At 42.3% G+C, this 71416-nt stretch overlaps 1 protein-coding gene and 2 long non-coding RNA genes across 5 annotated transcripts; all 3 read left to right on the top strand.

The window, feature by feature from the left end:
- The first annotated feature begins 12138 nt into the window (after positions 1 to 12138).
- Positions 12139 to 13815, top strand: LOC116751430. Its single transcript, XR_004349250.1, has 3 exons — positions 12139 to 12272; positions 13009 to 13150; positions 13347 to 13815. It is a non-coding gene; the product is annotated as an uncharacterized LOC116751430 (long non-coding RNA).
- A 25877-nt stretch (positions 13816 to 39692) lies between these two features.
- On the top strand, positions 39693 to 41002 carry LOC116751431. Its single transcript, XR_004349251.1, has 3 exons — positions 39693 to 39801; positions 40404 to 40449; positions 40760 to 41002. It is a non-coding gene; the product is annotated as an uncharacterized LOC116751431 (long non-coding RNA).
- Positions 41003 to 47266: 6264 nt separating this feature from the next.
- On the top strand, positions 47267 to 67492 carry SUB1 (SUB1 regulator of transcription). Of its 3 annotated transcripts, XM_032627286.1 has the most exons (6): positions 47328 to 47374; positions 48914 to 49126; positions 49885 to 49957; positions 52072 to 52194; positions 62141 to 62249; positions 64436 to 67492. In XM_032627286.1, the coding sequence occupies exons 3-6, from the start codon at positions 49886 to 49888 to the stop codon at positions 64513 to 64515; spliced, it is 384 nt and encodes a 127-aa protein (XP_032483177.1). In that variant the 5' UTR covers positions 47328 to 47374; positions 48914 to 49126; position 49885; the 3' UTR covers positions 64516 to 67492. The 3 variants fall into 3 exon arrangements, 2 of the variants coding, with proteins under 2 accessions (XP_032483176.1, XP_032483177.1); XM_032627285.1 differs by lacking the exon at positions 48914 to 49126 and having other exon boundaries at positions 47267 to 47374; XR_004349249.1 differs by lacking the exons at positions 47328 to 47374; positions 49885 to 49957; positions 52072 to 52194; positions 62141 to 62249; positions 64436 to 67492 and adding an exon at positions 47411 to 48490 and having other exon boundaries at positions 48914 to 49120.
- Positions 67493 to 71416: the final 3924 nt, after the last annotated feature.

The following is a 71416-nucleotide window of genomic DNA, read 5'->3' as shown; positions in this document are numbered from 1 at the left end:
AGAATCCGCCTACCAATGCAGGGGACACAGGTTGGAGCCCTGGTCCGGGAAGATCCCACATGCCGCAGAGCAACTAAGCCCATGCGCCACAACTACTGAGCCTGCGCTCTAGAGCCTGTGAGCCACAACTACTGAGCCCACGAGCCACAACTACTGAAGCCCACGCGGCTAGAGCCTGTGCTCCACAACAAGAGAAGCCACCGCAATGAGGAGCTGGCGCACCGCAGGGAAGACCCAATGCAGCCAAAAATAAATAAATAAATAAACAAATAAATAAATAAAATTATTAAAAAACAAACAAAAAACATTGTTTAAAAATATTAAACTGTAAGAGCAGCAAAAAAGAACTATTTAATATTACAAGCATTTATTATCAGTGGTGAATTATCACCCTTAAAATATAGGGCAGGGTAATAGTAATTTATTTATCCTGTATTTCCTGTAATGTTTTTGCCATCCTCTTCCACATTCAGTTCAGCTTTTGAGTTGGAGCAGTCTAGTACTGAAGGAGCAGAAAGGACTAAAAAATAATCCGATATAAAAGCAATGCTACAGCTCTCTGGACTCGATAAAGATTCCTCTACTGGAGTAGGTGGAGTAGATGCCCTGGGTGCACGGAGGTTGATGGATTCCCAAGTAAGAGGACTTTGGGCTCTGCAGGGATGGGGGTGGGTGGCAGGAGACACAAACCCTGGGAGCAGAGGGAAATCTGCCTTTCTTCCCAGATTCAGCCCCAGGGATGTGTCAAGGCCCAGAGAGAAAGACATGTTACAAGGTGTGCTACACAGATAGAGGTGTACCTGAGGCAGTTGTGTTAAAGATCAGGTTGAGCTGTGAGTGCCCCAAAGTACAGAAACAGCAGTTTAAATGATTTAGAATTCGTTGCCCACCTAACATCTCCTCCCGCCTCTACCTTTCATGGCTCCCTACTCTTTTGTTTTTATGTCATGATACTCACCACAGTAAATATATGTGTATAATTAATTAATCAGGCTTCTCCTAATAAAGTGCAATCTCCTTGAAGGGACTCTATTAATCTGTGAAATTCACTATAATATCCCCAGTGCCTGGCACATGTGACGCAGTCACAGGGGACATATTGAATGGATGAATGGATGAATGAACGAATATGTACATAAACAAATAAGATAGAAATTCCTCATTTGGGTCTCAGGCATTTCGTTCAGGCTTAAAAGTGTTTGATACACTGAACATCCTTAAAATCAGTGCTGTGGAACTAGAAAGAAGATTGATGAGTCTTCCCAAAAATAAAAGAAGAAGAAAAGAAGCTTAAGAAACATTTTATTCATGGAACCACAGAGGAGGAAAGGGAAGACACATATGGTCCCATTTATAGTTCTTAAATTTTTTTTTTTAAGTTGTATCAGGAAAAAAATACCCACCAACCAGCCCTGTTGCAAATTCAGTTGTTTTTTTTTTAATTGAATTACAGTTGATTTACAATGTTGTGTTAGTTTCAGATATACAGCACAGTGAATCAGTTATAGTTCCCTGTACTACATAGTAGGTCCTTGTTTGTTATCTAATTTATATTATATATACTAGTGTGTAGATGTTAATCCCAACCTCCTAATTTATCCCTCCCCTCCTCTTTTCCCTTTGGTAACCATAAGTTTGTTTTCTATGTCTGTGGGTCTATTTCTGTTTTGTAAATAAGTTCATTTGTATCTTTTTTTTTTTTTTTTAGATTCCACATATAAGCGATATCGTATGATATTTGTCTTTGGCTTACTTCACTTAGTATGATAACCTCTAGATCCATCCATGTTCCTGTAAATGGCATTATTTCATTCTTTTTTATGGCTGAGTAATATTCCATTGTATATATATGTACTACATCTTCTTTATCCATTCCTCTATTGGTGGACATTTAGGTTGCTTCCTATCTTGGCTATTGTAAATTGTGCTGCAATGAACATTGTGGTACATGACCTTTTCGAATTATGGTTTTCTCCAGGTATATGCCCAGGAGTGGGATTGCAGGATCATATGGTAACTCTATTTTTAGTTTTTAAATGAACCTCCATACTGTTCTCCATGTGGTTGCACCAATTTACATTCCCACCAGGAATATTCTCTGCTACCCAGAGGCAGCTACTTGGTTTCCATTTTAGGTAGTCACCTCTATGTGTCTAAATACTATGCTTACACTGCTATTTCTTGGCTTATCAACTTTAGACACTATCTCTTGCTGTTTTAACATCAAGTAATGGACTTAACTCTCTCTTTTTTGTTCTAATGACTTTAAGCAATACCTTTTTTTTTTCTTTAATTGGGGTATAGTTGCTTTACGATGTTGCGTTAGTTTCTGCTATACAATGAAGTGAATCAGCTATATGTATACATATATCTCCTCCCTCTTGGACCTCCCTGCCACCCATCCCTTCCCACCCATCTAGGTCACCCCAGAGTGCTGAGTTGAGCTCCCTGCCCTATACAGCAGGTTCCCACTAGCTATCTGTTTTACACATAGTAGTGTATATATGTCAATCCCAACCTCCCAGTTCATCTCCCTCCTCCCCACCCCGTGTCCACACGTCCGTTCTCTACATCTGTATCTCTATCTCTGCCCTGTAAATAGGTTCATCTGTACCATTTTTCTAGATTCCACATATATGTGTTAATATCCACATTTGTTTTTCTCTTTCTGACTTACTTCACTCTGTATGACAGACTCTAGGTCCATCCACCACATCTCTACAAATAACCCAGTATCATTCCTTTTTATGGCTAATATTCCATTGTATATATGTGCCATATCTTCTTTATCCATTCATCTGTCGATGGACACTTAGGTTGCGTCCATGTCCTGGCTATTGTAAATAGTAAGCAATACCTTCTTGACTACTCCCTTTATTAAAACCCCCAAACACTTGCCTTTCCCTTAAACTCTTCTCTCTGTGCCCTACTTCCCAATTTCTGACATCGTAATTTTACTTTCCCATTGTCAAGGCTGGTAAGGTTTACATTCTGTGTTGTAACCATAATTTGCTCTTACATACCCCATCTAGCTTGAATCTAAAAGGTGAAAATCTCGGCGTGGGGTGGGGTGGGGGGCGGGGGGGAGTGGAGAGGAGTGAGGAGAGAGGTTTAGTAGTTCCCTTGAGACAGGGTCTGACCTGAAGGGGCCACCTGCACAGGAATAAGGGGCTTTTCATTAAAGGGCTTTATTCGAGGACCCAGGAAGTGAGTGGGAGCTGAGTTATCACCTGCCGAGCGGTGGTCATTACCGGCACAGGGGGCTGTGCTTTGAGAACTTCTCTTCCACAGTAGGCAGCACCTTACCTGCAACCTGATGACTCCGGTCCATCCCTAAACCTTTGTGCAGCCCCTATTTGACTTATCCTATATGGCTCACCCACATTTCGTAACATCCTGGGACATCAATAAGTCCCCCAAAGGAGGCTTAAAACTCATCAGGGGAAACCCCCTGCATTGGCCCTGGAATTTGAGGGAGTGCCCAGGTACCAGCTTCAGACTCCCCGCTCCCCACCTGCTTTAGCCATTGGCCCTCCTCCCCTGGTCTGCAGCTGACTCCTTGCTGGGAGGCCAGTCTCCATGGCACTTCTACACATTTTATGATCACTTTTGTCCAGACAACCTTTCAAAATTGTTTGCAGACATCCTTGGAAGCTAGAGATAATGTCTCTGTCTGGGTTGGAGGACCGTTTTGTTTCCGACCAGTGTAATAAAGGTACTGGCTTCCCCTGGGGCATAGGCGGGGCAGGGCAGGTTCGCTAGTGGTTTCCTTAAAGGGTTGGCAGGTTTCCTCAGCTCTGTGTGGGCAGCATTCACCCTGGCCAGCTCTGCATCGCACCCTGAGGTTTGGGGTACAGGCGGATCCGATGCAAACAGGGCTGCCACCGTGCCATGAGTAATAAACTATCTATGGCTCTTTGGGCTGGTTGTTTCCTTGCTGTCTGTGAAATGAGACAAGGCAGTAGACTAGCAGCTGTGCAGTCATTGCTGTTTAGGCTTGTCCACCTGGATACAGACCCTCTATGGAGCTGCGGGCTTCCTCCTGGGAGTCAGAGCCTCCCCATTTATTCAAGGGAGAATCTTCCTCTGTTCTCACACCTCCAAAAACCTCTTCACAGTGGATGCCTCTGACTGTCATTCAGATGAGGTGTCAGGTTTGGGGGGTGGTAGATTATTTATGTGTGTGCTCAGATTACCTAATTGGGATAGAAACTCTATTTGCATTTCTATATAGACTGAAGAAAGAATATGGAGAAAGCTTTTTGAGATGTCAGTAGCTTTGTAAATATCGTACAACATTCTACTTGTAAATTGCAAAGCGTAATGCACCATAAAGAGGGATGTTTTTGCTGATTCCAAATCTCTCCCTCCTGCATGGCTTCTCAGATTTTCACCATAGGGATCAGCAGAACCTTTTACAGATCAGAGGCTAAGCGGTGTTTTTCAGCAGCAGCAAAGACGGGAAAGCAGGGAGTGATGCGTTCCACGGCGAACCTTGGAGGTGGCCTGGTGGATTGGTTCATAGAACACCATTCCACATGTTCTTGTACACAGGAGCGGGAGAAGCCTACAATTACTAGACTCCTGTGCAGCTAAGGTTCCTCAGACAGCTCACCCAGGTGACGTTTCAGGGTGCAAGTGAGACCCTGGCTGAGGGTGAGAGGACTGCATCTTTCGGAAAGCACCACTGTGGACATTTTCGGTTCTTCTGGAACAGCTGTGATGGGGTTTCTGTTGTTTAATATCTGATGTCATGGGCATGGTTACTGCTCACACATATAGCATCTTGGTATTAGAAAAAGATACCTATTGCTCCTAAAGCACTTTAATTCCTTCAGTAAAAAAAATTGTCATTAGTATACTGAAAAAAATTCTGTAACTGTGTATGGTGATGGATGTTAACTAGACTTATTGTGATGGTCAGTTGACAGTACACGCGAACATCCAATCATTATGTTATACACCTGGAACTAACACAATGTTATACGTCAATCATACCTCAATAAGAAATGCTTAAAAATTGTCATTAGTATACTGATATATTAGAATCAGACACCTGCTGATTTTACCATCTGCTGAAAATTGTAGTAAACAAATCTAAGATGTCTATAATGTGAGTAGCAAGCCCTGGGGATTATAAACAGAATCCTGATTAGAGATGCTTAGTGGCCTGTGGTGGCAATAGTGAGGTTATTTACAGGGGTGGTTCCCTAGGCCAAGGTGGCTTTTCTTCCTAGGGAGTGTGTATAAGTCTAGCTAATACCCTTTAATGAATCCCTTTCTGCATAAACTAGCTAGAGAGGGTTCTTGTCGGCCACTAACACTGATCAAGGCATACACAAAAGACAGACAAGGTACCAGCAGTGAGGAAGGGAAGAAGAAAATCGAAGGAGGCTTTGGGGTCTGCAGGGAGAAGAAGGGCCCTCTAGGAAGAAAACCAAAAATGGAGAAGTCAACTTCCACTTAACTGCTAGGAAGGCAGTGAATTCCTTGAAAAGAACTCATAATATACACATATAGGAAAGAGTTATTGGTTCAATACAGGAGAAGAAGTGTATTTATTTGAGAAATGAATTCACTAGAGATTTTAAAATCAGCAAAATATCCCTTCTTCAGATGCACCATGCTTTGCAATGTACTAGTTGAACGCTTTTGACATAAATAAACATGCGATCCCATCGGTTTACCCCTGTGTTGGAAAGGAAGTAGCTGTCTGATCCACGCCACAAAAGGGTATGTGCTGATAAAGCACAGATGCGGAGTCTGGAAGAATGTCCGTTAGAGGGCCCCCTGGGGGTGCGGGTTGGAGATCTGGGAGTGGCTTCTTTCCTCTCTTTACCAGCTTCTCTGCTGGTTTTCCTTCCTGTCGTTAAAAACCTCAGTTTAGAAATGTCTGAGCCAGATTGCCTCATCTTCATTTGCTAGCCACCCTCTAAGTCATCTTTTGGTTCTCACACTTCCGGTCAAAACTAGGTGGGGAGAGGGGCCAAGTCCTTGATTTTGTCATTGATCTAAAGACTGTGTCTCCACATACAACAGCGTTGGCTACATGCAGGTGGAAAACTATAGGTCCCTTAGAAGATGATAAATAAATCTTTGCCTTCACTTTCTCCCCCGTTGGATTTCTTATCTCCTCTACCTCTGCACCATGGCTCTTTCTTCCCTTCCCACCTTTGCCCTCTCTCTCAGTTTGAATTCAGTCCCTCAGCTTCCTCTGGTTCTTTCCTGGATGGATCCAGGGCTTTGGGCCAGGAGAGTGCTGGGGAAAGGAATGGAGAGGCCTCTACAAGTCCTGCCCTCGGGACTGGAGGGAGGGATCCCAACCACTGACACTTCTGAGCTTAAGGGGGCTTTAGGTTATTATGTTAAGAAGCACATCTGCCTCATTTTGTTATTCTGATCTATTTTGTATTCAACCCCAGCGGGAAGAAGGGTAAAGGAGAAAAGTCTTTCCTGCTGCATAAAAAATATGGCAGATGCTAAGTAATGATTACAAAAGACGACAAAGCAGGCCAAGAAGTATTATGGGGGGCGGGGTGCAGCCTGAGTGCATGTTCAGGGCAGGTGCTCGGGAGATAAAATTACAGAGAAGGAGGTTGTTGGTGCCATCCCCCCAGCCCTGCTCAGTAGGGCTGCGAGTTATTTCAAGCCAGTGGGAAAGAGAAGGAGTCCGCAATATTTGTCTTTAGGAGACACTTAATTTTCTTCCTTGCTTTGGAAAACGACACCCAGCTCTGCATGTCTGTGGGTGCCTTTTCCATGAAGTGTTACTGGGAGACTCAAAGTAAGGAAAAGAGGTAGATGGGCCTGGTGTAGATTTTGTCTCTTCTGCAGCCATTCCGCCTCCTCTGGTAACAGCCTTGTGATTGTGTGTGGGACCATCTTTCCTCATTCCCAGTCCACGTGGTGAGTGAGACTCACCCTCACCCGCTCCAGGGCCCCTACTGTAAGCAAGTGGTCACCGTGATCGTAATGGGATGTCCACGTGACTTGTTAGGGTGATGAGAGCCAACCCCAGGACTTTTGCTATCACTTTCGTGAAAGAGGGGCTTGCTTTCTGCTGCAGGCGCTAAATGGCTGGGATATAATTCTGAAGTGGCTCCTGGCTTGTTTGGTGAAAGCTTGCCTGAGAAAGGGGTCAAGTAGAAGACATCCAGTTGTGTGATGAAGAGAGAAAGCTCTGAGGATGTAGTCTGAGCATCTGCAGCTGGAAACTGATGCTACCCCAAGACTTTGTAGTTACGTGCACCTGTAGTTTTCCCCTTACCCCTCTGTTTTCGCCATTTTGCACTTGGGTTTCTGTCACTCGCAGTCAGAAGGGTCCTACCTAATACAAGTGGCTTCAGAAAGCTCGGGAAAGCGGCTTGTCGAGGTTACCGTGGGTCAGAACAAAATGAGTGCTATTGCTGTGCTGTTGCCTCTTGTTATGCAGCTCTTGCAGAGGATGAAGCTTGCAGGCTTATTTCCAGGTCATATTCGACTCGGAGGACACAACCGCCTCTGAGAAAGATTGCCAGTCAGGAGTCGGCAGCCAGAACTCAGCTGAACAATCAACATGTTCAGTTCTGTGCCGTTGTACAGCGGTGTTCTCTGAGGACACTCCTGAACAGAAATGAATGTCATAAAGGTCCAACATGTGTTCGGAAAGCCAGAGGCTCCACTTACACCCATGCGCAAAGGAATAATTGTTCTCAGATCCTCTGGAAAAGACTGCTCTTGGCTCACTGACATGAGCTGATGTGAAAATGTTCCTTGAGTGGAAGGCAGCAGGAAGCAGCTGTGAAGGGGATGGGCAATTAGAAAGGAGAGGCCACTTTAATATTTATTTGTTTGCTCTGCAAACATTAATGGAGTGCCTTCTATTGTTCTAGGGATAGAAACACTAATAAAAGACAAAGTTCATACTCTCAGGAAGGTTGCAGGTGGGTCAGGGAGTCAGGAAAAAAAAAAGTGATGGACTAGTAATGTAATTCATGGTACTTTCGATGGAAATAATAGAAGGGTGATGCCAACTCAGCAGCAGCCTTCTCTTCTTCCTTAGTTCACAGAATCCTGATTTTGTTCTAGGGAGCAAGGTGCTCAGGCAGGTGAACCCTTCCCCAGGCTGAGGACGAACCACGTTTCGTCCTAAGCCAGTGATTTGAAAATTTTGGTATGCGTCAGAATCACTGAGAGCATTCAAAACTCAGAATCCTGGACCTCATCCCCAAAGTTTCTGATTCAGCAGGTCTAGGTGAGGCCCTAGAATTTATATTTCTAACAAGTTCCTGGGTGATGCAGATGCTCCTGGCCTGAGGACCACTTATCTAAAGCAAACATGATTACTTGGTTCATCTGTTCTGGTGTTTGGTTTACAGTTGGCCACACCACCAAATTCTGGCCAACGAAGTAAAAGAGGAAGGCTATGGAGGACTCCCAGGAAGAATGTTTGCTTCCTCGGGAAAAGTACAGTGGTGGGAGCCCTGCCCTTTGATCCCACTTCGAGTGCAGTTATGTGAGGAGCTGCTGTGCGGAGCTGCTGTTATCATATTGTCGCTGTGTGGACGTGGCAGAACGACTTACAGAAATCCTGACCCAGAGCTGTGACATTGTTGAGGAGTTAACCACTCACCTTCAGACTCTTTGTTGTGTGAAGTGATTAAATGCTGTTACTCCTATTTCACTTAGAGCTGGAAGTATCCCAACTGATTCAGAGGCCACCAGTCTGAGCCTGAGTGGGATGGAGTATCAGGAAAGGCTTCCAAGAGGAAGTGTCTCATTCTTGCTCCCCAGCTCTTCAGGGAGAATGGTTCCCATTTGTGCTTTGGCAAAATGACAGATGATGACACTTTATGGACTCACTTTATACAGTAACTTTTGCTAGCTAAACTAGTTTCATGTATAAAATACTGCACGGGAACAGAGAATGAAGAAACCATTAAATCTACCTGGGTGAAGTTAAGGAAAAATTTGTGTAGGAAGTGATGTTTGGGCCAGGCCACTTGGAGCTGATACTGGCGGCGGGGGCGGGGGGGGGGGAAGTGTTGGGCTAGAGCCTGGTGTATAGTGTGTACCCATACGTTTCTGAGACTTAACTGATCTTAAGAACACATCATCCGGAGGAAATGGCACAGACGGTAGTCCAAGGACATGACAGAGTTTGGCGCCTCTGGGTAAGAGCACATACTTTGGTATGATGACCTAGAGGCAGTATGGGTTAGACTGTGCCATGATATAAAAAAAGTTGAACCTGCTGTATAAAAAAATAAATAAAATAAAATTCAAAAACAAAAGTTGAAAAGCAATGGATTAAATTAGAAAGAAAAAAAATCAACAATTAGATCAACCAAAAAAAAGAAAAGGGGTGGGGAGGGTAATATCCCAAGCCTCAAAGTCTTCTGAAACCCAACACTCTGAGCCTTCCCTGCCTCAAGAGGGGTACCTGAGGCAGTTCCTCTTTTGGAGTTGGAATTATTTCATGCCTTACTTCTTACTTTACTATGCAGTAACTACAATCTAAATACAGCTTGGCCTGGAGTAGAGCACGGTGGGGCAGAGAGGGTGTGAAAAGAGCCAGGAAATGATAATGGAAGATGATGAGATTTCAACAGATGAGATTGCTTCTAGCTGGAGGTGACCAGTGTAAGGGCTCCATTCACCCACCCAAACACCGCAGCAATGAGGGGAACAGTAGCTCTACACATTGGGTAATCCATTGCTTATTTACATTTAAAAAAATCCCAGTGATGTTTCTGAGAATGAATTGGAGGATGGTTAAACAAGGATGATGGAACATAGTGTTAGTTTGGGCTGATATGAAGACATGAAGTAAAGTACTTGAGGCAAATGGGAGAAAAATGATTTAAAATTGTTCAAAAATGGACAAGATTTAGCAGCAGATTAGACGTGGGAAGTGACAGAAAAGGAAAAGTCAAAGATGACTTCTAGTTCAGGGGGCTAGGTGGATGATGGTCCCAATAACTGCAGTAAAGAACACAAAAGGAAGAGTAGATTTTGGTGGGAGAGAGGAAGATAAAGGGTTTTGTTTCCTTTTCTTTGCTGTTCAGTGTGGCACGTGGCATCTCAGTTCCCCGACCAGAGATTAAACCCGGGCCTTGGCAGTGAAATTGCGGAATCCTAACCACTTGGCTGCAAGGGAACACCCCAAGGGTTTTGTTTCTGATGTGCTGAGTTTGGGATGCATGTATCATGGAAAGGTCAGAGGCCAAGAGACAGTGGAAATATGGTCTGGAGATCAGGTGACAATTCAGGTGGTATAGATTTTGGAGTTTTCAGGATATGGATAGCAGTGAGAAAGAACATAGGGTGAGAATAGGGCCTGAGACAGAAGCAACATTTAATGGTGGAAGGTAACAAAGCAACGATAAAAGAACAGGTAGATCTAAAGGAAAAGTGAACATGGTAACCACGCAGTTAGTATAGGGAGACGAGGGAGGATGTCTGAGCCACACAATCACTCCTTTCAATAGGGCAAACAAATTAAATATTGGAGATGGCTGACCTATTCTTCATAACACGTTAGCTAATACTCTTAACAGTGATAAGGAATGTCGTTGAGCAGATGGTGAATTTGCAGCATTTTACCTACTCATTTGCCTGATGATTCCGTAAAATCAGTGACTTGAACTTGCAAGATAATTGGATAGGCTGGGTTTGGGACCAAGGTCCAGAATGAAGTCACCAGTTGCATGAAAATTCCCCTTCTTTGCCGAAATGTCACAAAATCCCTCTTCCCCTGAGTATCACAGGACAATTTGCAACCAGGTTCTTTTTTTTTTTTGAGGTACGCGGGCCTCTCACTGATGTGGCCTCTCCCGTTGCGGAGCACGGGCTCCAGACGCGCAGGCTCAGAGGCCATGGCTCACGGGCCCAGCCGCTCCGCGGCATGTGGCATCTTCCCGGACCGGGGCACGAACCCATGTCCCTTGCATCGGCAGGCGGACTCTCAACCACTGCGCCACCAGGGAAGCCCTGGTACTAGTCCTTTGATCTTATCTCGTGCCATCTTTCCTTTGGTGCACTCTACCACAGCCACCGTGGCCTTCTTCCAGTTCTCAGGACACACTGACCTGGCCCTACAGCAGCGTCCTTGCGCTTGTCATTTCCTTTGTCTTGGAACGCTTCCTCTGCTTCTTTGCACGGCTGGCTCCTCTCCTCCAAGTCCCAGCTTAATGTCACCTTCAGCTTAACGTCCTCAAGGAAGGAGCAGTCTCCTTTGACCACCTGTTCCATTTATCTCTGTCACAGCACCTTATGCATTTTTCTTCATTGCCCTAATCACAATCTATAAGGTATTGATTTGTTACTGGTTTACTCCCCTCCAGAATGTTTGCTTCATGAGGGCAGTGACCTTGTCTGTCTTGCTGTCTGTTACATTCCCTGCCCCTAGCATGGTGCCTTTCCTGTAATAGTTGTTCAACAAATACTTGTTAAATGAATGCCGAAGGATAAATTTCTAAGAGTTAAAAATCTGACTCTCATTAAACATATAGTGAGCTTGTGTCAAATATTTATTTAACTCGCTCAGTGAAGGAAGCAGCAAAATAACAAAACTGGTCCAAGGAATACTCTAAGAACAGAGGTTTTTATAGAGTCAGGAGGTGTGCTGAGATAAGTTAGCTTGGTTAGAGGTAAATCTGGTTAATATCCTACGGGGCAATAAACTGTCATCTTTGGGGTTGTCTTTTCTACTGAATAGGAATCATTTGTATCTCTAACAGAAGAAAACCTATAAATTAACTGGTAACTTCACCGAATCTGGACCTTAATAATAATAATTAACAAGTCAAACAAAAATACATTCTTTTTTTTTTTTCTTTTACACTATTTTTTTTTTTGGCCTCGTGGCAGGCAGGATGTTAATTCCCTGACCAGGGATCAAACCCGTGTCCCTGCAGAGGAAGCGCCGAGTCTTAACCATTGGACCTCCAGGAAAGTCCCAAAGGTACATTCTTTAGAGAAATGCTGCTTAGGTAGGTCAGTTAGGCAGCACTCCAGCATGACATTGAAAAGATATGCAATTATCTTTTTTCCTTAATTCTAAGTTTTGGACAATGTAAAAAAAACCCCACCAAATGAATGAACAAATGTTGCAATTGAAAGGGGGAGGGCTCAGTCAGTTGGAGAGCAAGGAACTAAACATCTGTTTCATCATATCCTCCCGCAAGCCATCATCATTTGATCTAGCATCCATTTTAAGAGTCAGCCAGTGTTTCACATTCTCTGTGAAGTCTGCCTAAAGTTTCCTCTCGTCCCCTGTCAGGCAAACTAAGGTACTCAATCCTTGCTATTAAGACGGTGGTTGTTATCGAGGCCCTAGATTTTTTTCCTATGACGCGTTTAGCCCTGGTTTATGCCAAGACACCCTGCTCCCGCTGTAATCCTGGTTTCCCAGCTCGTACTTTTGTTTTGTGGATATACATGAGACGCTCTCTGGGGAGTCCCAGAAATAATTGAGGTGGGGTAGAGAGGAGACTTCGAAGGTGGGAGTCCCATCCCTGCCATCAACAGGTGAGGGCTGGGCAGGGGTCAGGACAATGTAAGCAGAAATGTAAAGATAACCTCGTTCATATCCCACCCAATGAAACCAGCTGCACACTGGTTAGACAAGTATCAGAGCTGTTTCCTCACAGCTCTCTCGGTCCCATGAGATGCTACTCTGTGAAACAGGTCCAGAGCCTAGCCTCACATGTGTATCTTTCTCTGGTTTTAGAATTGACTTTATTGGGGGGGGCGGTCTAACAATTTTAGGGACCAAAGTCCTGAGCATTGAACCAGGGACTATCAACTCCAAGGCAAATAATGACTCAACCTAAGCTGAAACAGTCCCCTTAGTAGCTCAGAAGGGACCTTTTGGCAAGTGGCATCTTGCCAGGAAATTGACTCAAAACAAATCTCTAGCAGCCCAGAGGTGCTGGAGGAGAGTTTCAGAAACAGTCAGCACGGAGACGACTGTGCAACAGCTTACAAGAATTGCCTCACTCACGCTTTGATGTTCATCCTCTGCAGAGCTCTGTTCATCTCTGTGGCTTCAAAACGGCACCCAGAAAAAAAAAAAAAAAAAAAAAAAAAATCAGCGCCCAGGAAGCAAAGCCAGTTACATCAGGAGGAGACCTTGGAGACCTGCTATTGCATCTCTTTCATTGTACAGGTAAGGAAACCGAGGCACAGAGAGAGTAAAGGATTTGCCCAAAGCTACACAGCAGAGAACTGTGAACAGAACCTGGATCTTTTGCTTCATAGTTAAAGTATTTCCAATCCATGGTATCTTATATATTATTTGGGTAGAAGGTGTGGCGACCACATGCATTTGCTTTCTTGCTCATATATCTCTATTCCTGGTGCAGAGCTCAAGCATCAAGCAACAAACAGTGGGAAGAGATAGACGTGGCCCCCGTGTATGGGAACAGCATGTGACAGTGTGTCAGCACAGACATAATTTAAAGCAGTGCTATGGCAACCAGCATTCACTCTGGCCCCAGACAGCGCCGTGCGCTCCGGAGTGTAATTGAAAATGGCTTCTCACGTGCTGAGAGGAGTGCGTGCTCAAGGTTCTGTTTCTCCTGCAGTGAGTGACCCTAAAATAGACCAAGTGCTGAGTTCAGAAACAGGACCCGTCCAGCTTCTTTACCGAGGGTTGGGGGGTTTCTCAGAGAAGAAATAAACTCAGCAGCCTTGGGAATCCCCAGGAATCACTGTGTCTGGCAGTATGGTTTTGTTTCCTTTTAGAGACAATTTCAAAGTGTGTTCCTGGAACAACAATGTTCCAAAGACATGCCCTAGATGATGAGGGACAGGTAAGGGGGAGGGACACCACCGCTGGTATCTTCCTTACACACTGAAGGTTCTGCTGCTACCCCCCCCCCCCACCAAAAAAAAAAAAAAAATCATGAACCAGAGCAGCAGACCAGGAGAGGTCTGGACTGAGTTAAACTTCACCAGTAGGATTGATTATATAGGCCATACTACTGAGACGCTGACACCTTCTTGATTTTAACTTGAATGCTCATGTAATCTGTCAGTGGAACTCCTGAAACAGGTCATTTGGCATCCCCCAATATATGATCGCCCTTCTTTTTCTGAGTTTCTAATTGGGCACATTGGAATAAAGACTTCCAGCTTCCCTGACACGTAAGCATGGCCCTGTGACCAGTTCTGACCACTGCTCTGCGAGTGGAGGTGTGGCTTTCCAGGTCCCTCATCCTGGGACCTGCCCCTCTTCTCTTTGGCTGGTTTTCCATTGCAGTGGTGACAAGCCACGTGGGCCATGAGGATGAGGGCAACCCCACAAGAATGGCGGAGCAATCAGACATACTTTAATGGTAATTCAAAAAGCTACTTATTTGATCACTACTAAAAAAAAAAAAATTAAGTGGGAGGTACCCAATGTGTTAGGTAGGTGAAGCTTGGTTCTGGGCAAAGCTCTTGAACCTGAACTGCCCTGCCAGCCCTCTCTCTATATATGTACTTAAATTCTTTCTGTGTTAGCAGCGGAACCAATATGCTATAATGCCCTTACCAAAACTGCCAATGCTTGTGTTAAAAGTATTATTTAGGATGCTTTGGGTTATAAGTATCACTAACATGCAGTCTTGCTGAAAAGTAGCTTAAGAACATAGGAATTTAAAAAATGATGTTGGGGCTTCCCTGGTGGCGCAGTGGTTGAGAGTCCGCCTGCCGATGCAGGGGCACGGGTTCGTGCCCCGGTCCGGGAAGATCCCACATGCCGCAGAGCGGCTGGGCCCGTGAGCCATGGCCGCTGAGCCTGCGCATCCAGAGCCTGTGCTCCGCAACGGGAGAGGCCACAGCAGTGAGAGGCCTGCGTACCGCAAAAAAAAAAAAAAAAAAAAAAAAAAAAAAAAAAAAAAAAGGTGTCATTTCACAAGAAATCCAGAGGTAGGGAGTTCCCAGGGTTGGTTCATCGTTAGGTTGCTGTTGACAAACTGCTGCTATGACAAATTATCACACACTTGGTGGCTTAAAGCAACCAAATTTATTCTCTTACAGCTCTGGAGGCCAGACGTCTGAAATCAATTTCACTGGATTAAGGTCCGTTGGCAGCGCTGGTTTTTTTCTGGAGGCTTTAGGAGAGAATCTGTTTCCTTGCCTTCCTTAGCTTCTGGAGGCCTCCTGCTTTCCTCAGCTCATGGCCTCTTCCTTGAATCACTCCACCTCTTGCTTTCTATTTCTGTAATCAAATCTCCCTCTGTGTTCCTCTTTTATGGACCCTTGTGATTACCTTCAGGACCCGCCCAGATAATTCAGGATAACCTCTTCATCTCAAGATACGTAACTTAATCACACCTGCAAAGTCCTTTTCCTTACGTAAGGTAAGATTTACAAGTTCTTGGGATCAGATCATGGATATCTTCAAGGTATCCTACTTGAACACTCAGTGTGCCACAGTTGTTAAGCACCCAGGCTCTTCTCATTTTCCTGCTCTGCCATTCTCAGTGTTTTGGTGCTATCTCCCTTCATGGTTTTAAAGTCACTTTGGGTTCCAAGCATCACATCCTCACCAGGCCTTGTCTCCAGCAGCAAGGCAGGGGTCTTCCCATCCTGCCTCTTCCGTTATTAAGGAGGACCTGCTTTCTCAGAGCTTCTCAGCAGAAGCCACAGCAGGTCCCAAGACTAGGTCACCTGCCTGTGATCTAGCTGCAAATGAACCTGACAATTTGCTGGCCTGGAAGTTTAACATCGACAGCAGGACATGGGTGCTGCTCCCAAGAGGGAGAATAACAGCTGGGGAGGCAGCTACTCACTCCTGAAGGTCCTGCACGAGTTTCCACAAGCATGCGCGTCACCAGAGAGCCCTTGTCTCTGGACCGCCCTGAAAAGCACATGTGCCGAGAAGATAATCACGTTTACTGTATCTACAAAGGAATATTCTATTTAACCGTCAACCATGAATGGAAGAAAAGATGTTTAATATTGGTGTGTGTGTGTGTGCATATACGCAAAGCACAAACAATGTCTAACAATTTTGGTCACTAAACACAAGGATAATGTGTGACAATCAAGTTGTCCTTTAATTGATTCAGCCAACATTTGAATCACCTTCTCTGTGCCAGACTTCTCCATCAAGGGTTGAAGTTACAAATATGAATAAGAAAAGATCCCTGGTGTCAAGGAGGTCCTGGATCATTGTGAGAGAGACAGACAATCTAAGCGAAGGCATAGCACAGCTCTGATGGGGACAGGAGATGCTGGAGTGATGCACAGTGATGATTTGTGGAACCCAAGTGTTGTCAGACTTCAAGAAGTATGGAAGCAGGAAATGAAGTATCAGGAACCAGGACTGGCAGGTCATTTCTCACTTTCCCATTTCATGGTTTCTTCCCTCCATGCCTTTTTTCCCTTTCTCTTTCTCTGTCCAGCCGCCTTACAACTAATGGGCCCCCCTACAGTGGGCTGTCCCACTATAGTGTGGTGAGGTCATACTATACTATAGATGCTACAGCCAAAGCAGGAGGCTTGAAAGGCACCCACAGGTACCTCTCAGAGATGATGAAAGGGAAAGAGGAAGTGGAGGACAGGCAGAGGCAGGGGCTGTAATCTGAGTCACTTAAGTTAGCTGTCTGTACCCACTTTCAGGCGGCTTGCTCCACTTCTTTGAGCCTGGAAAAGAGTGAAAAAAGACCTTGCTGGGTTTGGAGGAGGAAGGAGCCGCCCACTGCTCTCTCTAGGGGGCCCCAGCAGAGGCTGCCATGTAGAGGCTCAGGGCCAGTGTAGAGATGGGGGCTGGCACAAAGCCAGAGCCTGTGGTTTTTTTTGGATCCAGTAGGAAAAGTTCCTGCCCAGAAATAACAGAGACTGGAGAGTGTGTGTGGGATTTTCTCTTACCCTCAGCGCGTCTCTACCTCCACCCTGGCCTCACTTCAGGAAGGAGGAGGTTGCAGTACTGTTGCTGCTAGCAGGCCACTGTTATTTCTGGAGCTTGTATACAAGTTTCACTTCCAGGACCAATTACAAGGCAAATGCTTTTAGTAGGAATTAGTCTTTTGTGGGTAGACATTTCAGGTTGCAAAGGCCCTGAATCTTTAGGAAAGCTGACCTTTGTCATTGGAGAAGGTGAGAGGGGTAGAAATGGGGACACCATCTTAGCTGTGATTAGCTGGCATTTCTCCCAAAAGCTAACATGTATTTCACCTCAACTTCATTAAAAATGATGTTGGTAAGAATACTTGGGTAGAGTAGATGAGAAAACTTATTTTGTTTTAACATGGAAACATTGCCCCCTTTCTCGGCCGTCAGGAGCATCTCAGGCCCGCCTTACCTGGGAGGGAATTCACAGGGTCTCCTTTCCCCTCCAGGGAGGGAAGGTGAAGCCCTGTGTTTTTAAAAACTGGCTTCTCCCTGCCCTGCGGGGAGAAGCGCTGTTTCTTGCTGTTGTTTAGGATCTTTATTTGAAAGGGTTATGGAGGTCGTTCCTGCTGGGGTGTTAAAGGCAATTTTGAGGAGAATGAAAGAAAGAAAGAAGGAAAGAAAGAAAGAAAGGAAGGAAGGAAGGAAGGAAGAAAGGAAGAAAGGGAGAGAGAGAGGGAGGAAGGAAATATAAAGAAAGAATGTCTCTATGTGTATAACTGAGTCACTTTGTTGTACAGCAGAGATTGGCCCAACATCGTAAATCAACTGTACTTCAATTAAAAAAAATTTTTAAAAAGAAGGAAAGAAAGGAAGAGAGAAAGGAAAAAGAAAATAAGATGTTCAGGGGGCAGAGTTGGGGATTCGGAGGAGAAAATTTGGAGGTAGTGGTGAGAGGAGTGGCCGCCAAGAGGTGTCACGTGAGGGGCCCCCAGAAAAGGGCCATTTGGAGGCTGTTCTTGAGTTCAAGTCTTGCCAGCCTTCCATGTAGCTCATACAGTTTTCACCACACATTCTGGCTTCCTTTATTTTCTATAACAACTTAATTCTAAGTGCCTAATCCTCTGGGGCTTCACACTTAATACCCCGCCGCTTCTACTGGCGCCCGCCATTGTTTTGATTATTTATTTAAATCTGCATCTGCAGGACTTTTTTTGTTTTGTTTTGTTTTTGCGGTTGGCAGGCCTCTCACCGTTGCGGCCTCTCCCGTTGCGGAGCACAGGCTCCGGACGCGCAGGCTCAGCGGCCATGGCTCACGGGCCCAGCTGCTCCGCGGCATGTGGGATCTTCCCGGACCGGGGCACGAACCCGTGTCCCCTGCATCGGCAAGCGGACTCTCAACCACTGCGCCACCAGGGAAGCCCCTGCAGGACTTTTGATGGTGGCAGCGAAGGCCTGTGTGATCTTCAAGGCCTCTGTCCGGTAGGTGTCTGCCCGGACTGTCCCTCCAACGTGCAGGTTCATGCAGGTTGCCCCTGGCGTGCTCCTCGTTTCAGTCCACTTGGGTCCTTCAAGTCTCAGGGCCTTTCCTATGCTATTCTGTGAAGGAATAGGAATCCCCCAACACAGGAGCTTCCTCTCTGCAGCAATCAGGACACAGAGCCTCAGTCTCTGGGCCTCAGGGACATCTGTCCAGTGACAACTGCTTGTCCCTCCTTTCCCCCAGCATGAAGCAAATTTTTTCTGGTGTGGAGCGTCCCCTTCTCCCCCAAACCCACTTCCAAACATTCAGTACCACCATGGGCTTTAGGCTTTCAGAAGCCACTGTCAGGAAGAAGTCTGTCTGTCTCTCATTCTCTATAGCTTTCCATCCTCTCATATCCCTGCCAGATGGCCATGGGCATGAAATAGATTATCTGCCGGAAATGGGGAAGGGGCAAAAGAGAAAAATATGTGGAAAAATTAGTTAAGGCTTCAAAGTATTATTCTGCACACGTGGAGGTGGGAACCTCATGTCCTCATCCCAGGACTAAACCAGTTGGAACCTCTGGAGTCAGAATCACCTATTCCTGAGTTGTACTTTTTCTCAAGCTGGTTCTGAGCACCATTTAATATGTGTTCAAATCACGTGGGGGTCTTGTTCAGCTGGGTGATGGGACCCGAGATTCTGCATTTTTAACAAATACTGCTGGTGGTCGGAGGACCACACTTTAAGTGGCAAAGTGCTAGGGTGGAGTGCTAGTGTGTGGGTCTGTGTGGCTCCTCTGTGACACTCCTCAAGTCCCTGGCGGCAGTGGTTTGCTTGCACTGGGATTGGACATGGCTACACCCTCATGGATACTGTGCTCTGTGGACTGGGCTTTACCGACTGGTCATCTAGACCCACTCTGCCTCCTTGCTTCACCCTCCCCTCCCCTCACCCACGCCCTACTCCCACCCTCACTGCTACCCCTGCACTGCCTTCAGGGCCAACTCTACTGCTACACCCTGGTCTTCCTCACTCTGTGGGCCTCCTCTGACTGTAGATAAATAACTGAACAGCTCCAGAGAATCTTTAAATGTGCTAACACGATAAAGTCCTTCTTCTTTCTGGGAGAAAAGGGGAAGTGAAACTTGAGCACGCAAGTAAAGGTGAGTCAGGAGTTCTTTTTTTCTCTCTAGGTCCACTGTCAGTGGAAAAAAAATTACAACTTTCTATGCTAGCCTTGGCTTTGAAAGAAGAACTGAGCCTGTAGGAACTCCTGCCCCTTTCTGATAGGCGGAGGGAAAAGAGAACTGACCCCATACATGCTTGCATGGCCTGTTTGTCCCTCAAGTCCTTGGGGAGTAGTGGGGAGAGTTATAGAATATAAGTGGTGAGATTCTTTTCTGCAGCCGTGGGGAACTTGTGGTGTTCAAAGTAGCACGGCTTTAATCTCTGTTACTTAATAATAAGAAAGCAAGTCTAAAGTAGAGGGATAGGAAAAGACTGACTTGTGGGGCTCTCCAGACATGGAGAATCATCAATTGCATTGAAAGATCTAATGGTTGGAGTGAAGCCAGCAGTGGCCAGTGGACTGTAATCCCAGTGGATCCAGAAAGAGACCCCTGATATATGGTTGCTGAACTGTGGTCCTGGACCAGAGTGAGAACCCCTAAGGCCTGAGGGGCGGGGTAACCATTAAAGTCACCAGCCCTGTGGCCAGACAAACAAAGAGAGCATTTCTCAGAGCCGTGGCACCCAGACTAGGGTCTTCAGAAAGCTCCATCAGTATCACCAGGGGAAATTTGATAACAGTGACCTCAGCGCCTACCTTAGAGAGGCTGATTCAGCAGGGTCCAGTAAAGAATATTTTTAAAAATACTGTTTGGGCAATTTTTGACATGCAGTCAGTCAGTGCCTTAGCACGCGATTTGCCAAATTCTTAGCAGAAAGATTCATTTACTAGATAAGTACTTATTGAACAATTACCGTAAGCTGTGTATTGTTCTAAGTCCTGGGCAAGCTGTGAATAAGACAGATTCCTAGAGCTTCGAAATATGAAACAAATAAAAATGAGGAGTGGATTTTTCAGGAATTTGAAATATTCATCGTTTGGCAGAAAATGTGGGTTTTTTGCTGAGCCTCTGGAGCACCGCCAGATTCTGTGACACATAGTCTGAGTAACATTGCCACGGAGGCCCGGGAAGCAGGTTGGAGCAATAAAACTAGCCGGTGTCAGTTTCTTGGCCGATTAGGTGGGACACCCTATGGTCTTATTCTGTGCACATAAAGCGTGGGATACAGCACACAGCCTCCAGAGGGCCCTCGTGGCGTTTTTGTTCTCTTTCCCTTCTCTTTGCTTGGGGGCAGGTTAGCTGATCTACAGGGAAACTAGGAGGAGGAAACAAGAGCACAGCACCTGGAAGTGTGTTGCAAGAGAGATCTGCAGATCAAGTGGGATGATGAGGGGCACAAAATGCAGAGGCCAAGAAAGGCCCCAAGTGCTGCCATAGCAAGGAGCAGCCACAGAGCCAAAGGGCGCAGCTGCTGTGGGAAACAGTCTGGGAGCTCCTCAGAAAAGTGAAACATAGTGTCACCAAATGACGCATCAAATCCATTCCTAGTTATATATCCAAGAGAAAGGAAGACACACATCCACACAAAAACCCGTACACCAAAGTTCACGGCAGCAGTATTCACAATAGCCCCAAAGTAGAAACAACCTAAATGTCTATCAAGTGATGAATGGATGAGAAATATAACATATCATATAGTGGAATATTATTCAGCCATAAAAGGAATGAAATACTCACATATGCAACAGCATGGATGAACCTTGAAAACATTACCGGAAGTGAAAGAAGCTGGTCGCTAAAGACCACATGTTGTATGATTCCATTTATATGAAACGTTCAGAATAAGAAAATTGAAAGAAACAGAAAGTAGATGAGTGGAGTCCAGGGACTGGGGGAAGGAAGGGATGTGGGATGACTGGTATTGGGCATGGGGTTTCCTTTGGGGTGATGAAAATATTCTGAAATTAGCAGTGGTAATGGCTGCACTGCCTTGTGTATATACTCAACCCCCCTGAACTGTACACTTTAAAAGGGTGAATTTTATGGTGTGTAAATTATATCTCAATTTAAAAAAAAGAGAAGAGCAGCTAGAGAGAACAAAGACAACCCATGTTCTGTGGCTAAGAACTAAGAAGATGCTCAGAGCCTTTTGCACCGCTGGTAGAACCCACAAGAGGCTGCAGAAAGGGACCCAGGGTTCAGATGACAAAACTGGTGATTGCCTTTCTTTGCTGGGGCTTGAAAAACTTATCAATCTCTCAGAAAAGAGGGATCAGTGATTCACAAAACTATAATAATCATTTTTTTCTGGGCCTACATTGTTTACATATGTTTATATTCCAGTGTTTGGAATGGTTTGTTAACTTTCAAGTACTCAATTTTTCAAAGACCCAGTGAGAACCAGAGTGAGAACCCCTAAGGCCTGAGGGGCGGGGTAACCATTAAAGTCACCAGCCCTGTGGCCAGACAAACAAAGAGAGCATTTTTCAGAGCCGTGGCACCCAGACTAGGGTCTTCAGAAAGCTCCATCAGTATCACCAGGGGAAATTTGATAACAGTGACCTCAGTGCCTACCTTAGAGAGGCTGATTCAGCAGGGTCCAGTAAAGAATATTTTTAAAAATACTGTTTGGGCAATTTTTGACATGCAGTCAGTCAGTGCCTTAGCACGCGATTTGCCAAATTCTTAGCAGAAAAATTCATTTACTAGATACGTACTTATTGAACAACTACCGTAGGTTCTAGAAGCCCATTCAGGTTGTTAGAGGAGTCGAATGCTGGGTCTGGTGCAGTACAGGCTGGTGGTTTTGGGGACTAGACATAACCTTCAATGCTAGCCCACCAGACACCAGGATACAGGTCTTGATGGTAGAGAGCGCTCCTAGAACAAGTCTCATAGGCTCCTGTTGGGTGGATGAGGAAAGTATCTTCAGGAGAAGCAACTTAAAATTTACATGCTGTATGAAAATGCATTAGGAGGACAGAAGGTGTTTTTAAGCATGAAACGTTTGGCTCATTGACGGGAATAAAGGCCTGCCAGTGCGTCGTCGTAATTCCACTTTCTGGATCCTGATTGCCTTGGGGTTTTCTCCTGTGGTTGGTTCTGACAATGTGCCATTTTACTGAATGTGTCACTGTCACTTCCAAGCTGCCACATATGCTCTGCTACACATCTGGGATTATTGCACAGGTTTGCAAAACTGATTAAACAAAAAAATCTTTTGAAGTTTACCTTCAGTGTTTTGCAAGGAGGTTGCTCACCATCTGCTTGTTTATACTCTCTAGTGATTGTTTTGTACATTATCAATGACTAGCATGCAATTACATCATTATAATGACAAGTAGTAAACTGAATACCCAGCAGGGTGTTTGTGGGGGAAGATATGTACTCTCTCTCTAGTCCTAGTGCCCTGAGGAGACTCCACAGTTAGACAAGCCAGTGGCTTCAAGGAGATAAGGGTCCTGTGGTCAATTGCTAAAGCCTGGGGAATCTAGGGTCCTGTGGTCAATTGCTAAAGCCTGGGGATTCTAGAAACCCTCACCAGGCCATTAGGCAGCAAATCTCAAAGGCTGATGGGACTGCCAGACTGAGGTTTGCCAAGAGGACCCACCTGAATGTCTTGCTACCCGTATTTCTGACCCAAATTATTCAAGATAAACCTCCTTTCTGGAATTGACACTGAATTAAAATGATCCCAATGATATGGATATAATTAGAATCTGATTTGTTCATTCATTTTTTAAAAACAGCTTTATTAAGATATGATTCATATACCATAAAAGTCACCCTTTTAAAGAGTACAATTCAGTAGTTTTTAGTAGTTGTCGTTTTTAGTTTTAGTAGTTTTCCTAACCCCTGGAAACCACGAATCTACTTTTTGTCTCTATGGATTTGCCTCTTCTGGACATTTTAGAAACAGAATCATGCAGTAAGTAGCCTTTTGTTACTGGCTTCTTTCACTTGGTCTAATGTTTTAAGGATCATTCATGCTGAAGCATGTATCAATACATTTATTCATTAAACATTTTAAAAAATTGTGGTAAAATACATTTAACATAAAATTTACTATCTTAACCATTTTTTAAAAATGATTGCATGTTTTTTTAGATTTATTTATTATTTATATATTTTATTTATTTTTTGGCTTGTCAGGTCTTCTTTGAGACGTGCAGGATCTTTGTTGAGGCATGAGGGATCATTCGTTGCAGTGTGCGGGCTCTTTGTTGTGGCACACGGGCTTCTCTCTAGTTGTGGCGTGCGGGCTCCAGAGCGCGTGGGCTCTGTAGTTTGCAGCACGTGGGCTCTCTAGTTGAGGCACGCGGGCTCAGTAGTTGTGGCACGCGGGCTAAGTTGCCCCACACCATGTGGGATCTTAGTTGCCTGACCAGGGATTGAACCTGCGTCCCCTGCATTGGAAGGCGGTTTCTTTGCCACTGGACCTCCACGGAAGCCCCCTATCTTAACCATTTTTAAGTGTGTTGTTCAGTACTATTAAGTACATTCACATTGTTGTGCAACCAACCTCCAGAGCCCTTTTCATCTTGCAAAATTGAAAATCTACACCCATTAAAAAGCAGCTCTTCATTCTGCCCTCCTCCCAGGTCCTGGCAACCACCAGAAGAAACCGACCACCAGAAACCATTCTGCTTTCTGTCTCTATGAAAATGACTACTCTAGGTACCTTATATGAGTGGAATCATCCAGTATGTATCTTTTTGTGACTAGCTTATTTCACTTAGCATAGCGTCCTCCAGGTTCATCCATGTTGTAGCATGTGTCAGAATTTCATTCCTTTTTAGGGCTGGATAATATTCCATTGTATGCACATACCACATTTTGTTTATACATTCATCCGCGTTGATGGACACTCAGGTTGCTTCCATCTTTTGGCTATTGTGAATAATGTTGCTATGAATATGGGTGTACAAATATCTGTTTGAGCCCCTGCTTTCAATTAATTTGAGTATATACTCAGAAATGGAATTGCTGAATCAGATTTTTAATTTTTTGAGGAATCACCATACTGTTTTCTATATTGGCTGCACCATTTTACTCTTCTGCCCATATGCACAAGGGTTCCAGTTTCTCTTATATGTCTCCAGCACTTACTATTTTTTTGGTAGTAGCCATTCTAATGGGTGTCAGGTGGCATTCATTCACTCTTAATGAACATCTGACATATCATGCAAGGTGGGTGGGAAGGGGGCTGTCAGTAAAGAAAACATGTGAACAAGATAGTAAACATAGTCCTTGCTTCAATCTTAGAATCCATTTAGGGAAGTAAGATCATAATTTTAACTTCAACAATTTAAAATTACTTACTATGTGCCAGACACTGTGCTAAGTTCTTAATGTGTTTTCTCTCATTTAGTCCTTTCGACAGCCCTGTGAGGGAGATATGATTGCTGCCGTCTAAGAGGGAAGGAAACTGGGACACCCTAGTGATTCGCCAAATGTTTCCAGGCCAGAGTTCAAAGCCTAGGTGAGCTACCTCTCACTCTGGAGCCTCTTTGTTAACCAGAGGATGAGGTTAGCCTGATCTTGCAGGGCTGGAGGGACTGGCCTGGCCTTCAGAGGTGAAGGACAGACAGTGCCAGGGCCCACATTTGACACATTAATTGTCTGCTGTAATACACTTTTATCCCACTATCTAGAACTAGAGCAGAATTTATTTGTAAGTAGGTAGGGATGGAGAATTCACCTAGATGCCCTCCATTCTCTCCATTGCTATTTTTGCAGAGGAGGGAAAAGGACCCCAGGTCTCTAGCTTGTGTCTTAACCAATGTCATATAGATACACACAAGGAGAGGTGGGGAACCAGGACCTAAACGTTGGCCTATTGATAAGGCTGATTCTTGCTTAATCTAGGATTGTATTGTTGATTCACGCTTCTACTGATATATATGTATTTACCCTGTGAGCCATTTCCTTCCTTCTTTGGTCAGCTACCACAGAGGTACCCAGAGGTGAATCATGATGGAACCCATTTCCCTTTCTCAGGATTAGACTAGGGTTGGGTGTGTGACCCAATTCCAGCTGAGAAGATAAAGGGGAAGTCTGTTGATGGGCACCTGGCAAAAATAATTTTTCCTTTAAGAAAAATATTGGAGCCTATCTTGCAAAACTCTTTTTTTCCTCATGCCTCTACTTTCCTTCTCAGAGCACTAGTGTGAAGATGTAGAGCTTGGAGTTGTAGCAGCCACTACATGACAATGAGGTGACAAACCTAAGGACAAGAAGCCTAAAGGATGTTAGAAAGAGGATGTGTCTTGATGACAGCAGATATCACTGAGCCCCAAAACCAGCTCCAGGACTGCGGACTTCCAGACTTCTTGTTACTGCAGATAAACCAAGGTCTACAAGGCTTAAGCCGCCGTTGCTCAGGAATTCTGTTACTTGCAGCCAAATATATCCTAACTGAATTATTCCCCAGCTGGGTTTTAAGTTCCTTGAAGCAGGGATACTGTTTTAAATTTCTTTGTATCTGTCATAATACTATGGAAGGTTTTCATCCATAGGGTAGGCACAAATGTATTGAATTAATACATGAATAGACAGAAGAATAAATAATAGCTATCGAAAATGCTCCCTCCTGAAATATGGGTCAGGTTGGGCACGGATTGGGTGGGGCATCCTGTAGTCAGAGGCCACGTGCCAACGCGCTAATGGAATCAAAGAATCTTAGAGCTACAGATCACTGGGCCTACCCCTATCATTTTACAAACAAGGAAACTGAGGCCTAAAGATGTAAAATGCTTAACTGACATTTGTCAGTGACAAATATGGGGCTAGGTTGCCCTGCTCCCAGAATAGCGGTCTTTCTGTTCCATTGTATTTCTTATCTTGGCTGGTGAGCCCAACCCAGGCCCCTTCACCCCAGAATAACTCCAGGCTCCTCACAGTGGCACTGCAGTAATTTTTGGCCTAGAATCACTTGAAGGCTGTAGCTGACTCTGCTGACTTTGAACAAGTGACAAAGGCTAGCAAGCCCACATGCAGGAGGGGTTTATGCAGGCTTTGTGAGCACTTGGGAAGGAAATGGGGGGCTCCAGTAGGACTTGTAGTTGTAGAGCAGGCTTGAACAAAATGGCAGTGGAGGGACTTCCCTGATGGCACAGTGGTTAAGAATCCGCCTGCCAATGCAGGGGACACGGGTTCAAGCCCTGGTCTGGGAAGATCCCACATGCCGTGCAGCAACTAAGCCCATGCGCCACAACTACTGAGCCTGCGCTCTAGAGCCTGTGAGCCACAAATACTGAGCCCACGTGTTGCAACTACAGAAGCCCGCACGCCTAGAGCCTGTGCTCTGCAACAAGAGAAGCCACCGTAATGAGAAGCTCGCGCACCACAACAAAGAATAGACCTGCTTGGGGCAACTAGAGAAAACCCGTGTGCAGCAAGAAAAATCCAACGCAGTCCTAAATAAATAAATTTATAAAAAGAAATTAAAAAGATGGCAATGGAGAAGGCATGTGGAAGGCAGAACCTCCCATTTACCCATGGGTTCCCCAAACCCAGACCATTACAGAGAGGCTCCCTAGAGGCAGTTGCCTGTACCTCAGCTCTGATTCAAGTCCTATTGAATCTAGTCTCATTCCACTAGGTAGGATTGTAGGACTGCCATGATGGTCAGTTTTATGTGTCAACCTGACTAGGGCCATGTCTAGGTCAAACACCAGTCTAGATGTTGCTGTAAAGGCTTTTTTTAAATGAATGAATGAATTTATTTATTTTTGGCTGCATTGGGTCTTCGTTGTTGGGTCTTCATTGCTGCACACAGGCTTTCTCTAGTTGTGGCGAGTGGGGTCTACTCTTCGTTGTGGTGTGCAGGCTTCTCATCGTGGTGCTTCTCTTGTTTGCAGAGCTCAGGCTCTAGGCACGCAGGCTTCAGTAGTTGTGGCACTCAGGCTTAGTAGTTGTGGCTCGTGGGCTCTAGAGTGCAGGCTCAGTAGTTGTGGCCCATGGGCTTAGTTGCTCTGCGGCATGTGGGATCTTCCCGGACCAGGGTTCGAACCTGTGTCCCCTGCATTGGCAGGCGGATTCTCAACCACTGCGCCACCAGAGAAGTCCCAAGGCTTTTTTTGTGTGTGTGTGCAGTATGTGGGCCTCTCTCTGTTGTGGCCTCTCCCACTGCGGAGCACAGGCTCCGGACGCGCAGGCTCAGCGGCCATGGCTCACGGGCCCAGCCGCTCCGCGGCATGTGGGATCTTCCCGGACTGGGGCACGAACCCGTGTCTGCTGCATCGGCAGGCGGACTCTCAACCACTGCGCCACCAGGGAAGTCCCAAGGCTTTTTTAAGATGTGATTAACATTTAAATCAGTAGACTTTGAGTACAGCAGATTACCCTTCATAATGTGGGTGGGCCTCACCCAATCAATTGAAGGCCTTAAGGGCAAAGACAGAAATTCCCCAAGGAAGAGGGGATTCTGCCTGCAATCTGCCTTTGTGCTCAAGACTGCAGCATCGGCTCTTCCCTGGGTCTCCAGCCTGCCTTCCAGATTTCAGACTTGCCAGCCCCCAGAATTGCATGCGCCAACTCCTTAAAATAAATCAATCTCTCTCTGTCTCTCTCGCACTACTCTTTCCCTCCCACTCTCTCTCCCCACCCCCCCCCCCACACTATTGATTCTGTTTCCTTTGGAGAACGCTGACTAACACAACTACCCTAAAGTCCAAGGATATATGGCTTTTGTGCTCCCAATAACACGGTGTTAGGGAGGATATTTACAGCTGGTGGGAGTGGCTTAGCTCTCAGGCCTGGTCTCACTGGGGACAAGCCTGCAGGAAAAACCAACGGGAGGCATGGAAAGAAATACAATGCACATTGACAGCCCAATTTAAACAGTACCAGGAATGTTTACAGCAGCCTGCAGCAGCCTGCTTTGAAAGAACCTTTTTTTAAAAATCGTGTTCTCTTTCCCCATTATAGCTTTTCTGTCTATTCATCCTTCTGATGCTGTTTTTCCCACTCTTGTGGGGAATCCACCATATAACAGCCCCCCTCCCAGGCTTATTCATGGGGTAGAGTGTCAAGGCAACAACGGTCCATCTCTGTTCTATACTAGAGCTCATCACCAGGACAGCTGTATAGGAGGCAGCAGGGGAAGTGCTTTAAGGATGGTCAGAGGCCTGGCTTAAAGCAACTTAAATTGATGTTCCTGAGAGGAGAGCTGCAGAGTGGCAGCTGCAGGCAGAATCAGGGAGGGAGGAGACTGGGCTGGCACAGGGGGCGGGAGGGAGAAGATGGGCCTGGCGGGCCTGGGCCTCTTTTTGAGCAATGTGATTACGTTGAAAGCCGTGAGACAGGACACAGGGGCTGCAGAGGGGGAAAGTCTGACAGGCAATCTCTCCCCCTGCACATCCTTTCTGGTGATAGAGGCGGTTAAGGAGCCATTATCCCTGTACCACCATGGATGCCAGATACACAGAAGTGACACTAATCACTTTCCTGCCTTACTGTGAGCATCTAGTGAAATGACTGTGTCGAAGCACCCGAAGCCATACCAACGCCATCCATTTACTATTACCTTTGGTACCCCGGGGAAAACTAACTCCTGTCGCCGGATTGCTATAGCAACATACAAACAATACTATCTATCTATCTAATACTATAAATATAGATATGTACTAATGTATCTATAAAGTTCAGGACTTTAAAAAATTACCACTTAGCTGATGATTTCCACTGAAATTCTCTGATTTATAAATTTTGAAAGATTATTAATTGTAGCTGTTGACATCATTTTTCAGACAAGAAGTGTAGGATGAAGGAACGTTTGTGGTGCGTTTTTGTGCATGTAGCAGTATGTGGTGTTTGGAGGTCTCTCTGAGGGGATATCAGGGCCCCTTACTCTTTCCTCCTCCGCTCAGTCAAAGATCCCATATAATATGTAAAATAAACACTTGTAATGCTCTTTTGGATATCATTTTAGGATGACTAGAATGATGAGTTACTGTTCAGTGATATGTCATCGTAAAGAACGCTATCTCCTTTCTCTTCGCAGTCAGAATTCACAGGAACGTCCTATAATGGGAAAGTTACTTTGCTTAAGTCAGCTGAAGCCCTGACAACCCCCTAAAACTGGAACTCTCAAGCAGGGACTATTTTGTCGTACCACTCCTGGCGGGGGGATATTTGGCAATGTTTGGAGACTTTGGTTGTCGTGACTGGGGAGGGAAGCCATCAGCGTCCAGTGAGTAGAGACCCGGGATGTTACTGAACATCCTGCAGTGCACAGGACAGCCTCCATAGCAGAGATTCATCCTGCTCCAAATGCAACACTGCCGGGGCTGAGAAAACCTTCCCAAGAACAAATCATCAGTCCTTCATAGTGGCCCCTCTTCCCAGTCCCTGTGGGAAACATGAACGTAAAGTGTAATTACAAACTTCCCTGGCTTCTCTCTTTCTCCTGCATTTTGGCCTCTCTTCTCCTTTCTCCAAGGACAGCCTCCTTAGCAGAAACTGCCAGTTTTTAAAAGGAATATAAACAAATACTCCTATTTAGACTTTGATACCTTTAACCCTTATGTCCTTTTTCAACTTGCTTTGTTTTGCCACTGAATCAACAAATGAGCCGCGCACAGGCAGTCTGCGGGATCAAGGTCACGTGGGGGTGTGAGCAGCCAGGCTTCCTACGTGCCTCCCTGGGTCCTCAAAGAGAAGTGTGCAAGGGTCCTGCAGGCCCCAGTGCAGGGAGGAATCCATCAGGCTGGGGCTTCCTTTTACGTTTTTTTTGGGCTGCGTTGGGTCTTCGTTGCTGCGCGCGGGCTTTCTCAAGTTGCGGTGAGCGGGGGCTACTCTTCGTTGCGTTGTTCTGGCTTTTCTCATCGCGGTGGTTTCTCTTGTTGCGGAGCATGGGCTCTAGGCACGTGGACTTCAGTAGTTGCAGCACGTGGGCTCAGTAGTTGTGGCTTGTGGGATCTAGAGCGCAGGCTCAGTAGCTGTGGCCACGGGCTCTGTTGCTCCGCGGTATGTGGGGATCTTCCCGGACTAGGGATCGAACCCATGTGCACCTGCATTGGCAGCAGATTCTCAACCACTGCGCCACTAGGGAAGTCCCCCTTTTATGTTTTATGAAGGCACTTGAACTTTGAGGAAAGTTAACTTAAAGCAAATGGCAGGAGACATCCAGCTTTTGTTTGAGGGCTCCCCTGGGTGAGGGGATGCCTTGCCTCATCAAATTGTCTAGACTCAGAAATAAAGGTGTCTGTCAGGAGTCATGATGGGGGGGAGGTTGATAAAGTATACAGCTTAACATATCTTTCTTGACATTGCTCAGGCCTGGGTATACTCCTCAAAGCCTAAGCAAGCCTTGGCTTATCTAGAAGTTCCCAGGGCTGGGACCAGGGTAAGAGACAGTGAGGTGTCTAGGGCACAAAATTAATGGAGGCACTCAGTCTCAGGGTCCTGCAAGTTCAGGTTCAGGGCAGCACCAACCTGAGAGTGCCCCAGGCACCTCTCTTGTTTCATTCTAGTCCTGACCCTGAGGTTCCTCAAGCTTCACAGGGGCTGGAGCTGCCTTATGCCATTGGCAGAACATCAAGAGGATGCTTATAAGCAGGCTTCCCCCGGACTGTGAGCGATCTCAAAATTCCTTTTGTCCAGCTTTGGAGATAAACCCTAACACGGCTCTCAAATTCTTCCTTCCAGCTCGGACACATCCTATTCTTTGTCCAGGATTATTTTACTTGGTTCCCTAAGATGTTCTGTATTATCTTTCCATTTCCAAATTGTTTATACTCCTCTTTCTGACTACCCAAGCAGTATTCTCTTTTGATCTTCTGAATCCCTGTGGTTCTCAGTTTGTTCCTTATTCAAGGCATTTGCCAATGTTGTCATCCTTTTTTTCTTGCACTTATTAATTTCTAACTTACTGTTTGTAGTAGGCTAAATAATGGCCACCAAAAAAATCTGTGTCCTAATCCCTTGAACCTGTGCATTCTACTTTACGGAGCAAAGGAAGGGACTTTGTGGGTGTGATTAAGTTTATGGATCTTGAGATGGGAGGTTATCCTGGATTATCCCGGATGGGCTCTAATATGATCACAGGTGTCCATATAAAAGGAAGGCAGAGGGAAATTTTGACTGCAGAAGTAGGAGATGTGATGGTAGAAGCCAGAGGTTGGAGTGACTTGAGGAAGGGGTTTTGAGCCAAGGAATGTGGGCAGCCTCCGGAAGCTAGAAGTGAGGAAAACAAGGAAACAGATTCTCTCCTCAGAGCCTCCAGAAGGAAACTGCCCTGCCAACACCTTGACTTGAGCTCAGTGAGAATGATTTCAGACTTCTGGACTGCAGAGCTGGAAGAGAATAAATCTGCGTTGTTTTAAGCCACCAAGTTTACGGTAATTTGTTATAGCAGCAACAGGAAACTACTACGCTATCCTTGTATTTTAGTAAATAGTTTTACTAGACCATGCACTCAGTGAAGGAATCAGCATAGTCCAGGGTTTAAAAGTACTGGTTTGGAGGCAATCAGACCTGGGTTTTAAATTCTGGCTTTTGCCAATGTTTGGTCTACCGGGCTTTTGAACTTTCTTCCTAAATAAGGCAGACAGTGTTAGTTGTTCATTTTCCACTTTTCATTACAAGCAGAGCTCTAATTTTGTATATGGTGGTAAATGTGACTCTCTTAAAAATAATCACGTTTCACAGTCTCCCCTGAGGCTTACAAGCAGCCTCTTGCCAATGTGTCATCTCTGGGAGGGATTTCAGAGAAAGCTCTTTAATGAGCGGCTGGGGTTTGATGTATCTGGCATGCTCCTTTGTCCTTGGACTTATCCTTCTTAGAATGTCACATGCTAAAGTGGACATTTCCAGTGGTGGAGTGGAAAGGTAAGACATATCTTGGGTCCCGAATGGGATCATGGAGACAGTGGTTCCAGCCCTGGTCTTCTTACCTCCAGGCGTCTTGCTTCGGGAGAAGAATAAGCTCCTTCTTTGGTTAAGCCCCTGTTTCCGTGTTCTCTGTTTCATTAACTCTATGATTCATTATTTCTTCCACTCTTGTGGAACTTATTCATTTCTATCTCTGATTCTAGTATTCTAGTACATTGTGCATGGGTTCTCTCACCAGGTTCTAAACACTTGGAGGAGGCAAATTCCCAGTGGGTAGGAGCACAAGGCTCCGGGGTCCTGTAGAACCCGGTGTATCGGTTAGGATGAGTGGTGCTAGGTGCCAACAACAGGTGAAACTCAAAGTCTTTGTGGCCTCAACAATAGGAAGCTCACTTCTTGGTCCTATGAAGCCCTTTGTGGTACACACCGTCACTCAGCGGAACTAGGCCCTTTTACTGTCTTGTAGCTCTTTACAAATGCCTAACTTGTTAGAGTGGTTTTCTGATGTGTGTGATTAAGAACTTGGATAGATAGAGCTACTTATTATATTGAGTTGTAAGAACTGACATTTGAACACAAAAGTAGCCTACAAATGGCATTTTCATATGATTCTACCTAATTTACATGTGTGATTTTAAGCAAAAGACTCTCTACATCCATTTCTTTAGCTGTAAAATGAGGCACTAATACTCCCTTCCTCTAGAGAGGTTATAAAGATTAAATAAGAGGGTGAATGCAAAGGACACACAGTAGTGAGGCCTCAAAGGATTAATTATTTTTTACCCAGTGCCTAGCACAGGATCTCTGGCACATACTAGCTACTCCTTAATTACCTTTTAAAAAATTGAGATGTAATTCACATACCATAAAATTCACCCTTTCAAAGTGTACAGTTCAGTGGTTTTTAGTATATTCATAAAGTTATACAGAAATCATCACTAACTCCAGGACATTTTCATCATCACCCCAAGAAACATTTTACCCAGTTAGCAGTCACTTTTAATTTATCTCTTGAATGAATAACCTTTGTCTCAAAATGGCTGAGAATATCTGGCTCATAGGACTCACTCAATATTTATTGATTTTATTGGCACCTACTATAGAGTTAAAGAACAGTCCTTGTTTATTCAACAATTCGATAACCTAATTTAGTGTGTGTGTGTGTGTGTGTGTGTGTGTACAATCACAAGCATGCCACATTTAAGTTCAGGAAATCAGATTCTCCCACACCAGAATAATAAAAAGACAAAATAGTAAAAACAGCCATAATAATATTGTTAGTAATCCTGGCTGTGGATTGAAGACTACATGAGGAAGCTGTCATGATGCTGTGAGGCTTCGGGGCTCTCCTCCTCCACGTCGGGGAGACAATTCCCCAGGGAGGTTGGAAGGAAGAGCTCCAGTTTCTAGATTCTTCTTACCTGCACTGACCTCCTTCTTATTCTCCCGCTGGCAGTCACTGCAGCTCTTGTGGCTGCAAGAGAAGAAACGGAACCAGTATTCAGGAGGGTACCTCGAAAGCTCCTCAACTGTATTAATCTTTCACTTCAGAACATTTTATAAATAGCTCTGTTTTGGGCACACACAAAGAAGGGCAAGTCAAAGTGAAAATAGCCTACTTCTTCTTAGCTAAGAATGCTTACTTTCCACACCTGTCAGACTGGGCAGGATGTGTCACTGGGGGAGTTTGCCTGATTCCTGTTCAGAGTGACAGCTGCAGAAGCAGAAGCATTTTTGCCAATTTACATTCTTAAAGAAAGGTCATCCTGGGAAAACAGCCCGCTTTAGTATTTATGCTACTCTGCTCTGGTGATGGTTCCAAAAGGTTAATCACTGTCCTATACTTATTTTGGAGACGGTTCATTGCTCTTATTTCAAAACAGCCAGTTCTCTTTTGCACCTGACTGTGGGCTACCAGGGCATCGTTCCGGTCTTGGGTCCTTGCTTAAAAGTGCGAGCTGCTGTCACCTTAGAAGGAGCAGGAAATACTGTGGCACTGCATGAAAATTGAAATATAAGCATACCTCAGAGAGATTTCGGGTTCAGTTCCAGACCATAGCAATAAAGCGAGTCATGTGAATATTTTGGTTTCCCAGCTGCATATAAAAGTTATGTCTTACACTATACTGTAGTCTATTAAGTGTGCAATAGCACTATGTCTAAAAAAACAATGTACATACCTTCATCTAAAATACTTTATTTGCTAAAAAACGCCAACCATCTGAACCTTGAGCAAGTTCGTAATCTTTTTTGCTGCTGGAGGGTTTGAAATATTGTGAGAATTACCAAAATGTGACACAAAGACATAAAGTGAGCAAATGTTGCTAGAACATGGCACCAATAGACTTGCTCAATGCAGGGTTACCACAAACCTTCAATTTGTAAGAAATGCAATATGTGCAAAGCACAATAAAGCAAAGTACAATTAAACTGGTTACGCCCGTAGTTCCATTATCTTAACACCTGGTGCCTGAGAATGAACAGATACAACAAAGAAAACTTTAATTGTGGATGTGACCAGTCTAATGGCAAACATTAAAAAAAAAGGTACAATCAAAGTAAAACTTACACACCAAACAAAGAAGCAAAAGTGAAAATAAAAACAGCCCATGGTGGATCCAGCCAACTGGTTACACAGTTGTCTGGAATCACACGGAATATGTCGTCTGACCGTTGACAGAGCAGGAAATTGAGCTCAAAGGGGTGAATGACTTGCCCTATCCCTTTTCTGGTCAATATCACTTTTGGCCTCTGGACTTCGGCTCTTTAGCATTTTTCTGTCACTCTGATACAGCTCCCCATGTATCAATTCTGAGTGCCAATAACACGAGTTTGGGTACCTGTAACCCTTCTTACCTTGAATTCAGCTAGCTTAGTACTTATATTCAGCTGATGAAGCCTGGAGCAGCCCTGAGTAGGGTTGGGAATCAGGTGGCAATAAAAACCCTCCTTTGTTTCATGGACTATGTGTTATGCTTGATATTTGGGTAGAGGCAATTGAGATCTAACTCCAGCACCTTTGCTCACCAGTTGCGTGATGCTGGTGTTTACGTGTCCTAGAGTTGCCAAAAACAAATTACACAAACTGCCGTGTCTTAAAATAACAAACATTTATTCTCTCACAGTTCTGGAGGCTAGAAGGCTGAAAGCCAAAATCAAGGTGTCGGCAGAGCCATGCTACCTCTGAAACCTTCAGGGAAGAATCATTCCTTGCCTCTTCCAGCTTCTGGTTACTTCTAGCAATCCTTGGTGTTCCTTGAACTTGTAGATGTTTATTCCAATCTCTGCCTCGGTTGTCACAAGGCTTTCTTCTCCATGTCTCTATATACAAATTTTCCTTCCCCTTTTTCTTATAAAGGGCGCCAGTCATTGGACCTTACCTAATTTAGGATGATTTAATCTTAACTTGGTTACATGTGCACACACCCTATTTCCAGATGAGGGCACATTAACAGGTACTGGGAGTTAGGACTTAAACATGTGCTTTTTGGGGGACACAACTCAACCCACAAACTTGGGTAACTCCTTTTGCCAACCTGGCTGCCTTTCCTTTCTTTGTATAAGGGGATAAAATACCATCCTTCCCGGGCTGATGTGAACACTCAATGAGATAACATGTGTAATGTTGCCTGGCACATAGTAGGTCCTTTATCAATGACACAACTTCCCATCAGGCCTCTTTGTTCCTAAAGTCAAGCTCCATGACTAACACATAGAAGGTACTCAGTAAGCTTACTGAGCGTTGGTTTTTCAGATCAGAACGGTTAATTCCTGTAGACTAGGCACCAGAGGGCCTGAAGAGGACCAGCCAATTCTTCTCTAAGTGGTCTCTTCACAAAGCATGACTCTCCTAGTCCCCTCTTGGAGAATTGCTTTGAGACACATTTTCTTGTTCTACATCCTTTCTACATGCAGATCACATGGAACAATATCCTTTTTGCAAATCTAAGGTTCTGCTTGGATTTGGCAGCAACACTTTGATATTATATTATGAGGAAGAAATCTCCACTTTCTGTGTAGAGCAGACACAAAGACATTTGCACTATTGAGTTAGGGCTCCTAATTTGGCTTTATAGGTGAGTCTAGGTTCAGAATACTAAAGAATTATTTAAATTGCATAAATTTTAAAAATTGCATAAATGACTTAACAAGAAATGTGAATTAGTATAGTGTTTAAAAATGGGCAACATTTTAATTAGAGACTGTCCTGGGAGAAGAACTGTTCAAATTCTATAGATGAAATATATCTCATTTTAAAAATGATCTAGATCTTCAGAGCAAAGAAATTAGTAGTCTGAGTAATGAGTAATCTGCTAATATTTAGCAGAATCTAATATTGTAAGATGTCTCTAGAAGTTCGTTTGGAGGCAAATATTAAGCAGCAACTAAAAACAAGGGAAAAGCAGAAAAGTAAAAAGTGGAGAGTAATAGAAAAGGAGAACGGTGTGAGGAATTTGGTTTCATAGTTATGACAGTTGATGTTCTTTAGGAGAGAATACATTTAAAAAATTATCTGGGGAGAAATTATTTACCAATGTTTCTAAAGCATTAAAAATGCTTTTTATTATTTATCTAGAATTAAAAAAATGTTTTAATTTTATTTTATTGAAGTATAGTTGATTTACAGTGTTGTGTTTAATTCCTACTGCACAGTAAACTGACTCAGTTATACATATATACATTCTTTTTCATATTCTTTTCCATCATGGTTCATCCGAGGATATTGAATATAGTTCCTTGTGCTATAACAGTAGGACCTTGTTGTTTATCCATTCTATAATAATAGTTTGCATCTGCTAACCCCAAACCCCCAATACATTCCCTCCCCCACCCCTCCTCCCCCTTGGCAACCACAAAAGTCTGTTCTCTATGTCTGTGAGTCTGTTTCTGTTTTGTAGATAAGTTCATTTGTGTCATATTTTAGATTCCACATATAAGTGATATCTTATGGTATTTGTCTTTCTCTTTCTGACTTACTTCACTTAGTATGATACTCTCTAGGTCCATCCATGTTGCTGTAGATGGCATTATTTCTAAAATAGCCTTTTAAATAGGGTGAGAAAAATCATTCATGTTTTTCATCAAAAAATAATTAAAACAGAGGATGACTGTTGATTTCTTCACCTTGCTATGTCCCTCTGTGTGTAGGTCCATGTTTTCCTAATTGGTTCTATATCCCAGGTCTGACTTAGACATACTTATACTTGACTTTCCAAATTCAGCATCATTGGGGATATAAAGCCTAGATCCTACTGTGGAAGAACAAAAACTATTTAGGTCTTGCAGTCTAAGCCTGGTAATCTAGCAGAAGTCTCTGAGGGATAAGGATGTCCCTGTAAGGGTGCCACTAAAAAGTAGGCCTTTATAAAAAACAGACCGTGAGAAGCTGTACACTTGTCTTGCTTGATTAAACACAGCTAAATTTTTGAAACTGAAAGTAATAAGCTGACTTTTTCGAACAACACATGTTTACTAAAGAGACAGTGATGTGAAAAGACCACAGTTCTGAATGAGATAAGTGGCATTGTCATCTTGACCCTGGCTGTTGGTGTCTGTGATGGTCCAGAGTCAGATATCCTATGTAGCTATCCTGAACTCCAGTATTCTGAGGTGTTGTCAGATTGGGCTTTTTTGAGTTTTCTCAGCACAGGCATCATTCAGCCCCTGAGGTCTCCGGTTACGTGCCTTTGCAGGGCTTGTTGGTGGATTGAGTTCTTGTTTCAGCAGAGACCACGACAGTATTTGATTGTCTTTTTAATCACTGTGCCTAACTTGTTGGCTGATATAGTTCATGCTGTGCTTCTGGACAGGTCTCCCTAGGGATATGATGGTTACCCAGCAGGTAAATCCTAGCATTGGGCCCCAGCTAAAGAGGAGAATGCTTGGATTCGATTTTCATATTGTTTTCATTGACTGTCACAGGCATAGCAACATAGGATGTATGTTAAGTTTTGAGCACTCCAAAAAGCTTACCTAAGCAAGATGACATCTAATGGACTGTCCTCCACGGTAGACTCTTGGGAGGTTGTTGAAACACTGATAACACATTTACAATCACCATTTGTTTTTTGAATTGCCAGCAGGGCCATTAATGATCCATATAAAAAATATCATTTTATGAAATGTCTTAATTACTTGTATTACTGATCATGGATTCTGAGAAATTTTTTTGCTTTTTACAAATATAAATTGACCTCGAAAGGCTAAAGATTTCCTGTCACAGGTGACATATAAAAAACCATGTGGGGGCTTCCCTGGTGGTGCAGTGGTTGAGAGTCCGCCTGCCAGTGCAGGGGACACGGGTTCGTGCCCCCGGTCTGGGAAGATCCCACATGCCGCGGAGCGGCTGGGCCCGTGAGCCATGGCCACTGAGCCTGCGTGTCCGGAGCCTGTGCTCCGCAACGGGAGAGGCCCACAACAGTGAGAGGCCCACGTACCGCAAAAAAAACCCCAAAAAACAAAAACAAACCATGTGGGAAACATATGTATATGTATAAATGATTCACTTTGTTATAAGCAGAAACTAACACACCATTGTAAAAGCAATTATACTCCAATAAAGATGTTTAAAAAAAACAAAACAAAACGAAAAACAACAAAAAAAACCAAACCATGCCTCAAGCTCTGACAAGCTATTTTTTTTTTTTTTTTTTTTTTTTTTTTTTGTGGTACGCAGTGAGCACAGCTCCAGAAGTGCAGGCTCAGCGGCCAAGGCTCACGGGCCCAAGCGCTCCGCAGCATGTGGGACCTTCCCGGGACCGGGGCACAAACCCATGTCCCCTGCATTCGGCAGGCGGGACTCTCAACCACTGCGCTGCCAGGGGAAGCCCCTGACAAGCCTATTCTTAAAAACAGAGTTCTGAAATTAACTTTGACCAATGTCAGAGTCATTGCGATGATTATATAGCTTCCAAGAAGATGACTTTTGAAGAGGAAAATACTCAGCTGGATGTAAGTTATGGCATATGTTCTAGAAAAACTAATTATATTGTTTTATTGAACATTAAAGAAGTCAGGTATAGATAGCAAGATGAGTTATGCTATTCACCTAGTTAAAACGGTATGTTTATTTTTGCATTATACAATGTCAGTCTTCTATGAAAAGTGACAATGAAAGTTGGATCTAATGGAAAGTTGGATTAAGGATAGCTCTACTATACCAAGTTCAGAAAAGTCACCCTAGGGGCAAAATGCTTAGCAGTTTGTATTTAAATAGCTTTTTAAAATATATTCCTGTCTCATTGCATATGACCTTACATATAATTCATGTTTATTTATAATTACTTGAGTGAGAAGGAGTGTTAAACTTTTGGAATTACAAATTATTAACTTTAATAGTGTATTATGAAAGTTAATTTCAGCAGATACATAGAAGGCCTGCAGCAGCTTGTTTGATAAGAAGGGAATTTTAGTGAGTAGGTCGTAACCCTGCCCGTTCAGGAGCAAATACAGCCCTTCCTTCTCCTGTCTCATTCATATCATCTTGTTTCATTTTGATCTTCAGATGACCAGCATTACCTATAGCTGCTGACAGAGGAATTTGCTCTCTTTGCTTTTGATTGCTATGGCCCATTGAGTTGAATTGTTATGGTCCCATTGAAGCCAAGCCCACATAACAACCAGGTAAATATTCTTGCTGGTTCCTCCTTCCCATTCTGTCTCTAGGCCTAACTCTCCAGACTTTTAGCAGGATAGGAAAAGGGAGATCTCCCATCTCCTTTAAAGGCCTGTGAAACATGACTTTTTTCCCTTAGCTTTTGCTCACTTCACTGTGTCTGAGGAATGTAAATCATACCCTGCAAAGATAGATGCTTCCTTTTTACCAAACCCCTTTACATTGTACCTCTCCCTTCCCAACTCTTGAGAATCACTGCACTGGAGGGATGCCCAGGGCTCCCTGTCATTGTGTTTTCACATTTGCATGTAAGATCCAGTTGGCCCATCCTAGGTGTTCCCAAGACCTCTAGACTTCCAGAGCCACCAATCCTTTAATATTCAAATGGAATGATTGTTGTTTCCACCTCATGTCCCATGGGACCTCCAGCATTCTCCCTTAGTTTTCCAAAAATTTTTTGGAGAGAGTTAAGATCTGGTCATTTGGTGCTATGGTCCTGCTTCCTGTTTTAGCCTAAGTGAGGGGCTACTGGCCTCCCCCTGTGCCCACACCATCCCTCGCACACAACACTGCCCCTCCTCCTTTATTTCTTGTTCTCTCCTCTTTGTAGGTTTCAGGTGTGGCTCTCATGGTACAAACTCAGGCTGAAGAGAAAGGTGACTTTCTTAATTTTTCTACGATTGTGTCTCGTGATCACCATTCTATCTAGTTACAGAAGCTTCATCTTAGCCCATTTCAGGTTAAACTCATGATTTATCCCCTTGCTGTCTTTCTCCCCTTTAAATTCTGGGCAGGGGTGGAGTGGGCTTAGATGGTGTCAGAGCTTCGAGGGTGGTGGTGGGGTGTGGCCTTTCTTCCCCCATCTGTTTCACACTGGTCTTCACTTGAGCTTGTCTGGTTTTGTCCTTCTTACTTCTTCACCCTGGCGTTCGCTGAGATGTTCTTTGTTCTGTTCACTCTCTTCAGATCAAAGCTGGTGAGATCTCCTTGCCCTGACTGCAAAGCTTCCAGGTCTGCTGCTTGTCGGTGCCACATCTTTGCTACTCTTGGCCAGTGAGGAAGATAATTCTGCTGAGTCCTGCAGCGAGGAGTCCCAGGATTCAGTGAGGCTGCCTTAGGCTTGGCATCCTTGATGTGTCACATAGACATCTCTACCCACACCCTGGGGGTGCAGAGGACCTCTAAGAGGGTGCCCATCTGGAAAGCAAGGCACCGGTTCGCTTTGCTCCCAATCCCCAAGCTCTGCAGGGATCTTCTCCAGAGCTGGTCTGGAAACAGGGAGCAGAGATGTTTTTCTTTTCTTTTTTAAAATATTTATTTATTTTTAGCTGCATTGCGTCTTCATTGCTGCGCGTGGGCTTTCTCTAGTTGCGGCGAGCAGGGGCTACTCTTCATTGCAGTGTGTGGGCTTCTCATTGCGGTGGCTTCTCTTGTTGTGGAGCACGGGCTCCACGCGCACGCCCTTTGGTAGTTGCAGCATGTGGTCTCAGTAGCTGTGGCACGTGGGCTCTAGAGCGTAGTCTCAGTAGTTGTGGTGCACAGGCTTATTTGCTCCGCAGCATGTGGGATCTTCCCGGACCAGGGCTCGAACCTGTATCCTCTGCATTGGCAGGAGGATTCTTAACCACTGAGTCACCAGGGAAGTCCAGAGCTGCTTTACAAAGGCACTAAAGAAAAGTTTCATTTCTCTTCTCTCTGACTTTCCCTTTCCCTAGTCCAGAGAATAGGGAAAATCTCGAAGTGGGAGTAGGGGCAGAAGGAATAGAATTTGACTAATTACATGTTATTTAAAATCTATAATTTATGCCTGGAATCCTAAGATTTTAAACGCCAAAAGCCAAGAATCTGACCCCTTTGCTCTGCTCCGACATCCTTCTCTTTGTGTAATGCTGGAGCTGAGAATGTGGGGATGTGGGAGGAGGAAGGTCAGAAAGGAGGAAGTGCTGGAAATGGAGCCACAATGGGTAAGGTTTCAAAACAATATCCTGCTGCTTGTATAAATCTTTTTCTGAACTTTTGGGAGAAATGAGTAATGGAGGGTGTTAACGGCGCAGTGAAGGGCAGGGAACCACTTAAAAGTCCCCCCAACCTCTCCAGGTCTCCAGGAATTTCTCGCTAGCTGTCTCTTCCTCAAGTTCTGCTCTTTCACAGTTCCTGAGCTGTTGCCCTCACTCTTTTTCTTCTCCTCCCATCTCTCCAAGCCGCCTCCCTTTCTGGTCTACCTACAGATACTCCAGGTTCAATTCATTTACTTAGCCTCCTTTTTGTATTATTCACTGCTTCCAGACCCAGTCCTGGATGGGGTGGGGATGGAGGGGAGTCCTTTCACATCCAAAGATTCCCTCTAGGAATTTTCTGTAAAAGGAGCAACTCCCCACCCTCATCCTCTGCAAATGCACGTGAATTACGCCTCCCTCTTATTTGAAAGCAACTGCAGTCCTATTTTGCTGTAAATAAAATTTCCCCTTTCTCTTTCACTCAAATGTAAACATTTATTTTTGTTTAGTTTTTGAATCATATTTACTTAAAAGTAATGGAAATCACTTCTGAACAAAGATTTGCTAATAGTTTCACCAAGAACCACAGCCCAGGAAAACGGAGCCAACTAAATTTGCATGCAAAGCATCACCTCTCCCTGCTTCTAAAAATTCATACTTCCTTAACCGTTCTCCACCTCCTGGGGCTCAGAGAATTGAAACCCAAACCTACCACAGGCACACCGCCCAGTTCCCTCAGTGACACAGAAACTGAATGAAAACTGCTGTTAAAGGGGCAAGAGACGGAGGCGCCGAGGACGCTATATTCATTTACGTGTTCTTGGTTTACCTCGAATGTTAAGCCTGATTTTGAAGTGGGCCAGATATGTCACCCTAAAATATGCCTTAACATTGATATCAACGTTATTTTGAGCTAAAGGCACTTTAAAAACCAGCAGGTACAAGAAGGATACTCTGATCCTCCCTCCGCTTTTTCTTTCTAAAAGCAGGGGATAAAACCCTCATATGGAAGATGTCTTTCCCATACCAGAAGGAAAGTAGCCTACCTGTCATCAAGCCTGGAAATTGAGACTGAGAAAATTCGTACAAATAGACCTTGTTCAAATAATTCTTATCTTCCTTTAGCCTCTCCACGTAATTTAGTTATTTTGCCACAATTACCCCTAATTCAACCTCGTATAAAAGCATCTAGATCTTGCCACTTCCTTGGGTCTTCAGTTCCTTTTGAGGGGTTCTGTGTCATGTAAATCGTATGCTAAATAAATGTGTATGCTTCCCTCCAGTTTATTTATCTTTATTTAATTCTCAGGCCCAGTGAAGATCCTAAGAGGGTGGAGGTAAACTTTTGCCTCTCCTACAATTTCTTTAGGTAGGTGCGTGTGTGAGAGAGGGGTGAAGGTGTGCAGGCCAGCAGACCAGCTCAATGTTTATTTTCACGGCGTTTTTCTTCCCTATTTCTTTCTTTCTTTCCTTCATTTTTTAAATTGAAGTATAGTTGATTTACGACATTGGGCCAGTCTCTGCTCTACAGCAGCAAATGACTCAGTTATACACATATAGACATTCTTTTTTTTCATATGCTTTTCCACTATGGTTTATCACAGGATATTGAATATAGTTCCCTGTGCTATACAGTAGAACCTTGCTGTTTATCCATCCGATATATAAGAGTTTACATCTGCTTATGGTTACTTTATTTCATTATGATTCAGCGTTTCGCGAAATATGTTTTTTAAGGAATTAATTTGTATTTTTGTCTGCATTTATTCTTTTAAAAGTCAAATAGCTCTAGAAGGGGAAAGAGTCTGGGGAGGGATGTTTTCACATTAATATTCAGACTTCGACTCAGTCTCCTGCAAGTCTATTTGCCCCTCTATCTCTTCACACATACCATCCCCTCTCTGACTTCTCCAGAAAAGATACAACTCCCTTTCTCCTGTGCGGGTGGGGTGGATAGGCGCCATGGATCTAATTGCTCCATACGTAGACTCAGTTGTTCACCTCTTCATTCACTCACATCCCCTGCACCTCCCAGACTTCCACGGCATCTCGTGTTTGTATTCTGAGCTTCTCAGGATTCTGCTTCTACTTTGCCAAATCCCTAACCATCCCTCTACCTGCTGTTTCTCTTCATATTCTGGGCTTCTGCACTACATACATTTACTGCTATAGTGGCCATGAGAAGGCTCTTCTTGTATCGCCCACTGCTGGGAGTGAGATTGATCCAGGGCGTGGTGGTCACCACTGAACACTGTTTTGACCAAGTGTTGTCCTGCTGGGGTCCACGGCCTCCTCTCTCTCCTGGGTATGGAGTCCTCTCTTGTTGCACACTGGGGCTTAGGAATTTATTTTCGGTGGCCGCCTTGAGCCCACGCAATTCTACAGCTGTGCAGTAATCAGTGGCAAAGAAGGAAGGTTGCCTCGCTCCTCTCTGCATTCAGGCCAATGGGTTTCAAAGCAGATTTACTTGGACCTAGTGGTTTAAGTTTAGAAGAACAGATCTTTCTTTGCCTTTCTTTTTTTTTTTTTTTTTTTTTTTGCATGGCTCACGGGCCCAGCCGCTTCGCGGCATGTGGGATCTTCCCAGACCGGGGCTCGAACCCGTGTCCCCTGCATTGGCAGGTGGATTCCTAACCACTGTGCCACCAGGGAAGTCCCTGAATGTCCTTCTTATATCTGCTGTTTCCTAAGTAATTTTAATTCAAAATAATCGATGGGCCAAAGTGGCATATTTTAGGGCTGCCTGCAATCTTTATATCACCCAAGACATTCCACACTCACTGTCTTCTTTTTCACATGGGATAAAATCCAAACTCCTTGGACTTCATTTAGGGTCCTTCGCCATCTGGCTTCACCCCACTTTTCCAGATGAATCTCCTACTCTTCCTCTATGCGAACTCTACACTGACAGAATTGACTGCCTCTCAATGTGCCTTATTCATTTTGTGGTCATACCTAGCTCAGAGTTTTCCTCTTTTCCCACTCCAAATGTTCTCTCTCATCTCCCTAGGTCAAGCTTAAGGCTGTTCTCTTCAGAGCATCCTCAGTCTATTCCAATTCAGAGGTCCAGCTCTCTGTGAAGCATTTGATAGCATTTATGGTTGTAGCTTTCAGTTGACAATTATACGGAGTCTTGCACTATTTCATGTATAGCGATACCTCAAAAAACAAATTCTCGGCTGACATAGATCTATTCTTCTGAGCACAGATCCAGCTAGAGGGAAGCTGCGGGATTCCTTGCTGCTAATTAGTAGTAGTAATAGGTGAGGAGGAACAGGTAGTGATAGGTGAGGAGGCGCTGTCTTGGATCTTGGAGAAAGGCCAGAACTGGGCTCCTGTAACTCTGCAGAGCCAGCGCTTCCTGGAGCCTGGGCAGCCCTGGCACTGAGCCTAGGGAGTTGCTGTGTGGGCTCCACCTCTGTACAGCCCGTGGTCTCCAGTGGAGTTCTACATCAAGAGAATTTTCCGTTCTTTAGACTCACCTTAACCCTGGGGTCTTTGCACAGCTGCTGCTTTCTCTGCTTGGAACCCCCAGCACCCAAATTTTACCCTGGCTGCTCTTTTCATTAGGGTCCCTGCCCGAATACTCCCACTTCATCCCTTTCAGATCTCAATTAACCTCATCCCAATACTCTTTACTGCATCATCCTGTTTTTCTTTTATTTCTTATAGCACTTATCTGAAATTACCAACTCTATTTAATTCTTTACTTGCTTATTGTCTGCTCCATGAGTTTACAGTGACCCTGTCAGTCTTGTTAATTCCTGAATTCCCAGCACTTAGAACGGCACTGGCACAGAGTAGGTGCTGAATACATTGTTTATGAAATGAGTGAATAAACTGGGGAAGGACCTTTGGGCAGTTTCCTACACTTGAGTGAAGAGAGTTGTAGCTCTTTCTTGGAAGACAGGGAGAGGAGGTTGTGAGTCACATGACTCCAACCAGTGCCCTGAACTCTGTCTTTTCTCATCCAGCATCCAGATTTCGAGAGAGAACCATATCCATGGCTACCAGGGCCCAGGCCACCTGCTGATCTTCTAGTGGGCCCACCCCACTGCATGAGCTCATCCAATCAGACACCCCCTACAAAGTCCAAGGGAACTTAGGTCAGCTGGCCATAGTCATTGAAGGTGCTTCCTTAACTGCATTTGGGTGTGTAAACTCCAGGCTGGCAAGCTACCATGCTGGAACAGTGGTTCCTGAGTGAGTTTCATCTTTTTACAGTCTAATTTTCATATTTTTATTTTTGACTCTTTCATCTTTCTCATTGAAGTGTATCTTGTATAATGTAAAATGCACAAATACTAAGTGAAATTTTTACATCCGTACATGCCTAACCACCACCCAGACCAAGATTTATTCAGCATCCCCACAGGTTCTGTCATACTCACTCCAAGTGATATCCCCCAAGGGTAACCTGACCTAGATCCCCATGGATTATTTTTGCCTTTTTTGGGAATGTTGTATAAAAGGAATTAAACAGCAAGTGTTTCATTTTTAAAAAGTGGTCATCTAACCTGACACTGAATGAATAGAAGTGGCCTAGAGTATTTGCAATCTGCCTCAGTCTGCAGCAGTGTGACTCAGGCAGTGCGGGGTTTGAATCATGATTCACTCCCTGTATAACCTAGAGCAGAGCTTATTTAAACTTTGTGACCCTTGGTTTCTTCATCTAGAAAATGGAGAGAATAATCATTCCTACGTTGGAAAGTGCTCGTTAGGTTGATAATTATATGTAAAGTGCCTCACTGCAGTACCTGGAACATAGTGAGTGCCTGATAAATGTGTGTTGAATATATATTCTTGGCTATAGTTGGCATTCATTAAATATAGATTCAAAGACTCTATTAGCCATACTCCTGCTTGTAGTATGGATTTCTCCTGCCTTCTGTGAACTACCTTACACCTCCAGGACTTCAGTTTAGGTACCTTTTTTTTTTTTTTTTTTTTTTTTTGCCCAGCGGCTTTCCGGATCTTTGTTCCCTGACCAGGGATTGAACCCAGCCCTGGCAGAGAAAGTGCCGAGTCTTAACCACTGGACCGCCAGGGAATTTCCCAGGACTTCAGTTTAGGAATGTGTGTGGGTGTGTGGCCAGGGACTTCTGCAAATACTTTTCTTCGCACTTTCTGGCATTAAACGTTATGACTTTGGCTTCCTTCCTTCGGATTTTGTTAGCCAGGGTCAAATACCAGAGTAGGGGGTGGCGGGCAAGGATCCTTTCTCGGAAAATGGGCCAGAAGTGTTGATCTTTTTCAGACATTTCACTTTATTACAAGAAACATTTATGGAGCAAGTGCAAAGCTCGGTGCTTGCCATTCATGTTTTATTCGTTCCCTCACTCATTCACAAGTCAAATCCAATCTTCGCTGCATCTCACTTTCGTGGCACCGGTTAAGGATGAGGGGCGGTCCCTTTAAGGCCCTGGAAAGGGTCTCGGTGTTGGTTTCTGCGGGGAGGCCACGCCCCATCACGTGCGCGTGGTCTCAGCGGGGCGGGGCAGGCGTCTCTTTGCTGCCGTCACTTCCGTTTCTCTGTCAGTAGCGAGCGGGCGAGCTGGAGGCAGTTCGGCTATCGGAGCGGAGCGTGAGTGCGCGGACCCCGCCCCCACCCCCTCGAAACCGCCCTCGGTCGGCCCTCACCTTGCCAGCCTGGTCGCTGCGCGCCTGCAACCCCGGTCCCTCTCATCGACGACGGCCGCGGGAAATGGCGGCGCTGCCTGATCTCCCCCGTGCTTCCTCGGCCTTCCCGGACCCCTCCTCATCCCCGACCCCGCGCCCCACGCGCTTCAGGCCTCTCGGGCCCCCGAAGCTGGCCCCCGGGAACGGCCCAGGGGCGGCGGGGGAGGCGGCGCCGGGCGGGGGCGAGGAGCCGTGGGAAGGGGGCCGGGGCGCCCCCGGGACAATGCAGTGGCGGCCCGGGCGGGGGCGCGTGCGGGGCCTGCGTCTACCCAAGGTCTCTCCGGGGTCCTCATCCCTTCCCCCAGGAACGGGGACCCGGTCGGAGGAAGGCAGGCGGTGCGGCGGGGGCGACTGGCGCTGGGGGAGTGAACGGCTGCTTTGCTGGGGGGCAGTGAGCTCTTCGAGGGAAGAAAATGGCGCTTGGTGCAAGTCCCTCCTCTCCCACGCCGTCTCCTCCGCATTTCGCCGTCTCCTCCGCATTTCGCCGCCTCCCACGCCCCCTCCGACCGACCTGTCTCCCACCGCCCAAGGCGTTGTCAGCCCCGGGGTTCTGGCGGCTGCCTGGCGTCGCCCGGCCCCCTTCCTCCGTTTTGTTGCTTATCACCCTCGTGTTGTACCGAATTCGCGTGCCTTTTAGTCCTAGTTTATTTTCACCTCTTGTTTTCTAATCCCTCCTTCCCCATGCTTTCATCAGAGATCGGAGATTTTTAAGTTGTGTTTTGTATATATATTCCACACCAGCGCTGTTAGTAGCGCCTCGCCAGAATTGCGAGCCTGCCGCCCTCCCCCCCCCCCCCGCTTTTTTCCCCTTGAACGGTAAGGGCTCATTAAGTAAAAGTGAAAATATATTTTGTTACAAGTTCAAACATGCTGGCTTTAGTTACCGTTACCTTGTTTTCGTGTCGGATGGACTTATTTGGGTTAAACAGGAGGTGGTTCTTTGAAATGATCTTAGGCCCCCAGGAACCTTTCATGAACAGATGGTATAGTTATGCCTGACCGTTTCAAAGTGAAAAACAGGGTACGTTCAGTTGGATTACCTTTAAAAGAAAAAATGCTTCTTGGCATTATTAGCTAGCATGAAAAACAACTAAATTGATTTTGGAGATAAGGTTGGAAAGCGGAGCAGTAACAGGATTAATGTATAAAACGTGGCTATAAATGTTGCTTGCTCCCCTCTGAATTTACTACTCTTGGCATCAAGAAAGTGCCAGATAAAATCAACATGGCTGGCTTGGGCATGGTTTGAGCTTTTTGAATTTAGTGGCTAGGCTAGGGATGGCCCATTTCTTTTACCTTGACTTCCTGTTTCGGGATGCATTCAGTGCCCTTGCTAATGACAAGTTTAGTCGAGATCTGGATTATTTATGGGTTTTTTGAAGTCTTTTTTTCCGCTTATTTCAGCAAACATTATAGTGTATGTTGTGTATATTGGATCCTTTAGGGCATACAGAAGTTAATAGGACTCAAGTCTCTTCTGAGATGGAGGTGGAGAGAGCAAAAGATACTTGTTTTGAAAATAAGCATTTTACCACTTGGTATTATAAGTGCTTTGAAAAGAGGTACAGCGTGAAAGTCCTTGAATTTTGGGAAACATAGAAGCACAAGACTCTGCCTTGCCCTCAGGCACTCTGTAAACATCCACAGGGAAAGCAAGGTACTGGCCTGTGTGCCTCTGTCTGGGGGGACCTGGGGAACTAGGGTCATAGTAGGAGTTGGAGGAAAGGTTTTGCCCCTCCCATAAGCAGATTCTTCAAATTTTAGTTGTATTCCAGAGTAGAAAATCAGTGTAAAATGTAAATGAACTGTGAATTATGTATAACTTTGATTCAGTACTTGCTCCTTTGATTGGCATGGTCAAAAAGCCAAAAAAATTAAGAACATATACAAAATATGAAAAATAGGGTTAGAATGGTAAAATTAATTAAATACCGACATCTATGTAGTACAGTTGTTCACCATGCTGTGTGTAAGTTGGTATCAGTTCCGGCAGTGAGTAATTGTACATAAGTCTCCTCAGTGGCAAGTATAAAGCAGTACTGAGAATTAATTCATATTTCTTCTTGGTTTTAACAGGGATTGCTGTCAGATGCCTTTTTGCAGTTTACCCTAAACATAAACATCTAACCCTGCTAAAATGAAGTATAAAAAACCCCATTGACTTTGAGAAAGAGAGAGGTGTAGGAGTATGAGATGTGTATGACATTTAGTTCTTCTTGCTGGGTTCAGAACTCTTCACTTTGCATGTTAAAGAGCATAGATTAAGAGCATAACTTCTGTGCTCAGTGTAACAACTCCAGTACCAAAAATGGTAGAAAGAACTGTGGAACTTCTTGAATCTTTGATTGGGGGAGAGTTAATTTGAAGGTAGTAGAGCAAATTATGAATTATTTACATAATGTATTTTTCTTTCAGAATGCCGAAGTCAAAGGAACTTGTTTCTTCAAGCTCTTCTGGCAGTGATTCTGACAGTGAAGTTGACAAAAAGGTGATATACACCATGTGACTTTTGTGATACTTAATTCAGTATTGCCCACATCCAGTTCTGAAGGACTGCACAGCATATCAGAATCTTAAAATGAGAGCCTGGATGGGTGTTTCTGAAAGTGCAGATGGCCCCTGAACCACTTGACTAAAGTGCCTAGGGTGCTTGGTGTACACGCACACGCCAAGCCCCGATGTCAGACTTGAGCAAGTCTTCTGACATTAACAAGCTTCCTGTTGTGGCTTTTTAGGACTCGTAAGGCTTCCTAGGGGAATAGCACTAGATTTAGACCAAAGCCACTATTTGCCATTATTTAGTAATCTTCCTAATCTGTAGGTATTCTGTGTAGTTGTTGAGCCAAATTATCTGAACTCCTTGAAAGCAGATGTCAGTTTGACAGTCTTCTCAGCCTTGTTGTTTATCTAGCCTTCAAGGATTACATAAAATTTGGCTTGGTACATTTTAAATTAGAATGTTACTTACTCTGGTTCCCTCCTTTTAATTAAATCAGCACCCAGCAAAGCTAACATGAAAGTACCCATTTTGATAGAAGAGGCTTTTTCTGCATTAGGTGATAATTGTGCTATAAGCTTAACTGTGCATTCTGCTTAACTGAGCATCTCACACTGTAGTCAGGGCTTCTTCCACGCAGAATTGTCCTTTATCTCCTAAAACCTTACATAGTTGTGTCTCTGAGCTCAGTTAGCAGTGTTAGTTAAAAGAAAAGAGAGCTTATATGAGAGTCTTGGAGGAGATGGACTTTTATAGGAAAGTACATAGTGTAATATCACCTGGAAGGTTGAAAAAAAACTTCAAAGAGCATGCATGGCTATATTCAAGAAGGGAATGTCTCTTAGTTCTTTAACTTGCACATAGTATAGCATTTGAATACATTGATTTAACAAGTTTTTTATTGAGCTTTTATGTGCCAGGTATGTGCCATTCCACAAGGACTATATAGACCCTGATAAAAAGAATAATTGCTTTCTGCTTATTGAGCTGAGGTAATTTTTGCTATTTATCCCAAATAATACTGTTAATCCTGTAAGGACTTAGGTTAAATGAATCCAGTCTTTCAGTTTGTGTACATAAATACATACATTATATCAGTATTTTACCTAGCATCACATAATTTGGTAAAACATTAATAGTTTATATACCTTCCACTAAGGAACATGAATGCCCTCTACTGTTTGGATTGGGAACTCTACTGGATTTCATGGACTGTTGGCTCATTTTTTAAATAAATAAAAGTAATTAATTAATTTGGTTGCACCGGGTCTTAGTTAGTTGTGGCAGGTGGGCTCCTTAGTTGTGGTTCCAGGGCTTCTTAGTTGCAGCATGCATGCGGGATCTGGTTCCCTGACCAGGGATGAAACCCAGGCCCCCTGCCTTGGGAGCTCAGAGTCTTATCCACTGCGCCACCAGAGAAGTCCCTGTTAGCTCATTTTGAGAATGAAGCTATATGAAAAACTTTTAGAGTAATGCTGCTTTTAAAACATTGTTTTGATTTTGAATGCTAGTGTAACACATTACTGTTTATCTTAAGTGATTTTTTTGTGATGAGTTGTTGACTTCTGGTGCCCAGTACAAAATACCTTTCTTAGCTTTGCCTACTCATAAACTTGCTAAGACAATTTAAGTCCTTTTTGGAATAGGCAGGCATAAATAATCATAAGTTGGTGGTATTCTTCCTAATTAGTACATTTTCTTTGTAAAAATAAGTAACTGACTAATTTACTAGAGTGGTTTCCAAAAGTTAAAGTTTATTCAAAAGCAGCAGCCCCCATACCTCCATCTTTTTTCTCTCCCAAAGAAATTTTATGAGGGATCCCAGTCTATAAAATAACTTTCTCTGGTGAATACCACTCTAATGCCTGAAGTATCTTTTGGGTTTCTGAGAGCAGTTTGAAAACACTGCACTAGATAGCAGTGCTAGGTTAGTTTCATAGTTCTGTTGTCAAGTGAAACTTGCTTGTGTATATATTTATGATTTTTTTTATTAATAAATGGAGTGTTTTGATCCTTTAAGTCTTGAAAAGTAATGGAATATTTTGAACCTGAGATATGTTTTGTTTTTATGCAGATTTTAACCATATTCTTGTTTTTCTTTCAAGTTAAAGAGGAAAAAGCAAGTTGCTCCAGAAAAACCTGTAAAAAAGCAAAAGACTGGTGAAACTTCAAGAGCCCTGTCATCTTCTAAGCAGAGCAGCAGCAGCAGAGATGATAACATGTTTCAGGTAAAGTGGGTTATTTCCTTAGTTCCAGAGGAAGTATTTCCTGGCTTGATCTAAAGAATGTTAAAAGTACCTTAATCTGATAATGCATAATAATCTTTTATGTATGTTACAATTCTCTTGACTGAGGATATTCCTTGAAATATAAGAAGAAGTTAGTAGAAATGAAAGCAATTTATATGATGCTAGATGATTGTTAAAATCTAGAATTCTGTAGTTTTGCTGTATTTAAAACAATGGGAATTTAAAAGTTAGAGAAATGCAAAAAAAGATTGAGAACTGCACGTTTAGAGAGCAGCTTGGAGGAGATAGGTCTAGTATTGGGCTGTGAAGTATGGATAGGATGTTACTGGAGGGGAAACAGCAGTATGACCTGCCCAGTTTTGGCTTGATAACAGAAAGGGTGAATGGGTTTACTAAAATGGGCCCTCAGTTTATTTGTTGTGGGGATTAAGGTTGAGTAGTGAGGTAAAGTGAGGGAAGTTCATTAGAGGGCTTTGATGAAATTACTCAGGACTGGCATAGCTTCTTTCCTTGGGTTTCTTATCTTGTTTTAGGGAGACTTGTTATTGGCATCATGGTACAAGAAGGATTTATGGGAGAGGCAGTGGGGATAAATTATGTGAGGTGGTAAGCTTAGGTGGTTTTCCCAGAAGATGAAATAGTGATGATTAAGATCGCTGGTGAGGAAGAATGGACTAGAGGAATGAAGCAATCAATGAAGACTGGTTTTAAATTTGAGAGACAATAGAGATGAAGGTTTCATTGATAGATAAGAGGAAAATAAGTTAGTTTTAATGGCAGAGGTGGTTAAGTTTGGCCTTTTGGATCTGATTGTAAGTGTGATAAAGTGTCTCTGCTTTAGAACCTAGAAGGCTTAGTTGGGAACTGTTCATGTGGGTCATTAGTATGGTTGACTGAAACCTTCCACTGAAGTAAGTATAAACAGAGGTAGAAGAGGAGGTGACTGAGGACATGCCTTGTGATATTCAGGATGGAAGGAAAAAAGGATATAGGTTAGAGAAGGTGAAGGAAAATAGGAAGAGTACAGTAATGGGAGCAAGAAAAAAATAAGTGCTTTGTGGGAGCATAAACAAGATAAGCGTTTCAAGGAGACATTAGTATTAGTCGAAGTCAGAAGGTTGGACAAAAGGAAACTGCAAACATTTACTTGACTAGAAAGTAAGGCTTGTGTGTGTGTGCACTTATTTTTTTTTTTTTAAAGCTTACTGATGTCCTTGAAAGACAGTACCAGGATTAATGTGAGAATGGGAAAATAGAAGTTTTACTCAATTTTGTCTTGTTATAGCTCTAGATAAAGAAATAGACACATGCTAGCTGTGCTTAATACTGTATTGAACGTTGGAGATGTACTAAGTAGATTTTCAGGCGCACTGATCATACAAAAAATGGTAAGGATAAGGAGATGATATGTTAGCTTGAGTGTAGTAGTCTTTCACTCGGAATATGTACATTGAATCATGTTATAAATCTTAAATACATACATTTTTTAATTAAAAATTATGTAAAAAAGTGACAAAATGCAGATGGATTTTTATGGGTTTTAGTCTTCTGAATATTTTAGAGGAACTAGGAGCAGATTAGATTAATTTGACAGAGAATTTGCAGATGCCTTGAAGTGCTAAAGAGCTTGGATTGTGTAGGAATTATGAAGCCCTTGTGCCTGGAGCCTAGAAAGTTGGCTGAGAGTGTAGGTAGGAGGTCTAGTTGATGAGGAAGGTGAAGGCCAGATCTTTCAGGGCTTTCCTGTTGGGAGACCAGTTTTAGGAGTTTTAGTTTCATTCTAAGTGCAGTGGGAAGCTATTTTAAGGGGCAGAATGAAATGTAAAATCTGCAAGAAAGTATCCCTTCCTTTCATAGACTTTCCTCCTATATAGAATGAAGGACTGCTTTGGAATATTTCAACTTAATGTTTGTACTAAAGGTAAAAACTTTCAAGTATTTGCTTGGCAGTTATCTTGGGCTTTTCTCTGATCAATTCTGTTCACTGTATGCCTGCTTGTACTTGGATAATAGAGCATCTGTGGTCTATTAATGGATTTCATCTTGTCTCCTTTACTCCTGATTGTACAGATAAAGAAACTAGGGCCCACATTTAGAGATTTTATTCTATTAGAGCAGTTTTGGGAAACCAGTTCTTTTTTTATAGGGAGGTTATCTCACCAAAAGAAGTGAGTTCAGTTCTTAAGCCCTCATTTGGGAGGTTCCCAAGCCTCAAAGGCTGTTAGACCCCTCACCCTTTTGAAAGTGCCTTTAGGAGGATCATAGAGGCCTGATTTTCAGAGTGACTTTTCACGGACCTAGTGAATACATTGGTTATGTAATTTAAAATGAGGATTTCATTTTTATTAGTAATAATGGTTTGATAATTTAGGAAAGACAGGTGAAGGATGGGGTTTTTGGAAGGAAAATCAGTTATGCTCGTTGTGTTCTGTAAAGTTTTAAAAAAATCTATTTATTTAATTTAAAAAATAGAGATATATATTTCCTATATTTTTCATTTACCAAGAAAATGCCTTGAAGACAGCTCCCAGAGTGGAACTTTTTTAGACATTGCTAGTATCTTTAAGGACCTGGGTTATCAGGTATACTTTACCAAAGACAAGTCTAAAATCTAAATTAAAGTTGTTTGAGTATTGCTTAGCAGCCATAAGACAGGGTTTTTTTTTTTTTTTTTCTTTAACCTAAATACCCATCTCTTGAGAATAGAACTGGAGGAAATGATCTTAAATTTTGGTAAAGCAGTGTGCATCAAACATAAGCGGCTCTCTAAATGTAATATTTGAAGAGAATTGTGCCCAAGGAAAGTCACTATGCTAATCTTTTAAGCTGTGGAATGATTTGGGCAGATTCCTGAGTAGAGAGGGGATACTACTAGATGCTTGCTTTTGTCTGGTTTCTTCAGCTCTGAATTTTGAGAATTTGGTTCCGAAGGGATATAATTTACCTGAGATGACTTATGTGATGTGGATTGGAGAACTATCTTGTAATTACTTAGTACCTGTGTCTTAAAAGTTCAGAATGATTGAGGCGGGGGACTTTGATCCCTATTCTTCTTCAGAGGGATCCCTGTTCGTCTTCAAAATTCAGCACAAAGGATCAGTAATACTGCTTTAGTTGATTTGATGATTTTAAGGATAAGCCTGTTACTTTTAAATTATGTTACTACTGAGTCAGGTGTTCTTAACCTGGGGGTTTATTTTGGGAGTCCATGAAATTAATTTTTTTTTGGATTTTTTTGTATTGAAGGGATTATTTATAACCATCAGTACCCCAAAGGGGACAGGAAATCAAAAAAATTTAAGAATCACTCTTCTGTATGACGTACATATTATTTTTCTCTTGTTAATCTCCAGATTATGTGTGTGTGAAAATACATGCATTCTGTTGTGTCATTGTTTTCTCCTATGACATGTAAGTGCAATGATCTTTATTTTTTCTACTTTTAATTATATCTATACTACTACCTCCTCATTTTTAGGGGGTAGTTATTTTGCTTTTTTTTTTTTTTTTTTTTTTGGTAAGAATTTGTCAGCTTTATGTCTCCTCAAGGAAGAGGTGACTATTGGGCAAGTTCTTTTCTTTTTTTAAAAATAAACTTTATTGAGATATAATCCATATACAATAAAATGCACACATTTAAAGCATAATTTGGTGAGCTGTAAAAAACGTACATGCTTTTTAAAATTTTGTTTTAATTTTTATTGGAATATGGTTGATTTACAGTGTTGTGTTAGTTTCTGCTGTACAGCAAAGTGGATCAGTTGTACATATACATATATCCACTCTTTTTATTGGGTTGGCCAAAAAGTTCTTTCGGGGTTTTCCTAACAGCTTACAGAAAAACCCGAACGAACTTTTTGGCCAGCCCAAGTAGATTCTGTTCCCCTATAGGTCATTACAGAGTACTGAGTAGAGTTCCCTGTGCTATACAGTAGGGTCTTACTAGTTATCTATTTTATATATAGTAGTGTGTATATCTCAATCCCAATCTCCCAATTTATCCCTTTCCTCCCTCCCCCCCACTTGGTAACCATAAGTTTGTTTTCTACATCTGTGACTCTATTTCTGTTTCGTAAATATGTTCATTCGTACCATTTTTTTAGATTCCACATATAAGCAGTATCATATGATATTTGTCTTTCTCTAAACGTACATGCTTTTGTAGTGAGGCCGTTTCCATCACCTTGGAAAGTTCCCTCCAGACCTCCCTTTATAGTCCATTCCCTTTCCCCAGGTAAGCACTGATGTAATTTCTGTCCCTAGAGATTTATTTTGCCTGTTCTAGAGCCTCATATAAATGGAATCATACAGTCTGTATTGTTTTGTGTCTGGCATCCTTTGCTCACCATAATGTTTTGAGATCATTCCTTGTTTCAAGTATCAGTGGTTTGTTCTTTTTTATTGCTGATTGGTATTCCATTGTATGATTGTACTACAGTTCGTTTATCCATTCATTTTGGGTGGACATTTGGGTTGTTTCTAGTTTGGGGATATTAGGAATGAAGCTGCTGTGAATATTCTTGTACAAGTCTTTTTGTGGACATTTTTGCCTTTTGGGTAAACACCAGATGTATTTGCTGGGTCATAGGCCAAGTGTATGTTTAACTTTAAGAAGCTGTCAGACTTTTCCAAAGTAGCTGTACCATTTTACAGACCCACCAGCAGTGTATGAGATTCCAGTTGCTGCACATCGTCACTGGGTATTACCAGTCTTAAAAATTTTATCCACTTTAATTAATGGATGTGTAGTTCTACTTTGTATTTCCCTAATGTCTGATATTTTTGTTTGAAGATTCTGTTCAGATCTTTTGCCTATTAAAAGGTCATTTGATTTATTGAATTTGAGGGATTTAAAAAAATATTTTAAATAAAAGTCCTTTGTCAGATACAAGTATTGTGAATATTTTCTGAGTCTGTGGTTTACTTTTTTTATTTAAGTATCTTTAAAAAGCTTTGATTTTGAAAATGTCCATTTTCATCAATTTTTCGCTTTTTTGGTTAATGCTTTTTGTTTCCTGTTTAAGATACAGTTCTCTACCCCAATGCCAAAAACAAAAATTTTGCCAGTGTTTTTTTTGCTACACTTTTTATAGTTTTAACTTTCATGTTTAGGTCTCTAATCCATATAGAATTAGTTTTTTCTGTGTATAATGTGAGATAGGGGTTGAGACTCATTTTTCACCCCTGTACAGATAATCGAATTATTCCAGTACCATTTGTTCAAAAGACTATTCTTTTCCTGTTGAATCACCTTGGATCTTTAAAGAAAATCAGTAAATATACAAAATATTTATCTATTTCTAAACTCTGTTGTAGTCCATTGATCTCTATGTCTGTCTTTAGTACCACACTTTCTTAATTATGATTTTATGGTGAGTCTTGAAATCAGGTAGTGTAAGCCCTTTAACACTGTTCTTCACTTTCAGAATTATTTTTGCTATTCTATGTATTTTGTATTTTCATACACATTTTATAATCAGCTTGTCAGTTTTTATCAAAAAGTCTACTGGGATTTTGATTGGGATTGGGTAAATCTGAAGATCAATTTGGGAAGAGTCAGAACTTGACAATATTGAAGTTCCTGTTCATGAATATGGTATCTCTGTCCATTTATTTAGATCTTTTTTGATTTCTCTGTTTTGTGATTATTCTGGTATATCTTTTGCTAAATTTATTCCTAAGTATTTTGTGTTTTGATTCTATCGCAAATGTATTGTTTCTTTTTTTTTTGACTTATTTTATTTATTTTTTAACATCTTTATTGGAGTATAGTTGCTTTACAATGGTGTGTGAGTTTCTGCTGTATAATAAAGTCAACCAGCTATACATATATCCCCATATCTCCTCCCCCTTGCGTCTCCCTCCCTCCCACCCTCCCAATCCCACCCCTCTAGGTGGTTACAGAGCACTGAGGTGCTTTCCACTAGCTATCTGTTTTACATTTGGTAGTATATATAAGTCCATGCCACTCTCTCACTTCGTCCCGGCTTACCCTTCCCCCTCCCTGTGTCCTCAAGTCCATTCTCTGTCTTTATTCCTGTCCTGCCCCTAGGTTCTTCAGAACCACTTTTTTAAAATGTGTTGTTTCTTAACTTCGTTTTCCAGTTGTTCATTGCTAAACAATATGTACGATATTACATGATATATGTAAGTGTACATATATATTCTATATTTTATATATTTACATGTTATATATGTATTTTTTTGGACTTCTTAGATTTCTCTGTTGATGACGATTTTTGCTTTTACATCATCCTTTTCATTCTTTTTCTTGCTTTATTGCTAGTATTTCCAGTACAATATTGAAAAGAAGTGGTGAGAGCAGACATCCTTGCTTTATTCCTGATGTTAGGGGCAAAGTATCCTTCTGACTCTTCTTTTTCCTCTAGTGCCTCTATTGCTTAAACTCTGGAATGAATGTGCATACTGTGGATTTGGTGCTTTGGGCTGGGAGAATGAAAAGTCATGGGATAAACGTGGTGCCGTTTTCTGTAGGGCCCATCTTTATTTGAAAATTCACGTTAAAGCTTTTTATGCTAAAATGAACACTGGAGAAAAAAATTAAAAAAAAATAAAGTGAACACTGAATATATTAAGGGGCAGTATACAAAAGAAAACGCACAGTAAGTTTTTGGTTACAATAAGGGGTTCAGATGTTGGTAGAGCAGCATCGGTCTGCGTCCTCAGGCTTCCCCTCCTTTCACCCCCACAGTTCTTTGGTGCTGGTGTTCCCTGAATCATTATTGCCAGATTTTAAGAGAGTCAGTTAATTGACCTATAACTTTTCCCTACTTTGTATAATTTCTTATTTATAATAGTCAAACAAGTTATTTGAAGAGTGATTCGGGACTTCAAATTGTAAATTCACAAAGTTTTAAGTATGTGGATGGTCAGTTACGTTTGGGAGAAAGAACATGCCTCTTTTTAAGTTCATCTGTAGCATACAAACATTTATACACACCTCATTGAAATTGTGGGTGAGGAAGCTTGTTAGAAGTTTCTAGGGATCGAGGGTAGAAGTGAAGCTAGCTAACAATGTGTTGTGTTAACTGTATTGTACCATGCTTTTTACATAAAATAACTGAGTACTTGTTATTACTACTTTAAGACTGATAAAATGCCGTTCATGTACTTACACTGTTTTTAAAAAAAGGTTGCTTTCAGTCTTGATCTTTAACTTTTTTTCTAGTGAAATTTTAAAGTTGTAACCCTGTTTTTCTGCTTCTGGTTTTTTTTTTTCTTTTTTGTCCATAGTTCAGGGACCTATAAAGGCTTCAGAATTCTCTTCCTGGCTTTTCAAGTCCTTTTCAGTATAGCTCCATCTATTCAGCCTTTTGAATCTCATCAGTATTGTATCTTTCTGCTTTCCTTGGTCTATGTCCTCATCACTTTTTTCTCCCTTTTGCTTAATTAATGGCCTGTCATTTTTCAAGGTCAAATTCCACCACCCGAAGTCTCTTGCACTACTCAAGCCCACACTGAATGCTTACTTGACTTACCTAATCAGTATTACTCTAGTAGGTTTTCAGTGTATTTTAATTTTATCTATTCATCTGTCACATGGGCTTACCTTAAAAACCAAAATGAAACAATGTTCAGTTCAGTGCTATAGGTGCCTAAGATACTTAAAAATTTGTTAGGTATTAAATCAGTGTTATAAATCACTATTGGGAGTTTCACTGTGATAATTATTTTGGTCTTATTTATTTAGTTCATCCATTAAAACAGTTTGCTCGGAACCCGGTATGACAGGCACTAGGGGACACAAAGGACTGTAAAAAATAAGCCGTTAAAAATGACAGTAAGATCACTGGTGACTTTAGCATAGGCATTGGGAGTTTAATCAATGGAAACAGCTATTCTTGCCTTTCAAAGATTAGCAATAAAGGGAGGAAGGAAACATGAGGAAAGTTATACAATGCAGATTAGGGAAGATGCCTTATAGAAAGAGGAGAATGAGCATGTTTGGAAATGGTAGATAAGAACCAACAGGAAGGGAAAGAATGTACAGTCGACCCTCAAATAATGCAGGTTTGAACTGCCTGGGTCCACTTATACACAGATATTTTTCAATACTAAATACTGCATGGTTTGTGGTTGGTTTAATCCTTGGATGTGGAGGGCCGAGGTATAAACTATACTTGAATTAACCTCTGAGTTGTTCAGGGGTCAGCTGTATACGCAAGAAATGGGATACAAAAGGTAAAGAACTTAAGAATTGATGAAGATGTGGGTAAGTACTGAGAAGAGAGATTTGAAGGCACTTAACCATACCTGATGGACTGTATTTTCTCCATAAAGCATGAGGCATACCCAGCAAATAGGGGGCACACTAGTGGGATGAGAAATTTGAGAACGAAAATGAACAAGACCTGAGACAAGAAAAAGCAGCCTGAGAGGACGTAGGCAAGATGGAAGCCGTAAATGTGTACTTGTATCAGCACAACTGTCCTTCTACTATAGCAATACTTGATATCCCAATAAAAGGGATTATTTAATCATTAAGGGACCCAGGTTTATAGGGAAAGCAACTTTTACATGATGATGTGTTTCAAGCACAAGATCACAGCTAGTATTTAAGTCAGGAAGATTGAAGAGTAGGTTTAAAGTGAGTCAGATAGGTAGAGGTAGAGGTTTTGATCAGATATACTGGAAAGTGCTTATAGACACTTGGTTGAGTAAGCCTTTTCCTTCCCTGTGCAATCTGTAGTTTGTGTTAAGCAGCAGTAGAAGGTTTTTGAAAAATAGTTTTCTGTGGACAGTTTTAAGTTCTCAGTTTGCGACTGTAAGTGGAGTGTATTAAAGATGTTATTTGAAATGAATGTCTAAAAGGAAAAGCCATCTCATGTTACTGTTGACTGGAACTTTGTATTCTTATATTCAGAATGGTTGCTAAAGCAATGTAGCTAGCTGAGTCTATGGATTCCTACGGTGTGGTTTGTGCAAGATTTTGCTTTGTAATGATCTTTATGGTAAAAAAAAAACACTTAACATAAAACTTATCATCTTAACCATTTTTAAGCATACAGTAATGTTAAGTATGTTCACTTTATTGTGAAACAGAGCTCCAGACTATTTTCATCTTGTACATAACAACTCCCCTTTTTTCCCGATCTCCCCCCAGCCCCTGGTAATCACCATCCTACTTTCTATCTTAATCTGACTATTCTAGGTACCTTGTATTTTTTTTTTTAAAGCATACGAAATTTTAAAAAATTTATCTATTTTTTGGCTGCATTGGGTCTTTGTTGCTGAGCGGGGGCTTTCTCTAGTTGTGGCGAGCGGGGGCTACTCTTCGTTGCGGTGCGTGGGCTTCTCACTGCGTTGGCTTCTCTTGGTGCAGAGCACAGGATCTAGGCACACAGGCTTCAGTAGTTGCAGCACGTGGGCCCTAGAACACATGGGCTTCAGTAGTTGTAGTGTGTGGGCTCAGTAGTTGTGGCGCAAGGGCTTAGTTGCTCCGTGGCATGTGGAATCTTCCTGGACCAGGGATCAAACCCATGTCCCCTGCATTGGCAGGTGGATTCTTGACCACTGGGCCACCAGGGAAGTCCCTAGGTACCTCATATTAAGTACTGGAATCATCCAGTATGTATCTTTTTGTGATGAGCTTATTTCACGTAGCGTAATGTCCTCAAGGTTCATCCTTGTTGTGAATAGCACGTGACAGAATTTCCTTCTTTTTTAAAGCTGAATAATACTTTGTTATATATGTCCCAATTTAACGTAAAAGTGATCGGAAACGTGAGATGGGCTTTTTTCATCTTTTTAGAAACATTCTAACAGTGATAGTTCCTTTGGTGTAGTTTTGATATTGAGAATAGTAATTATTTTTGTGATTAAAAGTAGAGTGAGTGTGCAGCAAGTGTGAATATAAATATGGATGCCATTGTTGAACACCATTTTATGTTTTGTTTCTTTGCAGATTGGGAAAATGAGGTATGTCAGTGTTCGGGACTTTAAAGGGAAAGTCTTAATTGATATTAGAGAATACTGGATGGATCCGGAAGGTGAAATGAAACCAGGAAGGAAAGGTAAGATTTAATTTCCTGAATTTGGTCCTGATGTTGGGACTAAATTTAAAATTATCTAAGCTTGAAATTGTTTGGACTTTATTTGAAATTGAAATAATGTTGATGGTGCATAGGGCATGGGAGATCCTCCTTGAGTTGATTCTCTTTATCTTCTGTAGCCTTTTTTGTTTTTGTTTTTTGGCTTCACTGTGCGGCATACAGAATCTTAGTTCCCTGACCAGGGATGGAACCTGTGCCCCCTACAGTGGAAGTGCGGAGTCTTAACCACTGGACCACCAGGGAAGTCCCTGTAGCCTTTTTGGACAAGACACTTAACTTATTTTAATGAAATGTCTTAAATAAAAGCTTGTTGAAATATCTCCCTCCCTCCCCCCAATAATACCCCTAATATCACTTCAGTTGGCTGCTAATTTACTTGAATATACCTTTAAAAAGATTACATCAATTCTGAAGTAGAATGGGGGCACTGGGAAGGTGTAAAATCAGGAATGGAAAATTCTGGTTTACAGCGTTTCCTTTTGGTTCATCTCCAAACAGATATTCTTTAGGGTGGTATCCTTGAAGTGGGTCTTTGTCCTCCTTCCATTTTTGCTTCATCCAGTCCCAAGCATGTCATCATCACAGAAGCATGCTTTATTCATTCACCAAATAGCTACAGAACATTTGTGTACCAACAGAAATTCGTATATTTGGCTGGTTAGCTGCTTTAGATGGATCCTTAGTTAATGAAAAAAGTGCCTTATTTTCTTCTACTCTGCCTGCATGTCATTTTGAAAAGTACCACTTGTTTGCTTCATGTAATTTTTGACTGTATTAAACTTAACATTTATATGCTTTCGTGCCCTTTTCTTCTTCAGGCTACTTCTGGAGTGATCATTCAAGTTGTCCCAGTGTAGCCAATGCCAGATTTCTTTTCTTTTTCCTGCAAACATTTACTAAAATGATTTGATTAGCCCTTCCTAAGTATTGCCCTAATATAGTCTCCTCTTTCCTCTCAACTTCATGGCCTTCCAGCAGTTTTCTGAGAAATTCATTAATCTTCCAATTCTAGTTTATTTCTGTGCTTATAAGGGTCAGGCATTAGAACATTGTAAATTTAAAGCACAAAGTACTTTCTGTTCATACTTTTATGTCTTAAATAGAAACATGTCATTAGCTAATGTTTTAAATGTTTATGTGTCTGGTGATAGGCTGAGATTTTATTCACATTAGCTAATTTAATTATTCACAACAACCCTTTGAGTTATAAGCAGCATTTTACTGATGAGGAAACTGAGGTTTAGAGGTAATTAATTTTTTAAAGACCATAGAGTTAGTGACAGTGAGGCTGGGATTTGAACCCTGGCAGCATGACTCCAGAGTGCACTCTTTTTTTTTTTTTTTTTTTAAGCAGAGGTCTTAGAAGCCCATATGATTTAAATTTATTTCTTTATTTATTTATGGCTGTGTTGGGTCTTCCTTTCTGTGCGAGGGCTTTCTCTAGTTGTGGCAAGCGGGGGCCACTCTTCATCGCGGTGCACGGGCCTCTCACTATTGCGGCCTCTCTTGTTGCGGAGCACAGGCTCCAGATGCCTAGGCTTGGTAACTGTGGCTCACAGGCCCAGTTGCTCCGCCGCATGTGAGATCTTCCCAGACCAGGGCATTGGCAGGCAGACTCTCAACCACTGCGCCACCAGGGAAGCCCCAGAGTGCACTCTTAACCAGTATGCACAGTCTAAGAAGTCCTGTTTGGATCGTGTCTCGGGGATTTTTCCAAAGTGAAGTGAGTGCTTCTGGAAGAGCTCAGCACAGTCATTCATGCTGAGTTCCTGTGGAAATTTTGAGCAAATGTTGGAAACAACTGGTTGTAGAAATGGGGTGTCACATACCGAATCTGGGTCTGGCCACATAGCCTGCCAGTTTGCAAGCACTTGTGACATAAATCTTCAAATCATCATTTGCGCTCCCTGGGTATAATAGGCATTATGCAGGATGCAGTGTTGAAAGTAAAACTGGGTATAAGATTTACCTGCTAAGGTAATTGTGATGAATGTGTAATTAACAAACGTAAGGGATTTGATTTTTAATGTACTATTGTGCCGTTCAAAATGGCAATTTAGATAAAACAGTATTTTAGTTGGAAGTATGAAAATCCTCAAGAGAGCTTAAGTAGATATTCAATTTTTGATTTTTAAACTTTTTTTTAGGTATTTCTTTAAATCCTGAGCAGTGGAGCCAGCTGAAGGAACAGATTTCTGACATTGATGATGCAGTAAGAAAACTGTAAAATCAGAGCAACGTAAAAACCTGTACTGTTTTAGTTGTTTTAATCTGTCTTTTTACATTGGCTTTTGTTTTCTAAACATTGTTTTCCAAGCTATTGTATATTTGGATTGCAGAACAATTTGTAAGATGAATACTTCTTTTTAAATGCGCATTATTAAAAATGTTCTGAGTGAAGCTAATTGTCAGTTTTATTAAGGAGGATTGCTTTTGTGTCCATCATGTAGTGTAAAATAAAATCAAGTAATACAATCTTAACTGTTGTGGCCTTCTTTGATCAGAAAAGTTGGTACTATTTAAGGCCGAAAGTAACAGTTTATCGACCTTTTAGTTTCAACTCAGCTTTTATGTTCAAAAGGATTAGCATCGCATTGAATTTAGAAAATTTTGGTTTGTGAAATTCATGGTTAATCTGTTTCCTTCTAGTCAAATATCTGGACTTGTTTGATTTTTTTTTCTTTTCCCCCCACCCCAATGATATTTCACTTTCCCCTTTTTTTCTTCACTTCATTTTCCTTTTAATAACTTGTTATGTTCAGTTTTCGTTTCGCTTTTTGCTCTTTTTCTTGAGTATATTATGCTAATTTGGAAAGTCTGAAACTGTCAAAATGTTACTTATCTCAATAAGGTTCTTGTAAGTAAAATATTATATGAGAACTACAATCACTAATTCTACTGTATTAAATACTAGGAGATATAGTTTGATAAACAACATGGCTTGTACGAAAACTCCGAGCAAGTAAATGTATGTATGTCATTACCTGTAGTGTTCTGTGTAGTTGTTATCTTATTGCTTAGTCTGCAGAAAATAATGACTTAGATGTCTGATTTGCTTTCACTTATTAAACATATTCACCATGGGATGATGTCTATAAAATCAGATATTGTTAAATTAGACTAGGATTTAATAAAAATTGTGAAAGCTTACTGGCCTAACATTTTATTTTATGACATTGAGTATGGATTATATATAGCCAGAGATGTCACTGAGCTTAACTGTCATAGTAGATAATGTGGTCAATTTTTAGGGGAAAGAGCACAAAGAGCACATAGTTGTGTTTTTTAGCCTTTGCTTCAGTAGACTTGGTTCTTTTGCAGTTCATGTATGGGACAATAGCATTCTAGACTTAACGTTACTAAGTTTTAGCAGGCACTCTGAAGTGATTTTCATTGAACCATAATGATGAAGCAGACATAGGTTGAGGCACAGATTTCAGGGGCTTTGCAGCAATAAATAGGACATGGTGTGCCTTAGGAGAAGAATGTAAAGAAACTATAACTGAAATTACAGAAGGTGGCCGTGAAGAGGAAGGAATTCTCTTCACACTAAATGATAACACATGATACCTTGATCACATTGATAGGACACAGTTCTAGATAGAATAGTAAAAAGAAAGGTTTAAAGACATGTAAAAAATTCTTGCTGACATTTGGTAGCTAATCTCAAATGGTTCCTACCATATCAGAGAGTTGCACTATTATAACAAGTTTGATTACTATGTCTAAAACATTTTCTAGCAGAGTTGTCAAGGGCTTGATTTCAAAACCATCTGCCAGGTCACAGAGTTATCAGTTTTTTTTCTGGCAGCTGTTCTAAGTGTTTCTTTTACATTTTTAAGATTTTTAAGAAGTGTTTTTTTAGCAGTAACCCTAATATGTGCATAATTGGGGAAATAAATCCTCTTTTCTGGTATTTTAGCCTTCATCACATAATAGATATTAAAGTATTCAGAATACGTATTTTAGACAAATCATACTTGTTTGAAAACTTTCCCCTTATTTGGGAACATATTAACTGAATTGGGTAGATTTGTAAAGTATTCCTTATTGTATGTACAGAAAGGGTAGTTGGAACACAGAACTCTGATTTTGGTGTAGATGAAGAGGGAGTAATGGGTAAATTTCCTAGGTTTATGTGAAATTACAAGGTGTATGCATTTTGAAACAATATGCTAATACAGAGATGTGCTGCAATCTGTTACCTAGGCATTTTCTAGCTGTTTAGTATTATGTCATTCAAACTTCGAAATAAGGAGTGTTTCTCTGGCAGACTTTGGTAATGTTCTTGGTTAATTCATTTCAGTACATTACTGGATATGTAATATACAGAAATTATTAATCGTGTGTGTGTGTAGAAAAGGATGAGAACTGGGTTAAAAGAAGAGACTTTTTAAAGTAACTTGTGCTGGAAAGAAAAGATAGGGTATATTGTTTTCTATTTAAACTTTACCTTCTTGGTAAGATTTCTTCCAGGAAGAAAGTGTGACATTTTCAGGCACTGGTTTCTTAGCCTGGTAATGCCAAAATGAATTTAATTCACGCCAGCCCACGAATCTGTGCAGTAGCAGGGCCTTTCTAGTGGATTTTTGTCTTTGTCTTTTTAAAGTACAAGCAGCATTTGACCAATTTCTAATGCTCTTGGCGTTTAAAGAACAACCACTAAAGAAAAACTCATAATTTTATTCTTTTTTATTTTGCTTCATAAATGCTTAAGAACTTCTTTTGAAAGAAGAATATTCCTACCTCATTAGCTAGTCAAGATGCTGTGATGGTCAGCCTATTCTTCATAATGTGTTTAGGGAAAAAGACAGGAAAAGTAAGTACGTTCTGGCTTGGCTATTGAGGGGAAAAGAGAAAGAACTGAGTATTAATTATTTAAATGTTCCTGATGGCGGTATGTTAGAACTATAAAAGTTTGAAATTTTAAAGAAGTGCTAATATTTAGGTATCTCTCCTTAAATTCTTTGCAACTCACTTTTTATGGAAAATCCAGTGAAACACTCAAAAGTTTTTGCTTTTTTTCTTTAAAGTGGTGTTTTTCCAGATAAACTCTAGGGGTAAACATTCACATAGTAACAAATATGTAATTCTGTAATTGTGGAATACCTGTCTGCTTTGTTTGGTACATCTTCCATGGAGATGTCAATGAATATACTGCATCTGTGAATATTTTAAATGTTGAAATAAAAACAAGAAATGTGCCCTGTGTGTCATCCCAGTTTCACAAACCCAAAGATGAATCGCTAAGTTATCTCTTGAATGGGTTTTATTAACAAATAGGATACCTTTCTTTGTGAATGCTTTGGAATGTGAATTAGCCTTTGAGTGTTAAATCTTCTGAGGACCTCTGGGACTGGGTGCTGTGGCCTCACTTTTTTCATCTACTTGATCCAAATGAAAAAATGCAAATATTAAGCTGTACGTGGCCTCTTTTACTTTACCTGTATGAGTGCTTTGTGGTCTGATTATTCCTTGTTAAAATTAATGTATAAAGTCTCTATTTTTCCCTTCTTGATTAGTAGTTTTGCTTATTAGTTAATATTGAGATCTCTCATTGTTTAAATTTCTATTTAGGGAAATTTACACAGGGATAGAGAGATCCATGGAAGGTTACTTATAACTCTTGTTTTGTTTCACTTTGAATTTTAGTGAAACATATTGACTTAAAAATCTAGTCAAGAAGAAAATAGTACTGGAATTTATACAGTTAACCACTGACGTTCCAATTTTGTTGTATGGTTCAAAGGAGTTACGGTACGGGATGGAAAAGGAGTTTGAAAAGTGTGAAACGTTAAAAAAATGATGTGAAATTATTTACTATATAACATTTTATTCAAGACTTATGGCCATCTGTGTCAAAGATCTTGCTACACAGACATTCCCCTCTTCCCCCACTCACTTCGTGTAAATTCATCACAGAGTTCAGACCTTCCCGGACCTCCTTTTACAGCCATTTAGTCCTGGACTAACAATGACCTAATGTTTCTGCCTAAAGTGAAGCACTGCTCTTATTTCACTTTTTGGCTCTTGATAGAGTTTAAATAGTATATCTTTCTGCTAGATAACTTATTTTAGCATGGAAGTGATATAGGCCGCTTCCTTTTTCTAAACTCTGCTAGAAAAAAAAAGCACTTATCGTGAATCTCAACAGTTGGATCCTAAAACCTACCTTGGTAACAGAATGCTTTATGCAAGGGGCTTCTCCTACCAGCCAAGCCAGAACTTAACTAAAATTGTGTGTGTTTTGGAAAAAGTGGTGTGAAGTTCCAGTTTGGCCCTCTTCTAATTAAGCCCAGTGTACTGATAGCTCCCGCTCTGGCTTTGTTTCTCAAATGAGTTATTGCAAGAATGATACAGAGAATTCCCATATATCCCTTCACCCAGAGATTCCATTCAGATTTTGCCAATTGTTCCAGTAATGTCTTTATAATGAAAAGCTTCCAACCAATTTCGTTGTTAGTCTTCACTCTGACACAGTTCTTCACTTTTTCCCTTGCTTTTACAACACTGACGTTTGTTTCTGGTGTCTTGGAGGTTCGAAGGTCATGAGTGATGCTGACAAGGGTGGACAAGGCCTAGAAGCTGGTTGACTGTGGAGTTGGAAACTTAGCTGGGTTGTGAATGAAAAGTGGGATGGCAGCTGTGGAAGCATGTGGGATCAAGGGCGGGTGTCTGATTGAAAGAAACACAGTGTGTGCAACATCTGTGACATGCAGAGTTGGCTGCGTTCAGTACATGTTTAAATTGACCTTTGATGTCAGCTACAATTTCAATCACTTCCCACTTTTGTTTTCTGGTGACTTTTTCTAAGTGCCACCTGAACTGTGAGTACTTTTAATAATTTTTTTTCAACATTTAATTGGAGTATAATTGCTTTACAATGTTGTGTTAGTTTCTTCTTTATAACAAAGTGAATCAGTTATATGTATGCATATATCCCCATATCCCGTCCCTCTTGCATCTCCCTCCCACCCTCCCTGTCCCACCCCTCTAGGTGGTCATAAAGGACCGAGCTGATCTCCCTGTGTTACGCAGCTGCTTTCCGCTAGCTATATATGTCAGTGCTACTCTCTCACTTCGTCCCAGCTTATCCCTTCCCCTCCCCGTGCCCTCAAGTCCACTCTCTACATCTGCGTCTTTATTCCTGTCCTGCCCCTGGGTTCATGAGAAGCTTTTTTAGATGCCATATATGTATTAGCATACGGTATTTGTTTTTCTTTCTGACATATTTCACTCTGTATGACAGACTCTGGGTCCATCCACCTCACTACAAATAATTCAGTTTCTTTTCTTTTTATGGCTGAGTAATATTCCATTGTATATATATGCCACATCTTCTTTATCCATTCATCTGTCGATGGACACTTAGGTTGCTTCCATGTCCTGGGTATTGTAAATAGTGCTGCAAAGGACATTGTGGTACATGACTCTTCTTGAATTATGCTTTTCTCAGGGCATATGCCCAGTAGTGGGATTGCTGGGTCATGTGGTAGTTCTATTTTTAGTTTTTTAAGGAACCTCCATACTGTTCTCCATAGTGGCTGTATCAATTTACATTCCCACCAACAGTGCAACAGGGTTCCCTTTTCTCCACACCCTCTCCAGCATTTATTGTTTGTAGATTTTTTGATGATGGCCATTCTGGACTGGTGTGAGGTGATACCTCATTGTAGTTTTGATTGGCATTTCTCTAATGATTAGTGATGTTGAGCATCCTTTCATGTGTTTGTTGGCAATCTATATCTTCTTTGGAGATATGTCTGTTTAGGTCTTCTGCCCATTTTTGGATTGGCTTGTTTTACTGATATTGAGCTGCATGAGCTGCTTGTGTATTTTAGACATTAATCCTTTGTCAGTTGCTTCATTCGCAAATACTTTCTCCCCTTCTGAGCGTTGTCTTTTCATCATGTTCATGGTTTCCTTTGCTGTGCAAAAGCTTTCAAGTTTCATTAGGTCCCGTTTGTTTATTTTTGTTTTTATTTCCATTTTTCTTAGGAGGTGGGTGAAAAATGATATTGCTGTGATTTATGTCAGAGTGTTCTTCCTGTGTTTTCCTTTAAGAGTTTTTATTGTGTCTGGCCTTACATTTAGGTCTTTAATCCATTTTAAGTTTATTTTGTGTATGGTGTTAGGGAGTGTTCTAATTTCATTCTTTACATGTAGCTGTCCGGTTTTCCCAGCACCACTTTTTTTTATTTTTAATGTTTGTAAAGCTTGTTTATTTTAAAATTTTATTTATTTATTTTTAGCTGCGTTGGGTCTTTGTTGCTGCGCGCGGGTTTTCTCTACTTGTGGTGACTGGGGGCTACTCTTCGTGTGGTGCGCGGACTTCTCATTGCAGTGGCCGTTCTTGTTGCAGAGCACGGGCTCTAGGCACACAGGCTTCAGTAGTTGTGGCTCATGGGCTCTAGAGCACAGGCTCAGTAGTTGTGGTGCACGAACTTAGTTGCTCCGCGGCATGTGGGATCTTCCCTGACCAGGGATCAAACCCGTGTCCCCTGTAGTGGCAGGCAGATTCTTATCCACTGCACCACCAGGGAAGCCCCCAGCACCACTTACTGAAGAGGCTGTCTTCTCTCCATTGTATATTCTTGCCTCCTTTATCAAAGGTAAACCCACACACATATGTTCACCTTTTCTCTGGGCTTTCTATCTTGTTCCATTGATCTGTATTTCTGTTTTTGTGCCAGTACCATACTGTCTTGATTAATGTAGTTTTGTAGTATAGTCTGAGGTCAGGGAGCCTGTTTCCTTCAGTTCCGTTTTTCTTTCTCAAGATTGCTTTGGCTATTTGGGGTCTTTTGTGTTTCCATACAAATTGTAAAATTTTTTGTTCTAGTTCTGTGAAAAATGCCATCGGTAGTTTGATAGGGATTGCATTGAATCTGTAGATTGCTTTGGGTAGTATAGTCATTTTCACAATGTTGATTTTTCCAGTTCAAGAACATGGTATATTTCTCCATCTAAATAGTATTGTCTTTAATTTCTTTCATCAGTGTCTTATACTTTTCTGCATACAGGTCTTTTGTCTCCATAGGTAGGTTTATTCCTAAGTATTTTATTATTCTTTTTGTTGCAATGGTAAATGGGAGTGTTTCCTTAATTTCTTTTTCAGATTTTTCGTC

This window comes from Phocoena sinus, chromosome 3, assembly GCF_008692025.1.
Source record: "Phocoena sinus isolate mPhoSin1 chromosome 3, mPhoSin1.pri, whole genome shotgun sequence".
Lineage (NCBI taxonomy): Eukaryota > Metazoa > Chordata > Mammalia > Artiodactyla > Phocoenidae > Phocoena > Phocoena sinus.
This window is presented reverse-complemented; position numbering and strand designations above follow the sequence as displayed.

Excerpts from the sequence above, each read along its gene's own strand:
- SUB1 (XM_032627285.1), top strand. The coding sequence starts at position 49,886 with ATGCCGAAGTCAAAGGAACTTGTTTCTTCAAGCTCTTCTGGCAGTGAT. Across the intron at positions 52,195-62,140 it reads GAGATGATAACATGTTTCAG|ATTGGGAAAATGAGGTATGT; the intron begins GTAAAGTGGGTT and ends GTTTCTTTGCAG. Across the intron at positions 62,250-64,435 it reads AATGAAACCAGGAAGGAAAG|GTATTTCTTTAAATCCTGAG; the intron begins GTAAGATTTAAT and ends ACTTTTTTTTAG.